The 70,125-nt window shown below is 56.1% G+C and overlaps 2 long non-coding RNA genes across 2 annotated transcripts; both read right to left on the bottom strand.

Moving 5' to 3' along the window:
- Nucleotides 1-9,733: 9,733 nt before the first annotated feature.
- LOC141184087 (uncharacterized) lies at nt 9,734-54,787 on the bottom strand. The gene is made up of 4 exons (XR_012258875.1): nt 54,164-54,787; nt 21,370-21,441; nt 10,007-10,162; nt 9,734-9,908 (listed from the first exon to the last, which is right to left on the bottom strand). It is a non-coding gene; the product is annotated as an uncharacterized lncRNA (long non-coding RNA).
- A 712-nt stretch (nt 54,788-55,499) lies between these two features.
- On the bottom strand, nt 55,500-66,141 carry LOC141184085 (uncharacterized). Its single transcript, XR_012258874.1, has 3 exons — nt 66,033-66,141; nt 55,703-55,858; nt 55,500-55,604 (listed from the first exon to the last, which is right to left on the bottom strand). It is a non-coding gene; the product is annotated as an uncharacterized lncRNA (long non-coding RNA).
- Between the last annotated feature and the right edge of the window lie 3,984 nt (nt 66,142-70,125).

Genomic DNA, 70,125 nt, shown 5'->3' with positions numbered 1-70,125 from the left:
GGAACCAGGGCGAGAGCAGGCCGGAGCCAAGGTGAGGGCTGGCTGGAGCCAGAGCAAGGGCAGGCCGGAGCCAGGGCGAGGGCAGGCCGGAGCCAGAGCAAGAGCAGGCCGGAGCCAAGGCGAGAGAGAGCAGGCGAGAGCCATAGCGAGAGCAGGCCGGAGCCAAAGCGAGGGCAGGTCGGAGCCAGGGCGAGGGCAGGCCAGAGTCAGAGCGATAGCAGGCTCGGCGGAGCCAAGGCGAGGGCACGCCACAGACAGAACGAGAGCAGACCGGAGCCAGGTCGAGGGCAGGCCAGAGCTAGAGTAGGCCAGAGCCAACGCAAGGGCAGGCCAGAGCCAGAGCGAGAGAAGGCCGGAGTCAAAGCAAGGGCAGGCCAGAACCAGGGGGAGAACAGGCCGGAGCCAGGGTGAAGCCAGAGTCAGAGCGAGAGCAGGCCAGAGCCAGAGTAGGCCGGAGCCAGGGCAAGGGTAGCCAGAGCCAAAAAGAGAGCAGGCCGGAGCCAGGGCGAGGGCAGTCTGGAGCTAGAGCGAGAGCAGGCCGGAGCTAAGACGAGAGCAGGGCCGGAGCCAAGGCGAGGGCAGGCCAGAGGCAGAGCCAGGGCAGGCCAGAGCGAGAGCAGGCCGGAGCCAAGGCGAGGGCAGGCCAGAGCCAGAGCGAGAGCAGGCCGGAGCCAGGGTGACGGCAGGTCAGAGCTAGAGCAAGAGCAGGCGGAGCCAGGGCGAGAGCAGGCCGGAGCCAAGGTGAGGGCTGGCTGGAGCCAGAGCAAGGGCAGGCCGGAGCCAGGGCGAGGGCAGGCCGGAGCCAGAGCAAGAGCAGGCCGGAGCCAAGGAGAGAGCAGGCCGGAGCCAAGGCGAGGGCAGGCCAGAGCCAGAGCGAGAGCAGGTCGGAGCCAAGGCGAGGGCAGGCCAGAGCCAGAGCGAGAGCAGGTCGGAGCCAAGGCGAGGGCAGGCCAGAGCCAGAGACAGAGCAGGCCGGAGCTAGAGCAAGAGCAGGCGGAGCCAGGGCGAGAGCAGGCCGGAGCCAAGGTGAGGGCTGGCTGGAGCCAGATCAAGGGCAGGCCGGAGCCAGGGCGAGGGCAGGCCGGAGCCAGAGCAAGAGCAGGCCGGAGCCAAGGAGAGAGCAGGCCGGAGCCAAGGAGAGAGCAGGCCGGAGCCAAGGCGAGGGCAGGCCAGAGCGAGAGGAGGCCGGAGCCAGGGCGAGAGCAGGCCGGAGCCAAGGCGAGGGCAGGCCAGAGCCAGATCCAGAGCAGGCCGGAGCCAGGGCGAGGGCAGGTCAGAGTCAGAGCGAGAGCAGGCTGGAGCCAAGGCGAGGGCACGACAGAGCCAGAGCGAGAGCAGGCCAGAGCCAGAACGAGAGCTGACCGTAGCCAGGTCGAGGGCAGGACAGAGCTAGAGCGAGAGTAGACCAGAGCCAAGGCAAGGGCAGGCCAGAGCCAGAGCGAGAGAAGGCCGGAGTCAAATCAAGGGCAGGCCGGAACCAGGGCGAGAACAGGCCGGAGCCAGGGAGAGGCCAGATTGAGAGCAGGCCAGAGCCAGAGCGAGAGTAGGCCGGAGCCAGGGAGAGGGCAGGCCAGAGCCAAAAAGAGAGCAGGCCGGAGCCAGGGCGAGGGCAGTCCGGAGCTAGAGCGAGAGAAGGCCGGAGCTAAGGCGAGAGCAGGGCCGGAGCCAAGGCGAGGGCAGGCCAGAGGCTGAGCCAGGGCAGGCCAGCGCCAGAGCGAGAGCAGGCAGGAGCCAAGGCTAGGGCAGGCCAGAGCCAGAGCAGGTCGGAGCCAAGGCGAGGGCAGGCCAGAGCAAGGGCAGGCCGGAGCCAGGGCGAGGGCAGGCAGGAGCCAGAGCAAGAGCAGGCCGGAGCCAAGGCGAGAGCAGGCCGGAGCCAAGGCGAGGGCAGGCCAGAGCCAGAGCGAGAGCAGGCCGGAGCCAGGGCGAGAGCAGGCCGGAGACAAGGCGAGGGCAGGCCAGAGCCAGATCCAGAGCAGGCCGGAGCAAGGGCGAGGGCAGGCCCAGAGCGAGAGCAGGCCGGAGCCAAGGCGAGGGCACGCCAGAGCGAGAGCAGGCCAGAGCCAGAACGAGAGCTGACCGGAGCCAGGTCGAGGGCAGGCCAGAGCTAGAGTGAGAGTAGGCCAGAGCCAAGGCAAGGGCAGGCCAGAGCCAGAGTGAGAGAAGGCCGGAGTCAAAGCAAGGGCAGGCCGGAACCAGGGCGAGAAAAGGCCGGAGCCAGGGCAAGGCCATAGCCAGAGCGAGAGCAGGCCAGAGCGAGAGTAGGCCAGAGCCAAAAAGAGAGCAGGCCAGAGCCAGGGCGAGGGCAGTCCGGAGCTAGAGCGAGAGCAGGCCGGAGCTAAGGCGAGAGGCAGGGCCGGAGCCAAGGCGAGGGCAGGCCAGAGGCAGAGCCAGGGCAGGCCAGCGCCAGAGCGAGAGCAGGCCGGAGCCAAGGCTAGGGCAGGCCAGAGCCAGAGCAGGTCGGAGCCAAGGCGAGGGCAGGCCAGAGCAAGGGCAGGCCGGAGCCAGGGCGAGGGCAGGCAGGAGCCAGAGCAAGAGCAGGCCGGAGCCAAGGCGAGAGCAGGCCGGAGCCAAGGCGAGGGCAGGCCAGAGCCAGAGCGAGAGCAGGCCGGAGCCAGGGCGAGAGCAGGCCGGAGACAAGGCGAGGGCAGGCCAGAGCCAGATCCAGAGCAGGCCGGAGCAAGGGCGAGGGCAGGCCCAGAGCGAGAGCAGGCCGGAGCCAAGGAGAGGGCACGCCAGAGCGAGAGCAGGCCAGAGCCAGAACGAGAGCTGACCGTAGCCAGGTCGAGGGCAGGACAGAGCTAGAGCGAGAGTAGGCCAGAGCCAAGGCAAGGGCAGGCCAGAGCCAGAGCGAGAGAAGGCCGGAGTCAAAGCAAGGGCAGGCCGGAACCAGGGCGAGAACAGGCCGGAGCCAGGGAGAGGCCAGATTGAGAGTAGGCCGGAGCCAGGGCGAGGGCAGGCCAGAGCCAAAAAGAGAGCAGGCCGGAGCCAGGGCGAGGGCAGTCCGGAGCTAGAGCGAGAGAAGGCCGGAGCTAAGGCGAGAGCAGGGCCGGAGCCAAGGCGAGGGCAGGCCAGAGCGAGAGCAGGCCGGAGCCAAGGCTAGGGCAGGCCAGAGCCAGAGCAGGTCGGAGCCAAGGCGAGGGCAGGCCAGAGCAAGGGCAGGCCGGAGCCAGGGCGAGGACAGGCAGGAGCCAGAGCAAGAGCAGGCCGGAGCCAAGGCGAGAGCAGGCCGGAGCCAAGGCGAGGGCAGGCCAGAGCCAGAGCGAGAGCAGGCCGGAGCCAGGGCGAGAGCAGGCCGGAGACAAGGCGAGGGCAGGCCAGAGCCAGATCCAGAGCAGGCCGGAGAAAGGGCGAGGGCAGGCCAGAGCCAGAACCAGAGCAGGCCGGAGCAAGGGCGAGGGCAGGCCCAGAGCGAGAGCAGGCCGGAGCCAAGGCGAGGGCACGCCAGAGCGAGAGCAGGCCAGAGCCAGAACGAGAGCTGACCGGAGCCAGGTCGAGGGCAGGCCAGAGCTAGAGTGAGAGTAGGCCAGAGCCAAGGCAAGGGCAGGCCAGAGCCAGAGTGAGAGAAGGCCGGAGTCAAAGCAAGGGCAGGCCGGAACCAGGGCGAGAAAAGGCCGGAGCCAGGGCAAGGCCATAGCCAGAGCGAGAGCAGGCCAGAGCGAGAGTAGGCCAGAGCCAAAAAGAGAGCAGGCCGGAGCCAGGGCGAGGGCAGTCCGGAGCTAGAGCGAGAGCAGGCCGGAGCTAAGGCGAGAGGCAGGGCCGGAGCCAAGGCGAGGGCAGGCCAGAGGCAGAGCCAGGGCAGGCCAGCGCCAGAGCGAGAGCAGGCCGGAGCCAAGGCGAGGGCAGGCCAGATCCAGAGCGAGAGCAGGTTGGAGCCAAGTCGAGGGCAGGCCAGAGCCAGAACGAAAGCAGGCCAGAGCCAGAGCGAGAGCAGTCCGGAGCCAAGGAAAGGGAAGGCCACAGCCAGAGAGGTAGAGCAGGCTTGAGCCAGAGCGAAGGCAGGCCAGAACCAGAGCGAGAGCAGACCGGAGTCAAGAAGAGGGAAGGCTAGAGCAAGAGCAGGCCGGAGCCAGGGCGAGGGCAGGCCAGAACCAGAGAAAGAGCAGGCCGGAGCCAAGGCGAGGGCTGGCCAGAGCCAGGGCGAAGGCAGGCCGGAGCCAGGGCGAGGGCAGGCCGGAGCCAGAGAAATAGCAGGCCGGAGCCAAGGTGAGGGCAGGCCAAAGCCAGAGCGAGAGCAGGCCGGAGCCAAGGCGAGGGCAGGCCAGAGACAGATCCAGAGCAGACCGGATGCATTATGTAAGGACTCTGCTGTGGTATTTAAGGACTCTGCTGCATTATTTAAGGACTTTGCTGCATTAATTAAGGACTCTGCTGCTGTATTGAAGGACTCTGCTGCATTATTTAAAGACTGCAGCTGTATTTAAGGACTCTGCTGCTGCATTTAAGGACTCTGCTGCACTATTTAAGGACTCTGCTGCGGTATTTAAGGACTCTGCTGCGGTATTTAAGGGCTCCTCTGCATTATTTAAGGACTTTGCTTCATTATTTAAGGACTCTGCTGCAGTATTTAAGGGCTCTGCTGCATTATTTAAGGACTTTGCTGCATTATTTAAGGACTCTGCTGCGGTATTTAAGGACCAGGGCGAGGGCAGGCCAGAGTCAGAGCGAGAGCAGGCCGGACGGAGCCAAAGCGAGGACACGCCAGAGCCAGAGCGAGAGCAGGCCAGAGCGAGAGCAGGCCGGAGCCAGGGCGAGGGCAGGCCAGAGCCAGAGCGAGAGTAGGCCAGAGCCAAGGCAAGGGCAGGCCAGAGCCAGAGGGAGAGAAGGCCAGAGCCAAGGCAAGGGCAGGCCGAAACCAGGGCGAGAGGAGACCGGAGACAGGGCGAGGCCAGAGCGAGAGCAGGCCAGAGCCAAAGCGAGAGTAGGCTGGAGCCAGGGCCAGGGCAGGCCAGAGCCAGAGAGAGAGCAGGCCGGAGCCAGTGCGAGGGCAGGCCAGAGCGAGAGCAGGCCGGAGCCAGGGCAAGAGCAGGCCGGAGCCAAGGCGAGGGCAGGACAGAGCCAGAGTGAGAGCAGGCCAGAGCCAAGGCAAGGGCAGGCCAGAGCCAGGGCGTAAGCAGGCCAGAGCCAATGCGAGGGCAGGCCAGAGCCAGGGCGAGGGCATGCAGGAGCCAGAGCGAGAGCAGGCCGGAGCCAAGGCGAGAGCAGGCAGGAGCCAAGACGAGGGTAGGCCAGAGTCAGAGCGAGAGCAGGCCGGAGCTAAGGCAAGGGCAGGCCAGAGCCAGAGAGAGAGCAGGCCGGAGCCAAGGCATGGGTAGGACAGAGCCAGAGAGAGAGCAGGCCGGAGCCAGGGCGAGGGCAGGCCAGAGCCAGAGCAGGTCGGAGGCAGGGCGAGAGCAGGCCGCAGCCAATGCGAGGGCTGGCCGGAGCTAGAGCCAGGGCAGGTCGTAGTCAGGGCAAGGGCAGGCCGTAGCCAGAGCGAGAGCAGGCCGGAGCCAAGGCGAGAGCAGGCCGGAGTCAAGGCGAGGGTAGGCCAGAGCCAAGGCGAGGGTAGGCCAGAGCCAAGGCAAGGGCAGGCCAGAGCCAGAGATAAAGAAGGCCTGAGCCAAGGCAAGGGCAGGCCGGAACCAGGGCGAGAGCAGACCGGAGACAGGGCGAGGCCAGAGCCAGAGCGAGAGTAGGCCGGAGCCAGGGCAAGGGCAGGCAGGCCACAGCCAGAGAGAGAGCAGTCCGGAGCCAGGGCGAGGGCAGGCCAGAGACAGAGCGAGAGCAGTTCAGAGCCAGGGAGAGAGAAGGACGTAGCCAAGGCGAGGGTAGGCCGGAGCCCGAGCTGTGGCATAGTGGAGCCAAGTCGAGAGCAGGCCAGAGCCAGAGCGAGAGCAGGCCAGAGCCAGAGCGAGAGCAGGCCAAAGCAAAGGCAGGCCAAAGCCAGAGTGAGTGCAGAACGGAGCCAAGGCAAAGGCAGGCCAGAGAGAGAGCAGGCTGGAGCCAAGGCGAGGGCAGGCTGGAGGCAGAGCGAGAGCAGGCTGGATCCAAGGCGACGGCAGGCCAAAACCAGAGCGAGAGAATGCCGGAGCCAGGGCGAGAGCAGGCCAGATCGAGAGCAGGCCAGAGACAGGGAGAGGGCAGGCCGGAGCCAGAGCGAGAACAGGCCGGAGCCAGAGCGAGAGCAGGAAGGAACCAGAGCGAGAGCAGGCCGGAGCCAGAGCGAGAGCAGGCTAGAGCCAAAACGAGAGCAGGCCAGATTCAGGGCGAGAGCAGGCCGAAGCCAAGGCAAGGGCAGGCCGGAGCCAGAGCGAGAGCAGGCCGGAGCCAGGGCGAGAGCAGGCCGGAGCCAGGGCGAGAGCAGGCCGGAGCCAGGGCGAGAGCAGGACAGAGCCAGAGCGAGAGCAGGACAGAGCCAGAGCGAGAGCAGGACAGAGCCAGAGCGAGAGCAGGACAGAGCCAGGGCAAAGGCAGGCCAGAGCCAGAGCGAGAGCAGGCCGGAGCCAGGATATTTGAAAGCAAGCAAACCTCTAATATGGGCCATAGAAGTATGTATAGATTTACATTTCTATAACCTTTATGCCCATATTAGAGGTCTGATAAGTCCTAGGGGGTGACAGATTCCCTTTAATGCTTGTGTCGTGGTTGGCCTCTAGCCCGGTGTCTCATGTGTTGGGTTTGCCCACTCCGGGTCCTCCTGAAGGAGGAAGTAGGATTTCTCTTTTTATTTTGTGCTTTTGTCTTCTTGCCCAGTGATAGGGGCGGATCTCATCCTCTCAGGCCTAGCCCAACCCTAACCCTAGCCCTAACCCTAACCCCAACCCTACCACAACCCTAAGCCTAGAGTTTATATTTTACGCCGTTTAGACAACTTTATTCTTCGAGACAGTGCGATTACAGCGATATCAGAATCATATCGGGTTTTTATGATTGACAGCTGTCACACACTAAAAGACGCATTTTTTCGTAAAATCTAGTTTTTGCATCGCCATATTTTTAGAGCTATAATTTTTCCATATTTTGTCCGACAGAATCATGTGACGTCTTGTTTTTTGCGGGATGAGTTGACGTTTTTATTGGTGCCATTTTCAGGCACGTGACATATTTTGATCGCTCTCTATTCCGATTAATGGGAGGCAGAATAAACAAAAACCAACAATTCAGGAATTGTTTTTTTTTATTTTTTTTTTATGCTGTTCCGCGTGTGGTAAAATTGATAAGGTAGCTTTATTCTTTGGGTCAGTACTTTTACAGTGGTACCACATTTATATCGATTTTCTATATTTTGGCGCTTTTAAACAATAAAAGCTATTTTATAGAAAAAATATTTTTTTTGCATCGCTTTATTCTGAGAGCTATAACTTTTTTATTTTTAGGCTGATGGAGCTGTATGGCGGCTTGTTTTTTGCGGGACAAGATGACGTTTTCAGTGGTATCATTATTATTTATATTCGTCTTTTTGATCGCGTGTTATTCCATTTTTTGTTTGGGGGTATGATGATAAAGCATTGTTTTTTGCTTTATTTTTTATTTATTTTTTTTACCATGTTCACTGAAGGGGCTAACTAGTGGGACAGTTTTATAGGTCAGGTCATTCCAGACGCGGCGATACCAAATGTGTGTACTTTTATTGTTTTTTTTTTCATAATAATATTTATTGATGGGTACATTATATTTTTATTTTTGGTGGATTTTTTTTTTTTTTTTTCTTCACTTTGACACTTTTTTTACTTTTATTCTTTGTCCCACTATGGGACTTTCACTTTTTTTATTCTGATCGCCTGTATAGCATAGGGATGGAGCACCAGCCCTGTGCTATACAGGCTGTCAGCGATGCAAATGCAGAATATACTTTGGTCATGCACTGCGCATGCCAAAATATCTTCCTGCTGTCTGGTGACCCAGATGTTGTCATGACGACATTCGGTCGTCATGGCAACATCCAGGAAGCCGCGGCAGACATCGCTGGACGCCGGCAGGAGAGGTGAGTATCCCGATCACCTCCCCTTGCCCCCGCAATGCTGCGATCGACTCAGCTGCGACAATCGGCTGAAACCCGGCGGCGATCGCGCCCGCACAGCCTGTGTGCGGGCGCGATCGCAAAGACGTACTAATACGTATCAGGCTCTTAAGTCCCATGGCGCAGATACGTATTAGTACGTCTTGAGCTTTAAAGGGGTTAAACTACAACTCCAATGTCAGCCCCTAATTCAATAGGAACCAAAGATCTGAGAACAGAGAATGATAATAAAATTATTTGTCCACATAAATGGCAAAACTACCCAAAAATGGAGCCCCATAAAGATGTCCCAACTTGACCTCCCCCACCCACCTAATATCAACTGATCGTCAGCAATTTCTCATTTACACAAGGGGTTGTCCTGAAAATGTCTTATTATAGAGTGTTCCCGGCAATCCATGATAAATCCGGTGGATACATTATAAGTATACCAAAGCTTAAAAGTAAAGAGCTACTTACCTGGACTCTTTCTCTCTCAGCTGTCAGGTTATAGTGACACAAGATGGCAGCAGTTTAGAAATTTATATATTCTATTCCAATTGTGATGTCTATGATGTCATGTGCCTTGTGATGTCATAATAGCTATCACTGTCATTTCAAATTTACAACCGCAAGAAAAAGTTGATTTCATGGTTTAAGAAAAAATATGGTGGGTAATTGCAGCCTGTGATTATTTTACATATTGTTATTAATATTTGTCATGTCCTTCACTGCTGCCTCCTGCACTGCTTTTTATATACTGTTTATTTTAATAATGGACAATTCACAAGCCCTGCATGTAGAATATATAGTTAATGGCCTCTATTGAATGACTAGATGCCTATTAGAGCAATAAGATATACTCTATGTCTACAATCTTTTGGCTGAGTCTAAGGGCTCATACTCATCTGCGTATAAATCACACGAGTGCAATCTGATAAAAAAAAATTGGATTGCACTCTGACTCTTGTCATTGAATGATTATGTGTTCATCTGTGATTTTTTTTCCCAGCTCAGATCGAACTGAGAAAAAAAAAATCACAGCATGCTGCAAGTGGCTGCATATATCAGACGAGACTCGCCAATGCAAGTCAATGTGTGCGAGAAAACAAAAGCACAGCAAACGGACCATGCTTATGCCATCCATATAGCGTCCATATAATACGCATCTATGTAACACCTTTCAGTGACTGTGGCGGCATCTCAGCACACAAATCCTGTATCTCAGATCTTTGCCTGGCCTTGTCTTCTGTGTTTTGGCCATCATGCCACCAACAAGACAAGGGTGATTGGGGCAAGAGACATGCTGGTGAGGGGGATGTTGGCTGCCGTGATGCTGGTAATGGAGGTGGCTGCCAAGATGCTGGCACTGGAGGTGGCTGCCGTGATGGTGCCACTGTAGTTGGTGGTGGTTGCTGCGATGCTGTGACTGGAGGTGGTGGTGATGGCTGCTGTGATGCTGGTACTGGAGGTGGTGGCTGCCGTGATGGTGGGTCTGCTGAGTGCCCTTCTTGGGGGGTCTAATGACCGGGTTTTGTTGTCCTCAGAAAGTTGCCACCTATCAAGGAATTAAAAGATGGCCATCGGTGAATTTGGTGGCGCAGCGGCAGACGAAACAATTTGGAGGGCAGCCCTGGTCTGCAGCCTCAATAAAAAGGGAACGTGCCTGAAATAACGGGCCAGGCTTAGACAAACACTCTCATCGTCATCACTCACAGGTATTCCCATGTCACGTACGCCAGTGATGGTGGGGCGGTAGCGATGCTGGCTTATTGGTGCATGAGGGGAGGTGTCGAGGGGCTGTGGTGTACTGGTGCTCTCCGCAGGCTCTTCTTCTTTCTGGCCCCCAGCTCCGGCCTCCATTTCAGATTCCTCTCTGGCTTCCAGCACCTCCGGGCTACAGGTATTTCCCTTTTTGGTCCAGTCAGATCTGTAAGGTCAGGGATGACAGAGAAAAAAGCATTTTTAATATGCAAAATAATAATCAAACCATTACAACAAATAAAACTGAAAAAGATAGCCACTTACGGGTGAAAATCTAGGACTAGGGTCAAAAACTGGAGCCGGTCATAATATAGGTATGGCCTTTCTTTTTAAGAGCCACATCACCACTCTTCCTACCCTGTTGTCGCTCGCGGCGGCACTGGTCCCGGCAACTGCTCCATAATCTTGTCACTACACCCACTGGAAAGAAAAGTGGAAGAGATTATATACAATTTTTATAGGTAAAGGATGCTGTATGTAATAACATGTATAGTGTGTATTCTAATATCACTGCTAGCAGGGGCTGGCTGGCAAATTTTAGCCTGGGGGCAAGCACACAGCAGTGGTCCATGAGTAGCGGCCCATCCTTAAAGGTCGTTTTCCCACAAACAATAGTATATTTTAATCAATAGATCTTGGAGTAATAATAATTTCCACAATTGGATGTGATATAATAATGCTCCTGTGCTGAGATAATCTTATAAATGTGCCCCTGCTGTGTACTGTGTAATGGCTGTGTCTTACCGTGCAGGAACATGTTCTGATCATACCACATCTCCTGGGCAGGGGGGGAGAAAAAGAGGATACAGGCAGGATAGCAGGGGATCACAGAGGATTCTTTTTGTGAGTAAAACATTTCAATGCCTGTTTTTAAACAATATTTTAGCTCAAAGAAAGACTCAGCTGTGATCCCCTGCTGTAATGTATATATACTCTCTTTATATATAGATGATTAGCGTGCACACAGTCTGTAGGTCAAGGTGCAGGTACACGGGATGTGGAATCCCCAGAATCGGCGTAGATTAAATCACCTCACATTCTAGTTTCATGACGCAAACTAAAGTCTATTTGAAGACATGCAATAAGACACATTTAAGGTGCAGGGAATAATGCAACAGTAAATGAACGTTTTGACCCATCGTTTGCATCTTGAAACTAGAGTGTGCAGTGATTTAATCGATGCTATATACTCTTTTGCTTCCTCCCCTGCCCAGTAGCTGTGGTATGATCAGACCATGTTCCTGCACAGTCAGACACAGCCATTACACAGTACACAGCAGGGGCACATTTATAACATTATCTCAGCACAGGAACATTATTATATCACATCCAATTGTGGAATTTATTATTATTCCAAGATCTATTGATTAAAATATACTTTTGTTCGCAGAAAACCCCTTCAACATGTATATTACCAGCTGCTTCATAGGCTATATTCACACAAAAGTATTGTCTAAGTGCTGCCCGTGGAGAAAAATGACAGCACTTGGTCCAGTTCAGGTGAGCATTTAAAACTGGTAATACATAAGCATAATATGTACAATGTCTGACCACTACAAAACGGATTTAGGTTGTTAGAGGTGTAATGCAAGTAATCCAAGGTACGCTGTGCTTTTCTACACTCATTGGTAGTGCGGCGGATTTTTCCACATTGATAATCCGCAGCGGAAATTTCCGCAGCATGTGCACAGCAGATGCGGATTATCATTGGGGAACATAGCAGACCTTCTACCAAGCGTTTTTTAAGCGTTTCTGCAGCGGAATTGCCGTTGCGGAAACGCTTAAAAAACGCATAGTGGGCACACAGCTTAAAGGTGGCCACACATAAGCACAGGTCTGCCAGATAGATACCTATGAATTATTATTTTGTGTATTATTTCCTACATACTTGATCGAGCAAGTCATCAATGTAAAAGTCAACTCCACATTATAGTATATGATGTACGAGTCACTAATTATCATGTGTGTCCCATCTGATGTCTGTGCACACAGTGAACATATTATACCACATACAATACAATATACATAGGAGAATATATGACTGATAAATAGAGATGAGCAACTTCATTTGCAGGACCCTGATCCAATGGTCAGATGAATATTCAGTGGCTGCTGGATAGGAGCCCTGACAGCCTCCTACCTGACACCATTCTCTTTCTCTGCCTTTGATTTGTAGCCAGGCACAATGTCATGTATGTGTCACGCCAAAAAGATGACATCATGCAAAGACTATAATCAAAAGAGGAGTCAGAGATGCCGGCAGGCGGGAGGAGGCTCGCGGGGCTCTGGTCTGGTGGCCACAGACTACTGACGGGACTGTTTGACCAGTGTCCTGCGAATCAATTCGCTCATCTGTACTGGAATAAGATATATTATGACTACATACATCAGATATTACATACAGAATAGCATGTGACAGTTATATACCACACTATGAGCACAGACATCAGATATTACACCAGTGACAGATTATCCTCTGTATAACATTGGATGCCTGTATCAAAGTCCATCACATCCAGTATACAGCATAATATGTGATGGTAAGCGATATACTGGGATACAGACATCACATATTCATACCTCTCAACTCTTGAAGAACAGAAAGGGGGACAGAAAGAGGCTATGTGCGGCAAATTTTGGCCTCGCCCCTGGTCACACCCCAATCCACGCCCATTTACCATTATCTTTCTCGCTCGGCAGGAGGAGTTGTCAGAGGGGCGCTGGTAGTGAGGGAAATTCAGCAGACGGCCGAGACTGCAAGGCCCAGACCCAAATCCAGGACTGTCCACTGTATCCAGGGCAGCTGGGACTAGAGATGAGCAGATGGATTCCGGGGCCTCCAGTCGGGGGTCCGGGTCAGTGCTACCTGGCGGCTGGACTGGAGGCCATGAGTCTCTTATCTTCCGGGCAGTGCGGCCTCATCTGTGAGTCCGGCTCATCTCTTGTTGGGACCTGAGGGTTATTTTTTGTTCCCTCATTCACAGTCGGAGCCGCCAGAACTTTCTCATCTTTATGTAGATTCATTATACGACATCTGGCTTTCTTGTGGTGGCTCTTACTGTATATTGGGGGCTATGCGAGGGCTCATACCGTAGGTAGGGGTGGCGTGTGCTAATACTGTATGTACGGGGTTGTGTGGGGGCTCATACTGTATATAGGGGGATGTCAGCATACTTAAATCTGCTCAATATTAAGTGATAATATAAATATCCAAAAATATATAATTAATATGATAATATTAATATTGAGCTGAATTAATTTGAACCTATTGGTTCGGGCTCCACAACAGTCACGGTCTCTCACGTGGCCCCTTGGGAAAATTAATCTCCCACCCCTGCCTATTTCAAAGCGCTATGTTAAAAATCACAGACATCATACACACAGCGGGCACAACCATCAGACAGACATCATACACACAGCGGGCACAACCATCCCACACACATCATACACACAGCGGGCACAACCATCACACAGACATCATACACACAGCGGGCACAACCATCACACAGACATCATACACACAGCGGGCACAACCATCACACAGACATCATACACACAGCGGGCACAACCATCACACAGACATCATACACACAGCGGGCACAACCATCACACGGACATCATACACACAGCGGGCACAACCATCACACAGACATCATACACACAGCGGGCACAACCATCACACAGACATCATACACACAGCGGGCACAACCATCACACAGACATCATACACACAGCGGGCACAACCATCACACAGACATCATACACAACCATCACACAGACATCATACACACAGCGGGCACAACCATCACACAGACATCATACACACAGCGGGCACAACCATCACACAGACATCATACACACAGCGGGCACAACCATCACACGGACATCATACACACAGCGGGCACAACCATCACACAGACATCATACACACAGCGGGCACAACCATCACACAGACATCATACACACAGCGGGCACAACCATCACACAGACATCATACACACAGCGGGCACAACCATCACACAGACATCACACACACAGCGGGCACAACCATCACACAGACATCATACACACAGCGGACACAACCATCACACAGACATCATACACACAGCGGGCACAACCATCACACAGACATCATACACACAGCGAGCACAACCATCACACAGACATCATACACACAGCGGGCACAACCATCACACAGACATCATACACACAGCGGGCACAACCATCACACAGACATCACACACACAGCGGGCACAACCATCACACAGACATCATAACACACAGCGGGCACAACCATCACACAGACATCACACACACAGCGGGCACAACCACTGGGCCCTCAAATCGGGACAGGCCCAGGGAATAGGGGAGGCTTGTTAGCTCTGGATATTATACCCGCCTCCTATTATCCTGTATATAATATGGGATGTCTGGGCCTATAGTATATATATTATACCACCTACAGGCTAATATGTAACTAGTGCACATTACACCTTGAGTACAGCCATTAGATATTACACCAGTCACTTCTTCTCCTCTGCACCATCTGATGTCTGTGCACAGTATATGACATCCAGTATACAGGATAATATGTGATGGGATATAGGACATACTGTTATACAGACATCAGATGGTATCAGGGGTGGATTAAGAGTAGCAAGGGCCCCGGGCAGTTTAGAAGGCGCCCCTCCCCCCACCTGATTTATCACGTGACATGTCACATGATTCCCTGTGATAGATCATGTGATAGTTCACGGGAAATTAATTTGGCACAATATTAATTGTGCTGCCTCATCTGAGAGCAGCACAATATAGGGGCAGATACCCTGATTCCAGCGATGTGTCACTTTTTCAGCTGCTTGTTGTCATTTTGAGAAAATCACCATTTTATCTGCTGCAGATCTAGCAGCTCTCTGAATGCTGCGCTCTGTATAGCCCCACCCACACCACTGATTGGCAGCTTTCTGCCCATGCTCAGTGTACACAGAAATCTACTGATCAGTGATGGGGGTGGGGTCCTACAGAACTTACTAGTCATCTAGTGATAATTACCTTCTGACAAATCAATGATTTTATCAAAACTAAACTAAGCAGCCCAGTAAGTGACACATTACTGGAATCAGTGCCTCTAACCCTACATTATGCTGCTCTCAGATTAGGTGGCAAAAACCTGATGACAGATTCCCTTTAAAGGAGCTGAAACCATAAAAAAGTTTGTATTAAACAAAATACAAGCCAATTGTGAAATTAACTTTTTTTCATTGTTAATTCACATTAGACTGTATCTTCAACACTTTTGTCAGCAGGTCTTATTGCAGACTCTGAATAGGGCAGCTCTCTCCCTCTCCCTCAGCAGAAAGTCACAGCATGGTGAAAAAACGGGATCTTTTATGATTTTCTCATAATAAATAAAAAAGGACATGCAAGTCCTCCAAACTATTTTCCGTTTCTCTATAGGGGAGGTCCTAAATCTTTCTTGTTCTTTAGTTGATCACTTGTCAAAAAGGCAAAGCATTTACTATGAACTCGCCTAAAAAAATATACACTTGGAGAGTAATATCATCATCTGCATGTAAATATTCCTTGACTCTAAGGGCTCGCTCACACTGTCGTATAACAAGGCCGAATGCTATGTGATGTTTTATCGGATAGGACTCGGCCCTATGTTATACTATGGGACAGTGCGATTATTGGCATGAGAAAATAATCTCATTCGATATTCGGACCATGTGCACCCATACAAGTCTATGGGTGCACGTAAAACATTGGACTGCACTCGGATGTCATCCAAGTGCAGTCTGATGAACACTCACAGAGACTATGGAAAAGATGGAGAAAGTCTCCATCTTTTGGAGATGGAGCCTGCCGTGTGCTGCAAGAGTTGTGCTGTGTGTGGAGAGAGCTCCTGGGAAGGGAGGAGAGCCAGGCGGAGGTGACCGAGCGGACCGGGAGGACCAGTAGGAGGCGACCGGAGGGACGAGCGCAAGAGAGCGCTGTGGCAGCGTGCAGTGCCGGCCAGCGGAGGGTGCCAGGTGGTGGTGACCAGGAGGTGATCAGGAGGACCGGTAAGAGGCGACCGGAGGGACAAGCACGCTGTGATAGCGTGCAGCGTTCCTAGAGGAAGTGAGTGAGGGGCAGGAGGCCGCGATAAGCGGCCCTACTGAACCCAAGTGTGTACTGTACTGTATTGTATTTGTATCTGTATTGTAATTGTATTGTATTCCCTAGTCCATATTTAATTGATTACCCCCCCGTCCATATTTAATTGATCACCCCGTCTATATTTAAATTGATTCCCCTGAACACCCCCGTCCATATTTAACTGATCCCTCTGACCACATTAAATTGACCCCCCGTCCTCATTTAATTGATCCCCGACCACCCCCCGTCCATATTAAAGTGATCCCCCTGACCACATTTAAATGATTGACCCCCCAGCCCATAATTGATTGATCCCCCTTGTCCTATTTAATAGATTCCCCTTGTACAGTTTTACTCATCCCCAGTCCCTATCTATTTGCCTTATCCCCCACCATATTTAATTAACCCCTGTCCATAATTAATTGATTGATTCCCCAGACCACAATTAATTATTTCCCCAGTCCATATTTATTGATATTATTGATACTTATTGATCCCCAGTCCTTAGTTAATTGACCCACCGTCCATACCTATTTATTTGCTTTACCCCCCATCCTATTTAATTAAACCCCCTGTCCATAATTAATTGATTGATTCCCTAGTCCACAATTAATTATTTCCCCAGTCCATACTTATTGATCCCAGTCCATAGTTAATTGACACACTGTCCATACTTAATTAATCCACCTGACCCACTCAGCTGATCCCCCGTCCATACTTAATTGATACTTAATTGATCCCCCGTCCATACTTAACTGATCCCGCGCCGATATCTAATCGATACACTTGCACATCCCTAATTGATCCCCGTCCATACACCTATATATAAATAATTGTGTTTTGTACTTGTACATATATACTGACTGTATCCCCATATTTAGAATGACGTCCATGTAGGCCGGAGCCGTGCAGTGTACATCTTGCGCAATGTATGCATTCCCTGAGCTACCGCTCAGGGATCCATACTGCTGCGAGAGATGTGAGCATATCGTGCACTTGGAAGCCCAAATCCTGGATCTAAGTGCTCAGATAGCGGTACTGAGGAGCATCGACAACATGGAACGGAGTTTGCTGCTCACCGAGCAGATACTCAATGGGTCAACACTGGGGGTGGAGCTTAGTGGGGAAGCGCAGGCTGAACAGGCAGGGAGCTGGGTAACAGTTAGAAGGGATAGAGGGAAGAAGTATAGGAAGGCTGGTTCAGAACCGGCATTATTGGAGCACGACAGATCCTCTGACCGCCGGGGGAGTGTATGCTCCAGTAATGAGGGGGAGGGGGGAAGTGTAGGGCAGGCTAGACAGGTCCTGGTAGTGGGTGACTCTATTATTAGGGGGACAGACAGGGCAATCTGTCACAAAGACCGGGATCCCCGAACGGTGTGCTGCCTCCCTGGCGCTCGAGTCCGGCACATCGCGGATCGGGTTGACAGGTTACTGGGTGGGGCTGGCGAAGACCCAGCGGTCATGGTCCACATTGGCACCAATGACAAAGTGAGTGGTAGATGGAGGGTCCTTAAAAATGATTTCAGGGATCTAGGTAGGAAGCTTAGGGCAAGGACCTCCAAGGTAGTTTTCTCAGAAATACTACCAATCCCGCGAGCCACACAGGAGCGCCAACGGGAGGTTAGGGAGGTGAATAAGTGGCTAAAGAGTTGGTGCAAGGCAGAAGGGTTTGGGTTCATGGAGAACTGGGCCGACTTCGCTGTCGGCTACAGGCTCTACCGTAGGGACGGGCTGCACCTCAATGGGGAGGGTGCAGCGGTGCTGGGGAAGTAGATGGCTAATAGGTTGGAGGAGTTTTTAAACTAGAGACGGGGGGGGGAAACCAAGGAAATAGGTGGGATGTGAGGCAAGCAAGGGGGAAGGGGAGAAGTGAATATAATGAGGGTGGAGAGGGGGGTGGGGATAGTACAGTTAGATCGTTAGAGAAGAATAGGATGCTAAATAACCCCAAAGTTTTATCTTGCATGCTGACCAACGCAAGAAGCCTGACCAATAAGGCAGATGAGCTGCGGGCGCTTATATCGGAGGAGAGGTATGACATCGTAGGTATAACAGAGACTTGGCTAGACGATAGCTACGACTGGGCGGTAAATTTAACAGATTATAGTTTATTTAGAAGGGACCGGAAACAGGGGAAGGGCGGAGGAGTCTGCTTATATGTAAGGTCACGTCTAAAGCCCAGACTAAGGGAAGATATAGGAGAGGGAGAAGAGGGGGTCGAGTCCATGTGGGTAGAGATAGAGGGGGCAAAAAATAATAATAAAATATTACTGGGGGTCTGCTATAAGCCACCTAATATAACAGAGGAGAATGAGAAACTGCTATTAGGACAAATAGACAAAGTAGCAAAACATAATGAGGTGATTGTAATGGGGGACTTCAACTACCCGGATATTGACTGGGAAACAGAAACCTGTAGATAGCAGAAAGGAAAAAAGGTTCTTGACAAATATCAAGGATAATTATCTCTCCCAACTAGTGCAGGAACCAACGAGAGGGAAGGCAGTGTTGGACTTAATATTGACTAATAGGCCTGATAGAATAACTGAGGTACAGATAGGGGGGCACCTAGGTAATAGCGATCATAATATTATCAATTTCAAAATGCCCTTCAGTAGGGTTATCAATAAGGGAACAACTAAAACATTAAACTTTAGGAGGGCGAAGTTTGATCAGCTGAAAGAAAACCTTCAACTTATTGACTGGGACAAAGTTCTTAATCAAGGAAATACGAATAGTAAATGGGAAACCTTCAAAAGAATTCTGAATACTCAGTGCGAGAGGTATATACCGTATGGGAATAAAAGGGCCAGAAATAAGAGGAAACCAATATGGTTGAATAAGAACGTAAAAGGGGCGTTAAATAGCAAAAAAGAGGCATTCAAGAGATTAAAACAGGAAAACAGCAAGGAGGCACTAATGTGTTACAAGGAAAAAACGAGAACCTGCAAAAAACAAATAAAAATAGCAAAGGAGGAAACAGAGAGACGTATTGCTAGGGAAAGTAGATCAAATCCCAAACTGTTCTTTACGTATATAAATAGTAAAAGGATTAAATCGAATAATATTGGACCGATAAAAAGTGATGAAGGCAAAATCATAGAGAAAGATAAGGATAAAGCTAATCTATTAAATAAATTTTTTTCGTCAACTTTCACAAAGGAAAAAGAACTAACAGGCGAAATGAGAAGTGACAAACTTAATCCTCCACTAAGTATGACAAATCTAACCCAAGCTGGGGTACAGAAACGCCTCAGTAACATTAAAATAAACAAATCACCAGGACCTGATGGCATACACCCACGGGTACTAAGGGAACTAAGTAATGTGATAGACAGACCGTTATATCTTATATTTAAGGACTCTGTTGAGACTGGGTCTGTACCACTTGATTGGCGACAGGCGAATGTAGTGCCAATATTCAAAAAGGGAGCAAAAAGTAACACCGGAAACTATCGGCCGGTGAGTCTGACGTCCGTTGTGGGCAAAATTTTTGAAGGCTTTATTAATGAGGCAATCATGGAGCATCTTGATGCTAATAATCTATTAACCCCGAACCAACATGGATTCATGAGGAATCGCTCCTGCCAAACTAACCTGATTGACTTCTACAAGGAGGTTAGCTCTCGAGTAGATCAGGGGGAACCAGTGGATGTCGTGTATCTCGACTTCTCAAAAGCGTTCGATAGCGTGCCACATAATAGGTTGGTATACAAAATGAGAATGATGGGGCTGGGGGAAAATGTCTGCAAGTGGGTAGCTAACTGGCTAAAGGATAGAAGGCAGAGGGTGGTTATAAATGGAATATACTCAGATTGGGTAAGCGTCACTAGTGGCGTACCACAGGGGTCTGTACTAGGCCCAATGTTATTTAATATCTTTATTAACGACATAGTCAATGGGATAAATAGTAAAATATCAATATTTGCAGATGACACAAAGTTATGTAAAACAATTAATACAAAAGAGGATAGTGAAGACCTACAGAGGGATTTGGATAAGCTGGGTAGGTGGAGCATTAAATGGCAAATGAGGTTTAACAAGGAGAAATGTAAGGTCATACATATGGGAAGGAAAAATGGAAGTCACCAGTACTCACTGAATGGGAAACCATTGGGGAATTCAGAGATGGAGAAGGACTTGGGCATCTTGATTGATAGCAAACTAAATTGGAGTGCCCAAAGTCAGGCCGCTGCTGTAAGGGCAAACAGGGTAATGGGATGTATCAGAAGAGGTATAGCTGCAAAGGATGAGAACATTGTTCTTCCACTGTACAAAGCACTGGTCAGACCACACTTGGAATACTGTGCTCAGTTATGGGCCCCAATATATAGAAAGGATATAAATGAGCTTGAAAAGGTACAAAGGAGGGCAACAAAATTAATAAGGGGAATGGAGGGACTGCAATACCCAGAGAGGTTGGCAAAACTACGACTATTCAGCCTGGAAAAGAGAAGGTTGAGGGGGGACATAATAAATGTGTACAAATATGTTAGGGGACAGTATAGAGACCTTGCCCGGGATTTGTTCAAAAGGAGGGATATTACGGTAACAAGAGGGCACTCACTAAGACTGGAAGAGAAAAGGTTTCAGCACCAGCATAGGAAGGGGTTCTTTACGGTAAGAGCAGTGAGAATATGGAATTCACTGAGTGAGGAGACGGTAATGTCGGATTCACTAAACCAGTTCAAGCGGGGACTGGATGCTTTTCTAGATACCAGGCAGATTTCTGCATATACTTAAAAATAGAATAAAATAGTAGGTTGATACAGGGATTTATTCTGACTGCTGGTTTCAGAGTCGGGAGGGAATTTTTCCTCAGGTGAAGATTGGCTAAATCATTTGGGGTTTTTGCCCTCCTCTGGATCAACTTTAGCAATTACAGAACTAAAAGGTCGAACTTGATGGACGCAAGTCTTTATTCGGCTTTACTAACTATGTAAGTTCTCCATCTTCTCCATATCTGTGCTGCGAGAGAATCGGATCACACTCAGTTGAAGCTCCGACAGAGTTTGAGCCGAGTGTCATTAGCATAATTGGCCCTATTCTCTTGCATGAGAGAATATATGGCTTAGTGAGTGGATCCTAAAACTGAATAGTAGTGACGGACAGGCACCTCACAAGCGGGATCCATGTAGCTCTCAGATGTCATGTAGGTAGGGCTTCATTCCATGGGGTAGGGCTTAATTTTAAGGTATATATAAAAAATGGACTTCAAATAAAAATTAAATGAACACAAAAAGCACTAATTGAATTATTTTTTTCGTATTTATGTTTGCAGCCCCTTTAAAAACCCTTTGAGGACCAAGGCACATATATGTCCCATAGTTTTAAACTGGAAAAAAATTTGACTGAATAAAATTTAAGGTCCTCGAAGGTTTAAGTAGATCATAAATTCATATGAATACTTGCTCATACAATTGCACATGCCAGTAGATGAAGAAGAACAGAATCAAAAATATGACATTAAGTGGAGCACTTACAGGTATTCAAGGTGAAAGAGACCAGCAAAGGCATCGTCTCGAATGACAGTAAATGAGATAGAATTCAGCAAGCTGAAAATGAAGACAGCAGGTTAGAAGCGAACCAGACTTTATGGTGCTCAGAATTAGTCAAGCAGAATTTATTGACTGCTCTTGCAAAGCACTGAGACTCCCGCGGTGTATAGATGGCGCCGTGCGGCCTCCCGCTGTTTATAGATGGCGCCGTGCGGCCTCCCGCTGTGTATAGATGGCGCCGTGCGGCCTCCCGCTGTGTATAGATGGCGCCGTGCAGCCTCCCGCTGTGTATAGATGGCGCCGTGCGGCCTCCTGCTGAGTATACGTGTATAGATGGCTACGAGCGGCCTCCTGCTGAGTATAGATGCCGCACGGCGCCCCCACCAGAGACAGCAGGAGGCCGCACAGCGGCATCTATACTCAGCGGGAGGCCGCACGTAGCCATCTATACACAGCGGTAGGCCTCATGGCGCCCCCCCCAGAGACAGCAGGAGGCCGCACAGCGCCATCTATACTCAGCGGGAGGCCGCACGTAGCCATCTATACACAGCGGGAGGCCGCACGGCGCCCCCCCCAGAGACAGCAGGAGGCCGCACAGCGCAATCTATACTCAGCGGGAGGCCGCACGTAGCCATCTATACACAGCGGGAGGCCGCACGGCGCCCCCCCCAGAGACAGCAGGAGGCCGCACAGCGCAATCTATACTCAGCGGGAGGCCGCACGTAGCCATCTATACACAGCGGGGAGCCGCACGGCGCCATCTATACTCAGCGGGAGGCCGCACATAGCCATCTATACACAGCGGGAGGCCGCACGGCACCCCCCCAGAGACAGCAGGAAGCCGCACAGCGCAATCTATACTCAGCGGGAGGCCGCACGTAGCCATCTATACACAGCGGGAGGCCGCACGGCGCCCCCCCCAGAGACAGCAGGAGGCCGCACAGCGCAATCTATACTCAGCGGGAGGCCGCACGTAGCCATCTATACACAGCGGGAGGCCGCACGGCGCCCCCCCCAGAGACAGCAGGAGGCCGCACAGCGCAATCAATACTCAGCGGGAGGCCGCACGTAGCCATCTATACACAGCGGGGAGCCGCACGGCGCCATCTATACTCAGCGGGAGGCCGCACATAGCCATCTATACACAGCGGGAGGCCGCACGACACCCCCCCAGAGACAGCAGGAAGCCGCACAGCGCCATCTATACTCAGCGGGAGGCCGCACGTAGCCATCTATACACAGCGGGAGGCCGCACGGCGCCCCCCCCAGAGACAGCAGGAGGCCGCACAGCGCCATCTATACTCAGCGGGAGGCCGCACGTAGCCATCTCTACACAGCAGGGGGCCGCACGGCGCCATCAATACACGGCGGGGGGCCGCACGGCGCCATCTATACATAGCGGGGGGCCGCACGTAGCCATCTATACACAGCGGGGGGCCACACGTAGCCATCTATAGACAGCGGGGGGCCGCACGTAGCCATCTGTACACAGCGGGGGGGCCGCACGTAGCCATCTGTACACAGCAGGGGGCCGCACGGCGCCCCGCCCCCAGATACAGCAGGAGGCCGCACGGAGCCAACTATACTCAGCAGGAGGCCGCACGCAGTTACGTACACACACAAACATATACAGACATATACATACACGCATAAACACATTTGAAACACAAAAATACATATAAACAGACATGACACAATGATATCTGCCCACACACACACACATACAAACAGACATCACACAATGACATCTGCTTCGGCCAGCCCTCGCCTTGGCTCCGGCCTGCTCTCGCTCTGGCTCTGTCTAGCCTGCCCTTGCCTTGCCTTCGGACTGCTCTTGCTCTGGTAATGGCCTGCCCTCGCCCTGGCTCCGGCCTGCTCTTGCTCTGGTCTGCCCTCGCCCTGGATCCGGCCTGCTCTTGCTCTGGCCTGCTCTTGCTCTGGCCGGCTCTTGCTCTGGCCGGCTCTTGCTCTGGCCGGCTCTTGCTCTGGCCGGCTCTTGCTCTGGCTTCGCCCTGTCTCCGGCCTGCTCTCGCCCTGGTTCCAGCCTGCCCTTGCCTTGGCTCTGGCCTACCCTCGCCTTGACTCCGGCCTGCTCTCGATCTGGCTCCGGCCTGCCCTCGCCCTGACTCCGGCCTGCCCCTCTGCAGGCAGCCCTGACTCCGGCCTGCCCCTCTGCAGGCCGCCCTGACTCCGGCCTGCCCTCGCATTGGCCGGGGCCTGCTCTCGCCCTGGCTCCGACCCGTTCTCGCTCTGGCTCTGGCCTGCCCATGCCTTGGCTCCGGCCTGCTCTTCCTCTGGCCTGCCCATGCCTTGGCTCTGGCCTGCCCTTGCCCTGGCTCCGGCCTGCTCTCGCTCTTGTTCTGGCCTGCCTTCGCCTTGGCTCCAGCCTGCTCTCGCTCTGGCTCAGGCCTGCTCTCGCTCTGGCTCAGGCCTGCTCTCGCTCTGGCTCCGGACTGCTCTCGCTCTGGCCTGCTATCGCTCTGGCTCTGGCCTGCCCTCTCTCGCCTTGGCTCTGGCCTGCTCTCGCTCTGGCCTGCCCTAGTCCTGGCTCCGGCCTGCTTTCACTCTGGCTCTGGCCTACCCTCGCCTTGGCTCCGGCCTGTTCCTGCCTTAGCTCCGGCCGGCTCTCGCTCTGGCTCCGGCATACCCTCGCCCTGACTCTAGCCTGCCCTTGCTCTGGCTCCGGCCTGCTCTCGCCTTGGCTCTGACCTGCTCTCGCTCTGGCCTTCCCTCGCCCTGGCTCCGGCATGCTCTCGCTCTGACTCTGGCCTGCCCTCGCCCTGGCTACCGCCTGCCTTCATCCTTGCTCCGGCTTGCTCTCGCTCTGGCTCTGTCCTACCCTCACCTTGGCTCCGGCCTGCTCTCGCCCTGGCTCCAGCCTACTTTCGCTCTGGCTCCGGCCTGCCCTCGCCCTGAAACAGCCTGCCCTTGCTCTGGCTCCGGCCTGCCCTTGCTCTGGCTCCGGCCTGCCCTCGCCCTGATTCCGGCCTGCCCTTGGCTTGGCTCCGGCCTTCTCTCGCTCTGGCTCTGGCCTGCCCTTGCTTTGGCTCTGGCCTACTCAAGCTCTGGCCTGCCCTCGCCCTGGCTCCGGCCTGCTCTCGCTCTGGCTCTGACCTGCTCTCGCTCTGGCGTGCCCTCACCTTGGCTCTGGCCTGCTCTCGCTCTGGCTCTGGCCTGCCCTCGCCATGGCTCCGGCCTGCCCTGGCCTGGCTCCGGCCTGCTCTCTCTCTGGCCTGCCCTTGCCTTGGCTCCAGCCTACTCTTGCCTTGGCTCCGGCCTGCTCTCGCTCTGGCCTCACTCACTGTAATGCACATGCCCGGGCTGAGCGGCGTGTGCGTGTGATTCCACTGGACCGTGCCGGAGAGTGAATGCCTGGAGGGGCGTAACTAGGTATTCACCCGATCCGACCAGGGTCGCACGACGGCATACGACGCCAGTGCACCAAGGAGGAACCGAGGAGAGGGACCAGGTGCTACTCCAGGACAGACCCCGGACACGGCTGTTGACCCACACAGGGGAATACAGGAACAGACTGGTTAGGCTGGCACACAGACTGGTGGGAATAGGGGGGCACGACTGGTATGCAGGCAGGCGGGTATGCAGGCAGGGGGGTACAGGCAAGCACGGCTAGAGTGCAGACAGGAAGGCACTAGCAGGTAGGAACACAGGCGGGATAGGTCACAGTACACACTGGGACTCTGGAACAGAACCACAGATGTGGCGGACAAACACAGCAGAGTGAGGCCGCCCAGAGAGGTGAGCGAGAGCAGGGCAGGACGAGACCGCCCGGAGCGGTGAGCAAGAGCAGAGCAGGACGAGACCGCCCGGAGCGGTGAGCAAGAGCAGAGCAGGACGAGACCGCCCGGAGCGGTGAGCAAGAGCAGAGCAGGACGAGACCGCCCGGAGCGGTGAGCAAGAGCAGAGCAGGACGAGACCGCCCGGAGCGGTGAGCAAGAGCAGAGCAGGACGAGACCGCCCAGAGCGGTGAGCAAGAGCAGAGCAGGATGAGACCGCCCGGAGCGGTGAGCAAGAGCAGAGCAGGACGAGACCGCCCGGAGCGGTGAGCAAGAGCAGAGCAGGACGAGACCGCCCGGACCGGTGAGCAAGAGCAGAGCAGGACGAGACCGCCTGGAGCGGTGAGCAAAGAGCAGAGCAGGACGAGGCCGCCTGGAGCGGTGAGCAAGAGCAGAGCAGGACAAGGCCGCCTGGAGCGGTGAGCAAGAGCAGAGCAGGATGAGGCCGCCTGGAGCGGTGAGCAAGAGCAGAGCAGGACGAGGCCGCCTGGAGCGGTGAGCAAGAGCAGAGCAGGACGAGACAGCCTGGAGCGGTGAGCAAGAGCAAAGCAGGACGAGACCGCCTGGAGCGGTGAGCAAGAGCAGAGTAGGACGAGACCGCCTGGAGCGGTGAGCAAGAGCAGAGCAGGACGAGACCGCCTGGAGCGGTGAGCAAGAGCAGAGCAGGACGAGACCGCCTGGAGCGTTGAGCAATAGTAGAGCAGGACGAGGCCGCCTGGAGCGGTGAGCAAGAGTAGAGCAAGACTGCCGGAGCAGTGAGCAAAAGGGTCAGAGCGGAGCAAAGCTGCCGGAGCAGCAAGCAAAAGGGTCAGAGCGGAGCAAGGCTGCCGGAGCAGTGAGCAAAAGGGTCGGAGCGGAGCAAGGCTGCCGGAGCAGCGAGCAAAAGGGTCAGAGCGGAGCAAGGCTGCCGGAGCAGTGAGCAAGGCAGAGCAGGCTAGAACCGCCGGAGCGGTGTGCAAGGCAGAGCAGGGGGGACAGGGCTCTGTTCACACGGAACAGACAGGAAGGAAAAGGCAGAGCCAGATACCCACAGGGTACTTGCAGTGAAGTAGCGAGTGGACCACAAACTCACAAGCGGGAGTACAGAGACAACAAGCAGGAGTTAGGTACGAGTTCAGACTCTGCAGAAAAAGGAAAGGAACGGACATAGAGAAAAAACAGGTAAAAGATAGAAGAGACTTCAGACTGGAACTGAGTGTACGGAGGAGACCGACACTGCAGCGGAATACAGGAGCGGGTCTGGGAATACGGCCCCCAGAGAGGCGGGACGAACAGGCAAGGAGCGTGCTCAGACAGGACAGACAAGATACAGGAGCGGGTCTAGGTAATCGGCCCCTAGAAGGCGGGAGGAACAGGCTAGGAGCGTGTTCAGACAGGCCTGGAAATACAGCCTCCAGGATAGGCAGACAAGAGAACACAGACTGGGACCTGGCACCTTCAGAGTGAAAGCACACACTGAATGAAACACAATGCTCAGGCATGGGTTAATTGGAGCAGCTGGTTTAAATACCAGGTGACAGACAGCAATAGGATGAGGACGCACAAGGGGTGTGCCCACAGCAAGTACAAGAAGCAGGAAGTGATCGGGCGCCGCCCTTAAGCAGCAGCACACAGAAGCAAACAGACAGCATGGAGGGAAGCCAGAGAGACATTCTGGATTGGAGATCAAGTGCGCGCCCTTGCACAGTGGGAGATGGACCACTATGCAAGGACGCCGCCAGGTATGTTACACTCACCCTGTCTCCGGCCTGCTCTCGTCCTGGTTTCGGCCTGCCCTTGCCTTGGCTCTGGCCTTCTCTCGCTCTGACCTGCCCTTGCCTTGGCTCTGGCCTACTCTCTCTCTGGCCTGCCCTCGCTCTGGCCTGCTCTCGCATTGGCTCCAGCCTGCTCTCACCCTGGCTCCGACCTGCTCTCGCTCTGGCCTGCTCTCGCCCTAGCTCCGGCCTGCTCGCTCTCTGGCTCTGGCCTGCCCTCGCCCTGGCTCTGGCCTACTCTCGCTCTGGCCTGCTCTCGCTCTGGACTCGCCCTGTCTCCGGCCTGCTCTCGCCCTGGTTCTGGCCTCACCTTGCCTTGGCTCTGGCCTTCTATCGCTCTGGCCTGCCCTTGCCTTGGCTCTGGCCTACCCTCGCCTTGGCTCCGGCCTGCTCTCGCTCTGGTTCCGGCCTGCCCTCGCGCAGACTCCGGAATGCCCTCGCCCTGGCTCCGACCTGCCCTCGCCCTGGCTCCGACCTGCCCTCGCCCTGGCTCCGACCTGCCCTCGCCCTGGCTCCGACCTGCCCTCGCCCTGGCTCCGACCTGCTCTCGCCCTGGCTCCGACCTGCTCTCGCCCTGGCTCCGACCTGCTCTCGCCCTGGCTCCGACCTGCTCTCGCCCTGGCTCCGACCTGCCCATGCCTTGGCTCCGGCCTGCTCTTCCTCTGGCTCTGGCCTGCCCTCCTCTTGACTCCTCTAGCCTGATCTCCCTCTTGTTCTGCCCTGCCTTCCCCATGGCTCCAGCCGGCTCTCGCTCTGGCTCAGGCCTGCTCTCGCTCTGGCCTGCCCTAGCTCTGGATCCGGACTGCTCTCGCTCTGGCTCTGGCCTGCCCTCGCCCTGGCTCCGGCATACTCTCGCTCTGGTTCTGACCTGCTCTCGCTCTGGCCTCGCCCTGTCTCTGGCCTGCCCTTGCCTTGGCTCCGGCCTTCTCTCGCTCTGGCCTGCCCTTGCCTTGGCTCTGGCCTGCCCTCGCCCTGGCTCCGACCTTCTCTCGCTCTGGCCTGCCGTCGCCCTGACTCCAGCCTGCTCTGGATCTGGCTCTGGCCTGCCCTCGCCTTGGCTCCGGCGCGCTCTCGCTCTGGCCTGCCCTCGCCTTGGCTCCGGCCAAATCTCGCCTTGGCTCCGGCCTGCTCTCGCTTCGGCCAGTCCTCGCCTTGGCTCCGGCCTGCTTTCGCCCTGGCGTAGGCCAGCTGTCGCTCTGGCTCTGTCTGGCCTGCCCTCGCCCTGGCTCCGGCCTGCTCTTGCTCTGGCCTGCTCTTGCTCTGGTCTGCCCTCGCCCTGGATCCGGCCTGCTCTTGCTCTGGCTCTGGCCTGCTCTTGCTCTGGCCGGCTCTTGCTCTGGCCTCGCCCTGTCTCCGGCCTGCTCTCGCCCTGGTTCCGGCCTGCCCTTGCCTTGGCTCTGGCCTACCCTCGCCTTGGCTCCGGCCTGCCCTCGCCCTGACTCCAGCCTGGCCCTCTGCAGGCCGCCCTGACTCCGGCCTGCCCCTCTGCAGGCCGCCCTGACTCCGGCCTGCCCCTCTGGCTCCGGCCTGCCCTCGCATTGGCTCCGGCCTGCCCTCGCATTGGCCGGGGCCTGCCCTCGCCCTGGCTCCGACCCGTTCTCGCTCTGGCCTGCCCATGCCTTGGCTCCGGCCTGCTCTTCCTCTGGCTCTGGCCTGCCCATGCCTTGGCTCTGGCCTGCCCTTGCCCTGGCTCCGGCCTGCTCTCGCTCTTGTTCTGGCCTGCCTTCGCCTTGGCTCCAGCCTGCTCTCGCTCTGGCTCAGGCCTGCTCTCGCTCTAGCCTGCCCTAGCTCTGGCTCCGGACTGCTCTCGCTCTGGCTCTGGCCTGCCCTCTCTCGCCTTGGCTCTGGCCTGCGCTCGCTCTGGCCTGCCTCCGGCCTGCTCTCTCTCTGGCCTGCCGTCGCCCTGGCTCCGGCCTACTCTTGCTCTGGCTCTGGCCTGCTCACGCTCTGGCCTCACTCACCCTGTCTCCGGCCTGCTCTCGTCCTGGTTTCAGCCTGCCCTTGCCTTGACTCTGGCCTTCTCTCGCTCTGGCCTGCCCTTGCCTTGGCTCTGGCCTACTCTCGCTCTGGCTCTGGCCTGCCCTCGCCCTGGCTCCGGCCTGCTCTCGCTCTGGCCTGCTCTCGCTCTGGCGAGCCCTCGCCTTGGCTACGGCCTGCTCTCGCTCTGTCTGGCCTGCCCTCGCCCTGGCTCCGGCCTGCTCTGGATCTGGCTCTGGACTGCCCTCGCCTTGGCTCCGGCCTGCTCTCGCCCTGGCTCCGACCTGCTCTCGCCCTGGCTCCGGCCTGCTCTCACTCTGGCTCCGGCCTGCTCTCACTCTGGCTCCGGCCTGTCCTCGCCCTGGCTCCGGCCTGCCCTCGCTCTGACTCCGGCTAGCCCTCGCCTTGGCTCCGGCCTGCTCTCGCCCTGGCTCTGCCTGCTCTTGCTCTGGCTCTGGTCTGCCCTCGACCTGGCTCCTGCCTGCTCTTGCTCTGGCTCTGGCCTGTTCTTGCTCTGGCTCCGGCCTGACCTCGTCTTGACTCGGCCTGATCTCGCTCTTCTTCTGGCCTGCCTTCGCCTTGGCTCCGGCCCTGCTCTCGCCTTGGCGCTAGCCTACTTTCGCTCTAGCTTTGGACTGCCCTCGCCCTGGCTCTGGCCTGCCATCACTCTGGCTCCAGCCTACTCTCGCTCTGACCTCGCCCTGTCTCCGGCCTGCTCCCCCCACTGGTTCCGGCCTGCCCTTGCCTTGGCTCCCTCCGGCCTTCTCTCGCTCTAGCTCTTGCCCGCCTTTTCCTTGGCTCTCGCCTACTCTCGCACTGGCTCCGGCTTGCCCTCGCCCTGACTCCGGCCTGCCCCTCTGCAGGCCGCCCTGACTCCGGCCTGCCCCTCTGGCTCCGGCCTGCCCTCGCATTGGCTCCGGCCTGCTCTCGCCCGTGGCTCTGACCCGCTCTGGCTCTGGCCTGCCCTGGCCTGCTCTCTCTCTGGCTCTGGCCTGCCCATGCCTTGGCTCCGGCCTGCTCTTCCTCTGGCTCTGGCCTGCCCTCGTCTTGACTCTAACCTGATCTCGCTCTTGTTCTGGCCTGCCTTCGCCTTGGCTCCAGCCTGCTCTCGCTCTGGTTCAGGCTTGCTCTCGCCAGATCTGGCTCTGGCCTGCCCTAGCTCTGGCTCCGGACTGCTCTCGCTCTGGCTCTGGCCTGCTAGCTCTGGCTCTGGCCTGCCCTCGCCTTGGCTCTGGCCTGCTCTCGCTCTGGCCTGCCCTCGCCTGGCTCCGGCCTGCTCTCTCTCTGGCCTGCCCTCGCCCTGGCTCTGGCCTACTCTCGCTCTGGCCTGCTCTCGCTCTGGCCTCACTCACCCTGTCTCCGGCCTGCTCTCGTCCTGGTTTCGGCCTGCCCTTGCCTTGACTCTGGCCTTCTCTCGCTCTGGCCTGCCCTTGCCTTGGCTCTGGCCTACTCTCGCTCTGGCTCTGGCCTGCCCTCGCCCTGGCTCCGGCCTGCTCTCGCTTTGGCCTGCTCTCGCTCTGGCGTGCCCTCACCTTGGCTACGGCCTGCTCTCGCTCTCTCTGGCCTGCCCTCGCCCTGGCTCCGGCCTGCTCTGGATCTGGCTCTGGCCTGCCCTCGCCTTGGCTCCGGCCTGCTCTCGCCCTGGCTCCGACCTGCTCTCGCCCTGGCTCCGACCTGCTCTCGCCCTGGCTCCGGCCTGCCCTTGCTCTGGCCTGCCCTCGTCTTGACTCCGGCTTGATCTCGCTCTTCTTCTGGCCTGCCTTCGCCTTGGCTCCGGCCCTGCTCTCGCCTTGGCGCTGGCCTACTTTCGCTTTAGCTTCGGACTGCCCTCGCCTTGGCTCTGGCCTGCTCTTTGCCCTGGCCTGCCCTTGCCCTGTCCAGCCTACTCTCGCTCTGGCTCTGGCCTGCTCTCGCTCTGACCTCGCCCTGTCTCCGGCCTGCCCCCCCCCCCCTGGTTCCGGCCTGCCATTGCCTTGGCTCCCTCCAGCCTTTTCTCGCTCTAGCTCTTGCCTGCCTTTGCCTTGGCTCTCGCCTACTCTCGCTCTGGCTCTGGCCTGTCCTCGCCCTGGCTCCGGCCTGCTCTTGCTCTGGCGTGCCTTCACCATGGCTCCGGCCTGCTCTTGCTCTGCCTCTGGCCTGCCTCCGGCCTGCTCTGGCTCTGGCCTGCCCTCGCCCTGGCTCTGGCCTGCCCTCGCCTTGGCTCCAGCCTGCTCTACCCTTGTCTCCGACCTGCTCTCACTCTGTCTCCGGCCTGTCCTCGCCCTGGCTCCGACCTGCCCTTGCTCTGGCTCCGGCCAGCCCTCGCCTTGGCTCCAGCCTGCTCTTGCTCTGGCTCTGGTCTGCCCTCGTCTTGACTCCGGCCTGCTCTCGCTCTGGTTCTGGCCAGCCTTCGCCTTGGCTCCGGCCTGCTCTCGCTCTGGCTCAGGCCTACTCTCTCTCTGGCTCTGGCCTGCAAGTTACCTTGGCTCCGGACTTCTCTCGCTCTGGCCTGCTCTCGTTCTGGCACTGGCCTGCTATCGTTCTGGCTTCGGCCTGCCCTCACATTGGCTCCGGCCAGCTCCTGCTCTAGCTCCGGCCTGCTCGCCTTGGCTCCGGCCTACTCTCGCTCAGGCTCTGGCCTGCTCTTGCTCTGGCCAGGCCTTGGCCGGATCCGGCCTGCTCTCGCTCTCACTCTGGTCTGCCCTCGCCCTGGCATGCTCTCGCGCTGGCTCTGGCCTGCTCTCGCCCTGGCTCTGGCCTGCTCTCGCCCTGGCTCTGGCCTGCTCTCGCCCTGGCTCCGGCCTGCTCTCGCCCTGGCTCCGGCCTGCACTCGTCCTGGCTCCGGCCTGCTCTCGCTCTGGCCTGCCCTCGTCTTGGCTCCGGCCTGCTCTCGCCCTGGCTCCAGCCTGCTCTGGCTTCGGCCTTCCCTCACCCTGGCTCCGGCCTGCCCTTTTTCTGGCTCCGGCCAGCCCTCGCCCTGGCCAGCACCTGCTCTTACTCCGTCCGGCCTGCCTTCGCCTTGGCTCCTGCCTGATCTCGCTCTGGCCTGCTCTCGCTCTGGCTCTGGCCTGCTCTCGCTCTGGCCTGCCTTCGCCTTGGCTCCGGACTGCTCTCGCTCTGGCTCTGGCCTGCTCTCGCTCTGGCTTGGGCCTGTCCTTGCCTTGCCTTGGCTCCGGCCTGCTCTCGCTCTGGCCTGCTCTTGCTCTGGCCTACCCTGGCTTTGCATCTGGCCTGCCCTTGCCTTGGCTCCGGCCTGCTCTCGCTCTAGCTCCGTACTGCCCTCACCCTGGCTCCGCTATGCCATAGCTCGGGCTACGGCCTGCCCTCTCCTTGGCTCCGTCCTGCTCTCGCCCTGGCATCAGCCTACTCTCTCTCTGGCTTTGGCCGCCTGCCGTCGCCCTAATTCCGGCCTACTCTCGCTCTGGCCTGCTCTTGCTCTGGTTCTGGCCTCGCCTTGGCTCCGGCCTGCTCTCGCTCCCTCTCTGGTCTGCCCTCACCCTGGCTGCCTGCTCTAGTTCTAGCTCTGGCCAGCTCTCGCGCTGGCTCTGGCCTGCCCTCACCCTGGCTCCGGCCTGCCCTCGCCTTGGCTCCGGCCGGCCTGCTCTCACCCTGGCTCCAGCCTGCTCTCCCTCTGGCTTAGGCCTTCCCTCGCCCTAGCTCCGGCCAGCCCTTGCTCTGGCTCCGGCCAGCCCTCGCCTTGGATACGGCCAGCACCTGCTCTGGCACCGGCCTGCCTTCGCCTTGGCTTCGGACTGCTCTCGCTCTGGCCTGCTCTGGCTCTGGCCTGTCCTTGCCTTGGCTCCGGCCTGCTCTTGCTCTGGCCTACCCTGGCTCTGCCTCCGGCCAGCCCTCGCCTTGGCTCCGGCCTGCTCTCGCCTGCCCTCGCCCTGGCACCGGCCTACTTTCTCTCTGGCTCTGGCCTGCCGTCGCCCTAGTTCCGGCCTACTCTAGCTCTGGCTCTGGCCTGCTCTTGCTCTGGTTCTGGCCTCACCTTGGCTCTGGCCTGCTCTCGCTCTCACTCTGGTCTGCCCTCACCCTGGCTGCCTGCTCTGGCTCTAGCTCTGGCCTGCTCTCGCGCTGGCTCTGGCCTCACTCACCCTGTCTCCGGCCTGCTCTCGTCCTGGTTTCGGCCTGCCCTTGCCTTGACTCTGGCATTCTCTCGCCAGTAACGGAAAGCATACGGATAGATATTGTAGAGCATACAGATAGATAACGGAAAGCATACGAATAGATAACGGATAGATAATGGAGAGCATCCGATGGATAGATAACGGACAGCATACAGATATCTCCATATAAATCCCATTAGTTTCCATAGAACATGAATCAGCTGTTGTCATCCACATACAGGCCAGGAGTTCCACAGCTTTCCAGAATGTACTACGTCCCTCATCCTCCTCCCAGCTCCGGGGAACCCCCTTTGTTTTGCTAGCTCATCGTGACATCACAAAATCCTTCCAAAACCTAATGGGCGTGGTCAGCCAGGGCTGTCAACGTGGAGTCTATGGACTGACAGGTTATGGACAATGAATAACCGGAACTACACCTTGCAAATAGTTGCACCTGTTAGGTGCCCCCCAGACCACAGAACAAAAACCCGTGGAGGTCTCTGAAGTAGATAACGGATAGATAATGGAGAGCATACGGATAGATAACGGATAGATAATGGAGAGCATACGGATAGCATACGGATATCTGGCCTGCCCTTGCCTTGGCTCTGGCCTACTCTCGCTCTGGCCTGCCCTCGCCCTGGCTCCGGCCTGCTCTCGCTCTGGCATGCCCTCGCCTTGGCTGCGGCCTGCTCTCGCTCTGTCTGGCCTGCCCTCGCCCTGGCTCCGGCCTGCTCTGGATCTGGCTCTGGACTGCCCTCGCCTTGGCTCCGGCCTGCTCTCGCCCTGGCTCCGACCTGCTCTTGCCCTGGCTCCGGCCTGCTCTCGCCCTGGCTCCGGCCTGTCCTCGCCTTGGCTCCGGCCTGCCCTTGCTCTGACTCCGGCTAGCCCGTGCCTTGGCTCCGGCCTGCTCTTGCTCTGGCTTTGGCCTGCCCTCGACCTGGCTCCTGCCTGCTCTTGCTCTGGCTTGCTCTTGCTCTGGCCTGCCCTCGTCTTGACTCCGGCCTGATCTCGCTCTTCTTCTGGCCTGCCTTCGCCTGGGCTCCGGCCCTGCTCTCGCCTTGGCGCTGGCCTACTTTCGCTCTAGCTTCGGACTGCCCTCGCCCTGGCTCTGGCCTACCATCGCTCTGACTCCGGCCTGCTCTTCGCCCTGGCTCTGGCCTGCTCTCTCTGCCCTCGCCCTGGCTCCAGCCTACTCTCGCTCTGGCCTGCTCTCGCTCTGACCTCGCCCTGTCTCCGGCCTGCTCCCCCCCCTGGTTCCGGCCTGCCCTTGCCTTGGCTCCCTCCGGCCTTCTCTCGCTCTAGCTCTTGCCTGCCTTTGCCTTGGCTCTCGCCTACTCTCGCTCTGGCTCCGGCCTGCCCTCGCCCTGACTCTGGCCTGCCCCTCTGACTCCGGCCTGCCCTTGCATTGGCTCCGGCCTGCCCTTGCATTGGCTCCGGCCTGCCCTCGCATTGGCTCCGGCCTGCTCTCGCCCTGGCTCCGACCCGCTCTCGCCCTGGCTCCGACCCGCTCTCGCTCTGGCCTGCCCTTGCCCTGGCTCCGACCCGCTCTCGCTCTGGCCTGCCCTTGCCCTGGCTCCAGCCTGCTCTCTCTCTGGCTCTGGCCTACCCTCGTCTTGACTCTAACCTGATCTCGCTCTTGTTCTGGCCTGCCTTCGCCTTGGCTCCAGCCTGCTCTCGCTCTGGCTCAGGCTTGCTCTCGCTCTGGCCAGCCCTAGCTCTGGCTCCGGACTGCTCTCGCTCTGCCTGCTATCGCTCTGGCTCTGGCCTGCCCTCGCCTTGGCTCTAGCCTGCTCTCGCTGTGGCCTGCCCTCGCCTGGCTTCGGCCTGCTCTCTCTCTGGCCTGCCCTCGCCCTGGCTCTGGCCTACTCTCGCTCTGGCCTCACTCACCCTGTCTCCGGCCTGCTCTCGTCCTGGTTTCGGCGTGCCCTTGCCTTGACTCTGGCCTTCTCTCGCTCTGGCCTGACCTTGCCTTGGCTCTGGCCTACTCTCGCTCTGGCTCTGGCCTGCCCTCGCCCTGGCTCCGGTCTACTCTCGCTCTGGCCTGCTCTCGCTCTGGCGTGCCCTCGCCTTGGCTACGGCCTGCTCTCGCTCTGTCTGGCCAACCCTCGCCCTGGCTCCGACCTGCTCTTGCCCTGGCTCCGACCTGCTCTCGCCCTGGCTCCGACCTGCTCTCGCCCTGGCTCCGACCTGCTCTCGCCCTGGCTCCGGCCTGCTCTCGCCCTGGCTCCGGCCTGCTCTCGCCCTGGCTCCGGCCTGCCCTTGTTCTCTCGCCTGTCCTCGTCTTGACTCCGGCCTGATCTCGCTCTTCTTCTGGCCTGCCTTCGCCTTGGCTCCGGCCCTGCTCTCGCCTTGGCGCTGGCCTACTTTCGCTCTAGCTTCGGACTGCCCTCGCCTTGGCTCTGGCCTGCCATCGCTCTGACTCCGGCCTGCTCTTCACCCTGGCCTGCCCTCGCCCAGTCCAGCCTACTCTCGCTCTGGCCTGCTCTCGCTCTGACCTCGCCCTGTCTCCGGCCTGCTCCCCCCCCTGGTTCCGGCCTGCCCTTGCCTTGGCTCCCTCCGGCCTTCTCTCGCTCTAGCTCTAGCCTGCCTTTGCCTTGGCTCTCGCCTACTCTCGCTCTGGCTCTGGCCTGTCCTCGCCCTGGCTCCGGCCTGCTCTTGCTCTGGCGTGCCTTCGCCATGGCTCTGGCGTGCCTTCGCCATGGCTCTGGCCTGCTCTTGCTCTGACTATGGCCTGCCTCCGGCCTACTCTCGCTCTCGCCTGCTCTCGCTCTGGCTCTGGCCTCACTCACCCTGTCTCCGGCCTGCTCTCGTCCTGGTTTCGGCCTGCCCTTGCCTTGACTCTGGCCTTCTCTCGCTCTGGCCTGCCCTTGCCTTGGCTCTGGCCTGCCCTCGCCCTGGCTCCGGCCTGCTCTCGCCCTGGCTCCGGCCTGCTCTCGCTCTGGCGTGCCCTCGCCTTGGCTACGGCCTGCTCTCGCTATGTCTGGCCTGCCCTCGCCCTGGCTCCGGCCTGCTCTGGATCTGGCTCTGGCCTGCCCTCGCCTTGGCTCCGGCCTGCTCTCGCCCTGGCTACGACCTGCTCTCGCCCTGGCTCCGGCCTGCTCTCGCCCTGGCTCCGGCCTGCTCTCGCCCTGGCTCCGGCCTGCTCTCGCCCTGGCTTAGGCCTGCTCTCACCCTGGCTCCGGCCTGCCCTTGCTCTCGCCTGCCCTCGTCTTGACTCCGGCCTGATCTCGCTCTTCTTCTGGCCTGCCTTCGCCTTGGCTCCGGCCCTGCTCTCGCCTTGGCGCTGGTCTACTTTCGCTCTAGCTTCGGACTGCCCTCACCTTGGCTCTGGCCTGCCATCGCTCTGACTCCGGCCTGCTCTTCGCCCTGGCCTGCCCTCGCCCTGTCCAGCCTACTCTCGCTCTGGCTCTGGCCTGCTCTCGCTCTGACCTCGCCCTGTCTCCGGCCTGCTCCCCCCCCTGGTTCCGGACTGCCTTTGCCTTGGCTCCCTCCGGCCTTCTCTCGCTCTAGCATGATTTTGCCTTGGCTCTCGCCTACTCTCGCTCTGGCCTGTCCTCGCCCTGGCTCCGGCCTGCTCTTGCTCTGGCGTGCCTTTGCCATGGCTGCGGCCTGCTCTTGCTCTGAATATGGCCTGCCTCCGGCCTGCTCTGGCTCTGGCCTGCCCTCGCCTTGGCTCCGTCCTGCTCTCGCCCTGGCTCTGGCCTGCCCTCGCCTTGGCTCCAGCCTCCTCTACCCTTGTCTCCGACCTGATCTCGCTCTGTGTCCGGCCTGCCCTCGCCCTGGCTCCGGCCTGCCCTTGCTCTGGCCAGCCCTCGCCTTGGCTCCAGCCTGCTCTTGCTCTGGCTCTGGTCTGCCCTCGTCTTGACTCCGGCCTTCTCTCGCTCTGGCTCAGGCCTACTCTCTCTCTGGCTCAGGCCTACTCTCTCTCTGGCTCAGGCCTACTCTCTCTCTGGCTCAGGCCTGCAAGTTACCTTGGCTCCGGACTTCTCTTGCTATGGCCTACTCTCGTTCTGGCACTGGCCTGCTATCGTTCTGGCTCCGGCCTTCCCTCACCTTGGCTCTGGCCTGCTCTCGCTCTGGCCTGCCCTGGCTCTGGCCTTGCCTCCGGCGTGCTCTCACCTTGGTAAGGGCCTGCTCTTGCTCTGGCCTTCCCTCGCCCTGGCTCCAGCCTGCTCTCGCTCTGGCTCTGGCCAGCCCTCGCCTTGGCTCTGGCCTGCTCTCTCCCTGGCTACGGCCTGCTCTCGCTATGGCTTCAGCCTGCCCTCGCGCTGGCTCCGGCCTGCCCTTGATCTGGTTCCGGCCAGCCCTCGCCTTGGCTCTGGCCAGCTCCTGCTCTAGCTCCGGCCTGCTCTCGCCTTGGCTCAGGCCTGCTCTCGCCTTGGCTCCGGCCTACTCTCGCTCAGGCTCTGGCCTGCTCTTGCTCTGGCCTGGCCTTGGCCGGATCCGGCCTGCTCTCGCTCTCACTCTGGTCTGCCCTCGCCCTGGAATGCTCTCGCGCTGGCTCTGGCCTGCTCTCGCCCTGGCTCCGGCCTGCACTCGTCCTGGCTCTGGCCTGCTCTCGCTCTGGCCTGCCCTCGTCTTGGCTCCAGCCTGCTCTTGCTCTGGCTTCGGCCTTCCCTCGCCCTGGCTCCGGCCTGCCCTAGTTCTGGCTCCTGCCAGCCCTCGCCCTGGCCAGCACCTGCTCTTGCTCCGGCCTGCCTTCGCCTTGGCTCCTGCCTGATCTCGCTCTGGCCTGCTCTCGCTCTGGCTCTGGTCTGCTCTCGCTCTGGCCTGCCTTCGCCTTGGCTCCGGACTGCTCTCGCTCTGGCTCCGCCTGCTCTCGCTCTGGCCTGCTCTTGCTCTGGCCTACCCTGGCTCTGCCTCTGGCCTGCCCTTGCCTTGGCTCCGGCCTGCTCTCGCTCTAGCTCCATACTGCCCTCACCCTGGCTCCACTATGCCATAGCTCGGGCTACGGCCTGCCTTGGCTCCGTCCTCGCCTTGGCTCCGACTTGCTACACACAGTAAAATTTGGTGGAGGTTCCATCATGCTTTGGGGCTGTGTGGCCAATGCCGGCACCGGGAATCTTGTTAAAGTTGAGGGACGCATGGATTACAGCTCTCGCTGTGGCTCTGGCCTGCCTTCACCAAGGCAAGCCCAGAGCCAGAGAGAAAGAAGGCCGGAGCCATGGCAAGGGAAGCCGGAACCAGGGCGAGAGCAGGCCAGAGCCAGGGCGAGAGCAGGCCGGAGCCAAGGCGAAAGCAGGGCGAGGGCAGGCCAGAGCCAGAGTCAGATCAGGCCGGGGACAAGGCGACGGTAGGCCAGAGCCAGAGCGAGGGCAGGCCAGAGCCAAAGCGAGAGCTGTCCGGAGCCAAGGCAAGGGCAGGCCAGAGCCAGAGCGGGAGGAAGCCGCAGCAAAGGCAGGGGCAGGCCAGAGCCAGAGCGAGAGCAGGCCAGAGGCAGAGCGAGTGTAGGCCGGAGCCAGGGCAAGGGCAGGCCGGAGCCAGGGCAAGGGTAGGCCGGAGCCAGAGCGAGAGAAGGCCGGAGCCAAGGCAAGGGCAGGCCGGAACCAGGGCAAGAGCAGGCCAGAGCCAGGGCGAGAGCAAAACTATACCTGGCCATCACTAAGATTTCATAATGACATCATCACTGATGACATCACAATACACCCTCACTACTTACACAAGTGTTTACAGCCCCGGTGTCATTGTTGTCAGTGATTAGCTAGAGATAGTGATAAACTGATCGCGCTTGGATTTGATTGAAATGTCTGGAGTTCCTCCAGACAATCTTCAGGTGTTGGCACTACTTCAGGGGATTCTTACCAACTATGCCCCTGACATTGTGCTACCACTACCGATGGCGTCCTTAGCTTTACTTACCGGCTGGTTATGGAGCTTCCAGAGCCAGGGCGAGAGCAGGCCGGAGCCAGGGCGAGAGAAGGCCAGAGCCAGGGCAAGGGCAGGCCCGAGCCAGAGTCAGAGCAGGCCGGAGTCAAGGCGAGGGCAGGCAAGAGCCAGAGCGAGGGTAAGCCAGAGCCAGAACAAGCTTGGGCAGGCTAGAGTCAGAGCGATAACAGGCCGAAGCCAAGGCGAGAACATGCCGGAGCCAGGGAGAAGGCAGGCCAGAGCCAGAGAGAGGGCAGGCCGGAGACAAGGCGAGAGCAGGCCTGAGCCAAGGCGAGGGCAAGCCAGAGCGAGAGCAGGCCGGAGCCAGAGCGAGAGCAGGCCGGAGCCAAGGCGAGGGCAGACCAGAGCCAGATCCAGAGCAGGCCGGAGCCAGAGCGAGAGCAGGCCAGAGCCAGAACGAGAGCAGACCGGAGAGCCAAGTCGAGGACAGGCCAGAGCGAGAGTAGGCCAGAGCCAAGGCAAGGGCAGGCCAGAGCCAGAATGAGAGAAGGCCGGAGTCAAGGTAAGGGCACGCCGGAACCAGGGCGAGAACAGGCCAGAGCCAGGGCGAGGCCAGAGCGAGAGCAGGCCAGAGCCAGAGCGAGAGTAGGCCGGAGCCAGGGCGAGGGCAGGCCAAAGCCAAAAAGAGAGCAGGCCGGAGCCAGGGCGAGGGCAGGCCAGAGCCAGAGCGAGAGCAGGCCGGAGCCATGGCGAGGGCAGGCCAGAGCAAGAGCGAGAGCAGGCCGGAGCCAGGGCAAGAGCAGGCCAGAGCCAAGGCGAGGGAAGGCCAGAGCCAGAGCGAGAACAGGCCAGAGCGAGAGCAGTCCGGAGCCAATGCAAGGGCAGGCCAGAGCCAGAGCGAGAGAACTGGCCTCAGCCCTCTAGAGCTAGAGCAGGCTGGAGCCAGGGCGAGGGCAGACTCTCAGAGCCAGAGCGAGAGCAGGCCAGAGCCAGAGCGAGATCAGGCCAGAGCCAGGGTGAGGGCAGGCCGGAGCCAGGGCGAGAGCAGGCCGGAGCCAAGGCGAGGGCAGGCCGGAGCCAGAGCAGGAGCTGGCCAAAGCCAAGGCGAGGGCTGCCCAGAGCGGAGCCAGGGCGAGGGCAGGCCGAAGCCAGAGCGAGAGCAGGCCGGAGCAAGGGCTCTCGAGAGCAGGCCGGAGCCAAGGCGAAGGCAGACCAGAGTCAGAGCGAGAGCAGGCCGGAGCCAAGGAGAGGGCAGGCCGGAGCCAGAGCGAGGGCAGGTAGGAGCCAGAGCGAGAGCAGGCCGGAGTCAAGTTGAGGGCAGGCCAGATAGAGAGCAGGCATGAGCCAAGGTAAGGACAGTTCGAGGCCAGAGCGAGAGCAGGCCAGAGCCAGAGCGAAAGTAGGCCGGAGCCAGGGCTAGGGCAGGCCAGAGCCAGATAGAGAGCAGGCCGGAGCCAGGGTGAGGGCAGTCCGGAGCCAGGGCGAGGGCAGTCCGGAGCCAGGGCGAGGGCAGTCCGGAGCCAGGGCGAGGGCAGTCCGGATTTAGAGCGAGAGCAGGCCGGAGCCAAGGCGAGATTAGCCCGGAGCCAAGGTGAGGGCAGGCCAGAGGCAGAGCCAGGGCAGGCCAGAGCGAGAGTAGGCAGGCTGGAACCAGAGCGAGAGCAGGCCGGAGCCAAGGCGAGAGCAGGTCGTATCCAGGGCGAGAAAAGGCAGGAGCCAAGGAGAGGGCAGGCAGGAGCCAGAGAGATAGCAGGCCTCCGGAGCCAGGACGAGGGCAGGCCGGAGCCAGTGCGAGAGCAGGCCGGAGACAAGGAGAGGACAGGCCAGAGCCAGAGCGAGAGCAAGCAAGGGCGAGAGTAGGCCGGAGCCAAGGCAAGGGCAGGCCAGAGCGAGAGCAGGCCGGAGCAAGGGTGACGGCAGGCTAGAGCTAGATCAAGAGCAGGCGGAACCAGGGCGAGAGCAGGCCGGAGCCAAGGTGAGGGCTGGCTGGAGCCAGAGCAAGGGCACGCCGGAGCCAGGGCGAGGGCAGGCCGGAGCCAGAGCAAGAGCAGGCCGGAGCCAAGGCGAGAGAGAGCAGGCGAGAGCCATAGCGAGAGCAGGCCGGAGCCAAAGCGAGGGCAGGTCGGAGCCAGGGCGAGGGCAGGCCAGAGTCAGAGCGATAGCAGGCTCGGCGGAGCCAAGGCGAGGGCACGCCACAGACAGAACGAGAGCAGACCGGAGCCAGGTCGAGGGGAGGCCAGAGCTAGAGCGAGAGTAGGCCAGAGCCAACGCAAGGGCAGGCCAGAGCCAGAGCGAGAGAAGGCCGGAGTCAAAGCAAGGGCAGGCCAGAACCAGGGGGAGAACAGGCCGGAGCCAGGGTGAGGCCAGAGTCAGAGCGAGTGCAGGCCAGAGCCAGAGTAGGCCGGAGCCAGGGCAAGGGTAGCCAGAGCCAAAAAGAGAGCAGGCCGGAGCCAGGGTGAGGGCAGTCTGGAACTAGAGCGAGAGCAGGCCGGAGCTAAGACGAGAGCAGGGTCGGAGCCAAGGCGAGGGCAGGCCAGAGGCAGAGCCAGGGCAGGCCAGAGCGAGAGCAGGCCGGAGCCAAGGCGAGGGCAGGCCAGAGCCAGAGCGAGAGCAGGCCGGAGCCAGGGTGACGGCAGGTCAGAGCTAGAGCAAGAGCAGGCGGAGCCAGGGCGAGAGCAGGCCGGAGCCAAGGTGAGGGCTGGCTGGAGCCAGAGCAAGGGCAGGCCGGAGCCAGGGCGAGGGCACGCCGGAGCCAGAGCAAGAGCAGGCCGGCGCCAAGGAGAGAGCAGGCCGGAGCCAAGGCGAGGGCAGGCCAGAGCCAGAGCGAGAGCAGGCCGGAGCCAAGGCGAGGGCAGGCCAGAGCCAGAGCAGGTCGGAGCCAAGGCGAGGGCAGGCCAGAGACAGAGCAGGCCGGAGCTAGAGCAAGAGCAGGCGGAGCCAGGGCGAGAGCAGGCCGGAGCCAAGGTGAGGGCTGGCTGGAGCCAGATCAAGGGCAGGCCGGAGCCAGGGCGAGGGCAGGCCGGAGCCAGAGCAAGAGCAGGCCGGAGCCAAGGAGAGAGCAGGCCGGAGCCAAGGCGAGGGCAGGCCAGAGCGAGAGGAGGCCGGAGCCAGGGCGAGAGCAGGCCGGAGCCAAGGCGAGGGCAGGCCAGAGCCAGATCCAGAGCAGGCCGGAGCCAGGGCGAGGGCAGGTCAGAGTCAGAGCGAGAGCAGGCTGGAGCCAAGGCGAGGGCACGACAGAGCCAGAGCGAGAGCAGGCCAGAGCCAGAACGAGAGCTGACCGTAGCCAGGTCGAGGGCAGGACAGAGCTAGAGCGAGAGTAGGCCAGAGCCAAGGCAAGGGCAGGCCAGAGCCAGAGCGAGAGAAGGCCGGAGTCAAAGCAAGGGCAGGCCGGAACCAGGGCGAGAACAGGTCGGAGCCAGGGAGAGGCCAGATTGAGAGCAGGCCAGAGCGAGAGTAGGCCGGAGCCAGGGCGAGGGCAGGCCAGAGCCAAAAAGAGAGCAGGCCGGAGCCAGGGCGAGGGCAGTCCGGAGCTAGAGCGAGAGAAGGCCGGAGCTAAGGCGAGAGCAGGGCCGGAGCCAAGGCGAGGGCAGGCCAGAGGCTGAGCCAGGGCAGGCCAGCGCCAGAGCGAGAGCAGGCCGGAGCCAAGGCTAGGGCAGGCCAGAGCCAGAGCAGGTCGGAGCCAAGGCGAGGGCAGGCCAGAGCAAGGGCAGGCCGGAGCCAGGGCGAGGGCAGGCAGGAGCCAGAGCAAGAGCAGGCCGGAGCCAAGGCGAGAGCAGGCCGGAGCCAAGGCGAGGGCAGGCCAGAGCGAGAGCAGGCCGGAGCCAGGGCGAGAGCAGGCCGGAGACAAGGCGAGGGCAGGCCAGAGCCAGATCCAGAGCAGGCCGGAGCAAGGGCGAGGGCAGGCCCAGAGCGAGAGCAGGCCGAAGCCAAGGCGAGGGCACGCCAGAGCGAGAGCAGGCCAGAGCCAGAACGAGAGCTGACCGGAGCCAGGTCGAGGGCAGGCCAGAGCTAGAGTGAGAGTAGGCCAGAGCCAAGGCAAGGGCAGGCCAGAGCCAGAGTGAGAGAAGGCCGGAGTCAAAGCAAGGGCAGGCCGGAACCAGGGCGAGAAAAGGCCGGAGCCAGGGCAAGGCCATAGCCAGAGCGAGAGCAGGCCAGAGCGAGAGTAGGCCAGAGCCAAAAAGAGAGCAGGCCAGAGCCAGGGCGAGGGCAGTCCGGAGCTAGAGCGAGAGCAGGCCGGAGCTAAGGCGAGAGGCAGGGCCGGAGCCAAGGCGAGGGCAGGCCAGAGGCAGAGCCAGGGCAGGCCAGCGCCAGAGCGAGAGCAGGCCGGAGCCAAGGCTAGGGCAGGCCAGAGCCAGAGCAGGTCGGAGCCAAGGCGAGGGCAGGCCAGAGCAAGAGCGAGAGCAGGCCGGAGCCAGGGCAAGAGCAGGCCAGAGCCAGAGCGAGAGCAGGCCGGAGCCATGGCGAGGGCAGGCCAGAGCAAGAGCGAGAGCAGGCCGGAGCCAGGGCAAGAGCAGGCCAGAGCCAAGGCGAGGGAAGGCCAGAGCCAGAGCGAGAACAGGCCAGAGCGAGAGCAGTCCGGAGCCAATGCAAGGGCAGGCCAGAGCCAGAGCGAGAGAACTGGCCTCAGCCCTCTAGAGCTAGAGCAGGCTGGAGCCAGGGCGAGGGCAGACTCTCAGAGCCAGAGCGAGAGCAGGCCAGAGCCAGAGCGAGATCAGGCCAGAGCCAGGGTGAGGGCAGGCCGGAGCCAGGGCGAGAGCAGGCCGGAGCCAAGGCGAGGGCAGGCCGGAGCCAGAGCAGGAGCTGGCCAAAGCCAAGGCGAGGGCTGCCCAGAGCGGAGCCAGGGCGAGGGCAGGCCGAAGCCAGAGCGAGAGCAGGCCGGAGCAAGGGCTCTCGAGAGCAGGCCGGAGCCAAGGCGAAGGCAGACCAGAGTCAGAGCGAGAGCAGGCCGGAGCCAAGGAGAGGGCAGGCCGGAGCCAGAGCGAGGGCAGGTAGGAGCCAGAGCGAGAGCAGGCCGGAGTCAAGTTGAGGGCAGGCCAGATAGAGAGCAGGCATGAGCCAAGGTAAGGACAGTTCGAGGCCAGAGCGAGAGCAGGCCAGAGCCAGAGCGAAAGTAGGCCGGAGCCAGGGCTAGGGCAGGCCAGAGCCAGATAGAGAGCAGGCCGGAGCCAGGGTGAGGGCAGTCCGGAGCCAGGGCGAGGGCAGTCCGGAGCCAGGGCGAGGGCAGTCCGGAGCCAGGGCGAGGGCAGTCCGGATTTAGAGCGAGAGCAGGCCGGAGCCAAGGCGAGATTAGCCCGGAGCCAAGGTGAGGGCAGGCCAGAGGCAGAGCCAGGGCAGGCCAGAGCGAGAGTAGGCAGGCTGGAACCAGAGCGAGAGCAGGCCGGAGCCAAGGCGAGAGCAGGTCGTATCCAGGGCGAGAAAAGGCAGGAGCCAAGGAGAGGGCAGGCAGGAGCCAGAGAGATAGCAGGCCTCCGGAGCCAGGACGAGGGCAGGCCGGAGCCAGTGCGAGAGCAGGCCGGAGACAAGGAGAGGACAGGCCAGAGCCAGAGCGAGAGCAAGCAAGGGCGAGAGTAGGCCGGAGCCAAGGCAAGGGCAGGCCAGAGCGAGAGCAGGCCGGAGCAAGGGTGACGGCAGGCTAGAGCTAGATCAAGAGCAGGCGGAACCAGGGCGAGAGCAGGCCGGAGCCAAGGTGAGGGCTGGCTGGAGCCAGAGCAAGGGCACGCCGGAGCCAGGGCGAGGGCAGGCCGGAGCCAGAGCAAGAGCAGGCCGGAGCCAAGGCGAGAGAGAGCAGGCGAGAGCCATAGCGAGAGCAGGCCGGAGCCAAAGCGAGGGCAGGTCGGAGCCAGGGCGAGGGCAGGCCAGAGTCAGAGCGATAGCAGGCTCGGCGGAGCCAAGGCGAGGGCACGCCACAGACAGAACGAGAGCAGACCGGAGCCAGGTCGAGGGGAGGCCAGAGCTAGAGCGAGAGTAGGCCAGAGCCAACGCAAGGGCAGGCCAGAGCCAGAGCGAGAGAAGGCCGGAGTCAAAGCAAGGGCAGGCCAGAACCAGGGGGAGAACAGGCCGGAGCCAGGGTGAGGCCAGAGTCAGAGCGAGTGCAGGCCAGAGCCAGAGTAGGCCGGAGACAAGGCGAGGGCAGGCCAGAGCCAGATCCAGAGCAGGCCGGAGCAAGGGCGAGGGCAGGCCCAGAGCGAGAGCAGGCCGGAGCCAAGGAGAGGGCACGCCAGAGCGAGAGCAGGCCAGAGCCAGAACGAGAGCTGACCGTAGCCAGGTCGAGGGCAGGACAGAGCTAGAGCGAGAGTAGGCCAGAGCCAAGGCAAGGGCAGGCCAGAGCCAGAGCGAGAGAAGGCCGGAGTCAAAGCAAGGGCAGGCCGGAACCAGGGCGAGAACAGGCCGGAGCCAGGGAGAGGCCAGATTGAGAGTAGGCCGGAGCCAGGGCGAGGGCAGGCCAGAGCCAAAAAGAGAGCAGGCCGGCACCAGGGCGAGGGCAGTCCGGAGCTAGAGCGAGAGAAGGCCGGAGCTAAGGCGAGAGCAGGGCCGGAGCCAAGGCGAGGGCAGGCCAGAGCGAGAGCAGGCCGGAGCCAAGGCTAGGGCAGGCCAGAGCCAGAGCAGGTCGGAGCCAAGGCGAGGGCAGGCCAGAGCAAGGGCAGGCCGGAGCCAGGGCGAGGACAGGCAGGAGCCAGAGCAAGAGCAGGCCGGAGCCAAGGCGAGAGCAGGCCGGAGCCAAGGCGAGGGCAGGCCAGAGCCAGAGCGAGAGCAGGCCGGAGCCAGGGCGAGAGCAGGCCGGAGACAAGGCGAGGGCAGGCCAGAGCCAGATCCAGAGCAGGCCGGAGCAAGGGCGAGGGCAGGCCAGAGCCAGAACCAGAGCAGGCCGGAGCAAGGGCGAGGGCAGGCCCAGAGCGAGAGCAGGCCGGAGCCAAGGCGAGGGCACGCCAGAGCGAGAGCAGGCCAGAGCCAGAACGAGAGCTGACCGGAGCCAGGTCAAGGGCAGGCCAGAGCTAGAGTGAGAGTAGGCCAGAGCCAAGGCAAGGGCAGGCCAGAGCCAGAGAAGGCCGGAGTCAAAGCAAGGGCAGGCCGGAACCAGGGCGAGAAAAGGCCGGAGCCAGGGCAAGGCCATAGCCAGAGCGAGAGCAGGCCAGAGCGAGAGTAGGCCAGAGCCAAAAAGAGAGCAGGCCGGAGCCAGGGCGAGGGCAGTCCGGAGCTAGAGCGAGAGCAGGCCGGAGCTAAGGCGAGAGGCAGGGCCGGAGCCAAGGCGAGGGCAGGCCAGAGGCAGAGCCAGGGCAGGCCAGCGCCAGAGCGAGAGCAGGCCGGAGCCAAGGCGAGGGCAGGCCAGATCCAGAGCGAGAGCAGGTTGGAGCCAAGTCGAGGGCAGGCCAGAGCCAGAATGAAAGCAGGCCAGAGCCAGAGCGAGAGCAGTCCGGAGCCAAGGAAAGGGAAGGCCACAGCCAGAGAGGTAGAGCAGGCTTGAGCCAGAGCGAAGGCAGGCCAGAACCAGAGCGAGAGCAGACCGGAGTCAAGAAGAGGGAAGGCTAGAGCAAGAGCAGGCCGGAGCCAGGGCGAGGGCAGGCCAGAACCAGAGAAAGAGCAGGCCGGAGCCAAGGCGAGGGCTGGCCAGAGCCAGGGCGAAGGCAGGCCGGAGCCAGGGCGAGGGCAGGCCGGAGCCAGAGAAATAGCAGGCCGGAGCCAAGGTGAGGGCAGGCCAAAGCCAGAGCGAGAGCAGGCCGGAGCCAAGGAGAGGGCAGGCCAGAGACAGATCCAGAGCAGACCGGATGCATTATGTAAGGACTCTGCTGTGGTATTTAAGGACTCTGCTGCATTATTTAAGGACTTTGCTGCATTAATTAAGGACTCTGCTGCTGTATTGAAGGACTCTGCTGCATTATTTAAAGACTGCAGCTGTATTTAAGGACTCTGCTGCGGTATTTAAGGACTCTGCTGCAGTATTTCAGGACTCTGCTGCAGTATTTCAGGACTCTGCTGCAGTATTTCAGGACTTTGCTGCATTATTTCAGGACTCTGCTGCGGTATTTAAGGGCTCCTCTGCATTATTTAAGGACTTTGCTTCATTATTTAAGGACTCTGCTGCAGTATTTAAGGGCTCTGCTGCATTATTTAAGGACTTTGCTGCATTATTTAAGGACTCTGCTGCGGTATTTAAGGACCAGGGCGAGGGCAGGCCAGAGTCAGAGCGAGAGCAGGCCGGACGGAGCCAAAGCGAGGACACGCCAGAGCCAGAGCGAGAGCAGGCCAGAGCCAGAGCGAGAGCAGGCCGGAGCCAGAGCGAGAGCAGGCCGGAGCCAGGGCGAGGGCAGGCCAGAGACAGAGCGAGAGTAGGCCAGAGCCAAGGCAAGGGCAGGCCGAAACCAGGGCGAGAGGAGACCGGAGACAGGGCGAGGCCAGAGCGAGAGCAGGCCAGAGCCAAAGCGAGAGTAGGCCGGAGCCAGGGCCAGTGCGAGGGCAGGCCAGAGCGAGAGCAGGCCGGAGCCAGGGCAAGAGCAGGCCGGAGCCAAGACGAGGGGAGGACAGAGCCAGAGTGAGAGCAGGCCAGAGCCAAGGCAAGGGCAGGCCAGAGCCAGGGCGTGAGCAGGCCGGAGCCAATGCGAGGGCAGGCCGGAGCCAGGGCGAGGGCATGCAGGAGCCAGAGCGAGAGCAGGCCGGAGCCAAGGCGAGAGCAGGCCGGAGCCAAGACGAGGGTAGGCCAGAGTCAGAGCGAGAGCAGGCCGGAGCTAAGGCGAGAGGCAGGGCCGGAGCCAAGGCGAGGGCAGGCCAGAGGCAGAGCCAGGGCAGGCCAGCGCCAGAGCGAGAGCAGGCCGGAGCCAAGGCTAGGGCAGGCCAGAGCCAGAGCAGGTCGGAGCCAAGGCGAGGGCAGGCCAGAGCAAGGGCAGGCCGGAGCCAGGGCGAGGGCAGGCAGGAGCCAGAGCAAGAGCAGGCCGGAGCCAAGGCGAGAGCAGGCCGGAGCCAAGGCGAGGGCAGGCCAGAGCCAGAGCGAGAGCAGGCCGGAGCCAGGGCGAGAGCAGGCCGGAGACAAGGCGAGGGCAGGCCAGAGCCAGATCCAGAGCAGGCCGGAGCAAGGGCGAGGGCAGGCCCAGAGCGAGAGCAGGCCGGAGCCAAGGAGAGGGCACGCCAGAGCGAGAGCAGGCCAGAGCCAGAACGAGAGCTGACCGTAGCCAGGTCGAGGGCAGGACAGAGCTAGAGCGAGAGTAGGCCAGAGCCAAGGCAAGGGCAGGCCAGAGCCAGAGCGAGAGAAGGCCGGATTCAAAGCAAGGGCAGGCCGGAACCAGGGCGAGAACAGGCCGGAGCCAGGGAGAGGCCAGATTGAGAGTAGGCCGGAGCCAGGGCGAGGGCAGGCCAGAGCCAAAAAGAGAGCAGGCCGGAACCAGGGCGAGGGCAGTCCGGAGCTAGAGCGAGAGCAGGCCGGAGCTAAGGCGAGAGCAGGGCCGGAGCCAAGGCGAGGGCAGGCCAGAGCGAGAGCAGGCCGGAGCCAAGGCTAGGGCAGGCCAGAGCCAGAGCAGGTCGGAGCCAAGGCGAGGGCAGGCCAGAGCAAGGGCAGGCCGGAGCCAGGGCGAGGACAGGCAGGAGCCAGAGCAAGAGCAGGCCGGAGCCAAGGCGAGAGCAGGCCGGAGCCAAGGCGAGGGCAGGCCAGAGCCAGAGCGAGAGCAGGCCGGAGCCAGGGCGAGAGCAGGCCAGAGACAAGGCGAGGGCAGGCCAGAGCCAGATCCAGAGCAGGCCGGAGCAAGGGCGAGGGCAGGCCAGAGCCAGAACCAGAGCAGGCCGGAGCAAGGGCGAGGGCAGGCCCAGAGCGAGAGCAGGCCGGAGCCAAGGCGAGGGCACGCCAGAGCGAGAGCAGGCCAGAGCCAGAACGAGAGCTGACCGGAGCCAGGTCGAGGGCAGGCCAGAGCTAGAGTGAGAGTAGGCCAGAGCCAAGGCAAGGGCAGGCCAGAGCCAGAGAAGGCCGGAGTCAAAGCAAGGGCAGGCCGGAACCAGGGCGAGAAAAGGCCGGAGCCAGGGCAAGGCCATAGCCAGAGCGAGAGCAGGCCAGAGCGAGAGTAGGCCAGAGCCAAAAAGAGAGCAGGCCGGAGCCAGGGCGAGGGCAGTCCGGAGCTAGAGCGAGAGCAGGCCGGAGCTAAGGCGAGAGGCAGGGCCGGAGCCAAGGCGAGGGCAGGCCAGAGGCAGAGCCAGGGCAGGCCAGCGCCAGAGCGAGAGCAGGCCGGAGCCAAGGCGAGGGCAGGCCAGATCCAGAGCGAGAGCAGGTTGGAGCCAAGTCGAGGGCAGGCCAGAGCCAGAACGAAAGCAGGCCAGAGCCAGAGCGAGAGCAGTCCGGAGCCAAGGAAAGGGAAGGCCACAGCCAGAGAGGTAGAGCAGGTTTGAGCCAGAGCGAAGGCAGGCCAGAACCAGAGCGAGAGCAGACCGGAGTCAAGAAGAGGGAAGGCTAGAGCAAGAGCAGGCCGGAGCCAGGGCGAGGGCAGGCCAGAACCAGAGAAAGAGCAGGCCGGAGCCAAGGCGAGGGCTGGCCAGAGCCAGGGCGAAGGCAGGCCGGAGCCAGGGCGAGGGCAGGCCGGAGCCAGAGAAATAGCAGGCCGGAGCCAAGGTGAGGGCAGGCCAAAGCCAGAGCGAGAGCAGGCCGGAGCCAAGGCGAGGGCAGGCCAGAGACAGATCCAGAGCAGACCGGATGCATTATGTAAGGACTCTGCTGTGGTATTTAAGGACTCTGCTGCATTATTTAAGGACTTTGCTGCATTAATTAAGGACTCTGCTGCTGTATTGAAGGACTCTGCTGCATTATTTAAAGACTGCAGCTGTATTTAAGGACTCTGCTGCACTATTTAAGGACTCTGCTGCGGTATTTAAGGACTCTGCTGCGGTATTTAAGGACTCTGCTGCAGTATTTCAGGACTCTGCTGCAGTATTTCAGGACTCTGCTGCAGTATTTCAGGACTCTGCTGCAGTATTTCAGGACTCTGCTGCAGTATTTCAGGACTCTGCTGCAGTATTTCAGGACTCTGCTGCAGTATTTCAGGACTCTGCTGCAGTATTTCAGGACTCTGCTGCAGTATTTCAGGACTCTGCTGCAGTATTTCAGGACTCTGCTGCAGTATTTCAGGACTCTGCTGCAGTATTTCAGGACTCTGCTGCAGTATTTCAGGACTCTGCTGCAGTATTTCAGGACTCTGCTGCAGTATTTCAGGACTCTGCTGCAGTATTTCAGGACTCTGCTGCAGTATTTCAGGACTCTGCTGCAGTATTTCAGGACTCTGCTGCAGTATTTCAGGACTCTGCTGCGGTATTTAAGGGCTCCTCTGCATTATTTAAGGACTTTGCTTCATTATTTAAGGACTCTGCTGCAGTATTTAAGGGCTCTGCTGCATTATTTAAGGACTTTGCTGCATTATTTAAGGACTCTGCTGCGGTATTTAAGGACCAGGGCGAGGGCAGGCCAGAGTCAGAGCGAGAGCAGGCCGGACGGAGCCAAAGCGAGGACACGCCAGAGCGAGAGCAGGCCAGAGCCAGAGCGAGAGCAGGCCGGAGCCAGGGCGAGGGCAGGCCAGAGCCAGAGCGAGAGTAGGCCAGAGCCAAGGCAAGGGCAGGACAGAGCCAGAGGGAGAGAAGGCCAGAGCCAAGGCAAGGGCAGGCCGAAACCAGGGCGAGAGGAGACCGGAGACAGGGCGAGGCCAGAGCGAGAGCAGGCCAGAGCCAAAGCGAGAGTAGGCCGGAGCCAGGGCCAGTGCGAGGGCAGGCCAGAGCGAGAGCAGGCCGGAGCCAGGGCAAGAGCAGGCCGGAGCCAAGACGAGGGCAGGACAGAGCCAGAGTGAGAGCAGGCCAGAGCCAAGGCAAGGGCAGGCCAGAGCCAGGGCGTGAGCAGGCCGGAGCCAATGCGAGGGCAGGCCGGAGCCAGGGCGAGGGCATGCAGGAGCCAGAGCGAGAGCAGGCCGGAGCCAAGGCGAGAGCAGGCCGGAGCCAAGGCGAGGGTAGGCCAGAGTCAGAGCGAGAGCAGGCCGGAGCTAAGGCAAGGGCAGGCCAGAGCCAGAGAGAGAGCAGGCCGGAGCCAAGGCATGGGAAGGACAGAGCCAGAGAGAGAGCAGGCCGGAGCCAGGGCGAGGGCAGGCCAGAGCCAGAGCAGGTCGGAGGCAGGGCGAGAGCAGGCCGGAGCCAATGCGAGAGCTGGCCGGAGCTAGAGCCAGGGCAGGCCGTAGTCAGGGCAAGGGCAGGCCGTAGCCAGAGCGAGAGCAGGCCGGAGCCAAGGCGAGAGCAGGCCGGAGTCAAGGCGAGGGTAGGCCAGAGCCAAGGCGAGGGTAGGCCAGAGCCAAGGCAAGGGCAGGCCAGAGCCAGAGATAAAGAAGGCCTGAGCCAAGGCAAGGGCAGGCCGGAACCAGGGCGAGAGCAGGCCGGAGACAGGGCGAGGCCAGAGCCAGAGCCAGAGTAGGCCGGAGCCAGGGCAAGGGCAGGCAGGCCACAGCCAGAGAGAGAGCAGTCCGGAGCCAGGGCGAGGGCAGGCCAGAGACAGAGCGAGAGCAGTTCAGAGCCAGGGAGAGAGAAGGACGTAGCCAAGGCGAGGGTAGGCCGGAGCCCGAGCTGTGGCATAGTGGAGCCAAGTCGAGAGCAGGCCAGAGCCAGAGCGAGAGCAGGCCAGAGCCAGAGCGAGAGCAGGCCAAAGCCAGAGTGAGTGCAGAACGGAGCCAAGGCAAAGGCAGGCCAGAGAGAGAGCAGGCTGGAGCCAAGGCGAGGGCAGGCTGGAGGCAGAGCGAGAGCAGGCCGGATCCAAGGCGACGGCAGGCCAAAACCAGAGCGAGAGAATGCCGGAGCCAGGGCGAGAGCAGGCCAGATCGAGAGCAGGCCAGAGACAGGGAGAGGGCAGGTCGGAGCCAGAGCGAGAACAGGCCGGAGCCAGAGCGAGAGCAGGAAGGAGCCAGAGCAAGAGCAGGCCGGAGCCAGAGCGAGAGCAGGCTAGAGCCAAAACGAGAGCAGGCCAGATTCAGGGCGAGAGCAGGCCGAAGCCAAGGCAAGGGCAGGCCGGAGCCAGAGCGAGAGCAGGCCGGAGCCAGGGCGAGAGCAGGCCGGAGCCAGGGCGAGAGCAGGCCGGAGCCAGGGCGAGAGCAGGCCGGAGCCAGGGCGAGAGCAGGCCGGAGCCAGGGCGAGAGCAGGCCGGAGCCAGGGCGAGAGCAGGACAGAGCCAGAGCGAGAGCAGGACAGAGCCAGAGCGAGAGCAGGACAGAGCCAGAGCGAGAGCAGGACAGAGCCAGAGCGAGAGCAGGACAGAGCCAGAGCGAGAGCAGGACAGAGCCAGAGCGAGAGCAGGACAGAGCCAGAGCGAGAGCAGGACAGAGCCAGGGCAAAGGCAGGCCAGAGCCAGAGCGAGAGCAGGCCGGAGCCAGGATATTTGAAAGCAAGCAAACCTCTAATATGGGCCATAGAAGTATGTATAGATTTACATTTCTATAACCTTTATGCCCATATTAGAGGTCTGATAAGTCCTAGGGGGTGACAGATTCCCTTTAATGCTTGTGTCGTGGTTGGCCTCTAGCCCGGTGTCTCATGTGTTGGGTTTGCCCACTCCGGGTCCTCCTGAAGGAGGAAGTAGGATTTCTCTTTTTATTTTGTGCTTTTGTCTTCTTGCCCAGTGATATGGGCGGATCTCATCCTCCCAGGCCTAGCCCAACCCTAACCCTAGCCCTAACCCTAACCCCAACCCTACCACAACCCTAACCCTAGAGTTTATATTTTACGCCGTTTAGACAACTTTATTCTTCGAGTCAGTGCGATTACAGTGATACCAGAATCAAATCGGGCTTTTATGACTGACAGCTGGCACACACTAAAAGACGCATTTTTTCGTAAAATCTAGTTTTTGCATCGCCATATTTTTAGAGCTATAATTTTTCCATATTTTGTCCGACAGAGTCATGTGACATCTTGTTTTTTGCGGGATGAGTTGACGTTTTTATTGGTGCCATTTTCAGGCACGTGACATATTTTGATCGCTCTCTATTCCGATTAATGGGAGGCAGAATAAACAAAAACCAACAATTCAGGAATTGTTTTTTTTTATTTTTTTTTTATGCTGTTCCGCGTGTGGTAAAATTGATAAGGTAGCTTTATTCTTTGGGTCAGTACGTTTACAGTGGTACCACATTTATATCGATTTTCTATATTTTGGCGCTTTTAAACAATAAAAGCTATTTTATAGAAAAAATATTTTTTTTGCATCGCTTTATTCTGAGAGCTATAACTTTTTTATTTTTAGGCTGATGGAGCTGTATGGCAGCTTGTTTTTTGCGGGACAAGATGACGTTTTCAGTGGTATCATTATTATTTATATTCGTCTTTTTGATCGCGTGTTATTCCATTTTTTGTTTGGCGGTATGATGATAAAGCATTGTTTTTTGCTTTATTTTTTATTTTTTTTTTTTACCATGTTCACTGAAGGGGCTAACTAGTGGGACAGTTTTATAGGTCAGGTCATTCCAGACGCGGCGATACCAAATGTGTGTACTTTTATTGTTTTTTTTTTCATAATAATATTTATTGATGGGTACATTATATTTTTATTTTTGGTGGATTTTTTTTTTTTTTTTCTTCACTTTGACACTTTTTTTTACTTTTATTCTTTGTCCCACTATGGGACTTTCACTTTTTTTTATTCTGATCGCCTGTATAGCATAGGGATGGAGCACTAGCCCTGTGCTATACAGGCCGTCAGCGATGCAAATGCAAAATATACTTTGGTCATGCACTGCGCATGCCAAAATATCTTCCTGCTGTCTGGTGACCCAGATGTTGTCATGACGACATTGGGTCGTCATGGCAACATCCAGGAAGCCGCGGCAGACATCGCTGGACGCCGGCAGGAGAGGTGAGTATCCCGATCACCTCCCCTTGCCCCCGCAATGCTGCGATCGACTCAGCTGCGACAATCGGCTGAAACCCGGCGGCGATCGCGCCCGCACAGCCTGTGTGCGGGCGCGATCGCAAAGACGTACTAATACGTATCAGGCTCTTAAGTCCCATGGCGCAGATACGTATTAGTACGTCTTGAGCTTTAAAGGGGTTAAACTACAACTCCAATGTCAGCCCCTAATTCAATAGGAACCAAAGATCTGAGAACAGAGAATGATAATAAAATAATTTGTCCACATAAATGGCAAAACTACCCAAAAATGGAGCCCCATAAAGATGTCCCAACTTGACCTCCCCCACCCACCTAATATCAACTGATCGTCAGCAATTTCTCATTTACACAAGGGGTTGTCCTGAAAATGTCTTATTATAGAGTGTTCCCGGCAATCCATGATAAATCCGGTGGATACATTATAAGTATACCAAAGCTTAAAAGTAAAGAGCTACTTACCTGGACTCTTTCTCTCTCAGCTGTCAGGTTATAGTGACACAAGATGGCAGCAGTGTAGAAATTTATATATTCTATTCCAATTGTGATGTCTATGATGTCATGTGCCTCGTGATGTCATAATAGCTATCACTGTCATTTCAAATTTACAACCGCAAGAAAAAGTTGATTTCATGGTTTAAGAAAAAATATGGTGGGTAATTGCAGCCTGTGATTATTTTACATATTGTTATTAATATTTGTCATGTCCTTCACTGCTGCCTCCTGCACTGCTTTTTATATACTGTTTATTTTAATAATTCACAAGCCCTGCATGTAGAATATATAGTTAATGGCCTCTGTTGAATGACTAGATGCCTATTAGAGCAATAAGATATACTCTATGTCTACAATCTTTTGGCTGAGTCTAAGGGCTCATACTCATCTGCGTTTAAATCACACGAGTGCAATCTGATAAAAAAAAATTGGATTGCACTCTGACTCTTGTCATTGAATGATTATGTGTTCATCTGTGATTTTTTTTTCCCAGCTCAGATCGAACTGAGAAAAAAAAAATCACAGCATGCTGCAAGTGGCTGCATATATCAGACGAGACTCGCCAATGCAAGTCAATGTGTGCGAGAAAAAAAAAGCACAGCAAACGGACCATGCTTATGCCATCCATATAGCGTCCATATAATACGCATCTATGTAACACCTTTCAGTGACTGTGGCGGCATCTCAGCACACAAATCCTGTATCTCAGATCTTTGCCTGGCCTTGTCTTCTGTGTTTTGGCCATCATGCCAACAAGACAAGGGTGATTGGGGCAAGAGACATGCTGGTGAGGGGGTTGTTGGCTGCCGTGATGCTGGTAATGGAGGTGGCTGCCAAGATGCTGGCACTGGAGGTGGCTGCCGTGATGGTGCCACTGTAGTTGGTGGTGGTTGCTGCGATGCTGTGACTGGAGGTGGTGGTGATGGCTGCTGTGATGCTGGTACTGGAGGTGGTGGCTGCCGTGATGGTGGGTCTGCTGAGTGCCCTTCTTGGGGGGTCTAATGACCAGGTTTTGTTGTCCTCAGAAAGTTGCCACCTATCAAGGAATTAAAAGATGGCCATCGGTGAATTTGGTGGCGCAGCGGCAGACGAAACAATTTGGAGGGCAGCCCTGGTCTGCAGCCTCAATAAAAAGGGAACGTGCCTGAAATAACGGGCCAGGCTTAGACAAACACTCTCATCGTCATCACTCACAGGTATTCCCATGTCACGTACGCCAGTGATGGTGGGGCGGTAGCGATGCTGGCTTATTGGTGCATGAGGGGAGGTGTCGAGGGGCTGTGGTGTACTGGTGGTCTCCGCAGGCTCTTCTTCTTTCTGACCCCCAGCTCCGGCCTCCATTTCAGATTCCTCTCTGGCTTCCAGCACCTCCGAGCTACAGGTATTTCCCTTTTTGGTCCAGTCAGATCTGTAAGGTCAGGGATGACAGAGAAAAAAGCATTTTTAATATGCAAAATAATAATCAAACCATTACAACAAATAAAACTGAAAAAGATAGCCACTTACGGGTGAAAATCTAGGACTAGGGTCAAAAACTGGAGCCGGGCATAATATAGGTATGGCCTTTCTTTTTAAGAGCCACATCACCACTCTTCCTACCCTGTTGTCGCTCGCGGCGGCACTGGTCCCGGCAACTGCTCCATAATCTTGTCACTACACCCACTGGAAAGAAAAGTGGAAGAGATTATATACAATTTTTATAGGTAAAGGATGCTGTATGTAATAACATGTATAGCGTGTATTCTAATATCACTGCTAGCAGGGGCGGGCTGGCAAATTTTAGCCTGGGGGCAAGCACACAGCAGTGGTCCATGAGTAGCGGCCCATCCTTAAAGGTCGTTTTCCCACAAACAATAGTATATTTTAATCAATAGGTCTTGGAGTAATAATAATTTCCACAATTGGATGTGATATAATAATGTTCCTGTGCTGAGATAATCTTATAAATGTGCCCCTGCTGTGTACGGTGTAATGGCTGTGTCTGACCGTGCAGGAACATGGTCTGATCATACCACATCTCCTGGGCAGGGGGGGAGAAAAAGAGGATACAGGCAGGATAGCAGGGGATCACAGAGGATTCTTTTTGTGAGTAAAACATTTCAATGCCTGTTTTTAAACAATATTTTAGCTCAAAGAAAGACTCAGCTGTGATCCCCTGCTGTAATGTATATATACTCTCTTTATATATAGATGATTAGCGTGCACACAGTCTGTAGGTCAAGGTGCAGGTACACGGGATGTGGAATCCCCAGAATCGGCGTAGATTAAATCACCGCACATTCTAGTTTCATGACGCAAACTAAAGTCTATTTGAAGACATGCAATAAGACACATTTAAGGTGCAGGGAATAATGCAACAGTAAATGAACGTTTTGACCCATCGTTTGCATCTTGAAACTAGAGTGTGCAGTGATTTAATCGATGCTATATACTCTTTTGCTTCCTCCCCTGCCCAGTAGCTGTGGTATGATCAGACCATGTTCCTGCACAGTCAGACACAGCCATTACACAGTACACAGCAGGGGCACATTTATAACATTATCTCAGCACAGGAACATTATTATATCACATCCAATTGTGGAATTTATTATTATTCCAAGATCTATTGATTAAAATATACTTTTGTTCGCAGAAAACCCCTTCAACATGTATATTACCAGCTGCTTCATAGGCTATATTCACACAAAAGTATTGTCTAAGTGCTGCCCGTGGAGAAAAATGACAGCACTTGGTCCAGTTCAGGTGAGCATTTAAAACTGGTAATACATAAGCATAATATGTACAATGTCTGACCACTACAAAACGGATTTAGGTTGTTAGAGGTGTAATGCAAGTAATCCAAGGTACGCTGTGCTTTTCTACACTCATTGGTAGTGCGGCGGATTTTTCCACATTGATAATCCGCAGCGGAAATTTCCGCAGTATGTGCACAGCAGATGCGGATTATCATTGGGGAACATAGCAGACCTTCTACCAAGCGTTTTTTAAGCGTTTCTGCAGCGGAATTGCCGTTGCGGAAACGCTTAAAAAACGCATAGTGGGCACACAGCCTAAAGGTGGCCACACATAAGCACAGGTCTGCCAGATAGATACCTATGAATTATTATTTTGTGTATTATTTCCTACATACTTGATCGAGCAAGTCATCAATGTAAAAGTCAACTCCACATTATACCGTATATTCCGGCGTATAAGACGACCTGGTGTATAAGACGACCCCCCTACTTTCCTGTTAAAATATAGAGTTTAGGATATATTCACCGTATAAGACTACCCCTTTTCCAACGCATACCAAACACCGGTAAAAATTTTAAAAAAACAGATTTGAATTTAACATGGTCCTTTTTTAATTTAAATTCTTATGACATGCAGGTATATAGCAGGAAAACTGTCACTCATAAACATATTAAAATAGGGGGGACCCCACGTCATTTTTTGGGGGGGTCCCCCATTCTAATAGCTAGTAAAGGCTAGGTATTCAGCTGGGGGCTGATATTAGTAGCCTGGGAAGCTCCGTGGGTATTACCCTCTTCCCAGACTTCAAACATCTGCCCCAGCCGTCTGCTTAACCTCCGCTAGAGACTATAATGATGGTGGATCCCACGCCAATTTTCTTTTTAAAAAATCCTTTATTTTAACACTAAATGACAATTGAGGGGTTAATAAAGATGCAGTCCCTAAATTATTAATTTTGTAATTAATTTTTCCCAAAAATGTTGACGTGGGGCTTCGCCATATTTTTGTGTCCAGCCAGGTACAGCAGGCAGGAACGGGCTGCCCCCAACCACCAGCTGCCTATTTGTACCTGGCCGGACACAACAATATAGGGAAGCCCTTTTTTTTTAAATTATTTCATGAAATAATTAAAAAAAAAAATGCGTGGGGCTTCGCCCTGTTTTTGTGTCCAGCCAGGTACAACTAGGCAGCTGGGGGCTGGAATCTGCAGCGCAGGGAGGCCCAAGCTTTCTGGGCCCCCCCCCGCTACAAATTGCAGTCCGCAGCCACCCCGGAAAATGGCGCGTTCATAGAAGCGCCATCTTCTGGCGCTGTACCCAACTCATCCAGGGCCCTGGTGCGGTGGCTCACTGGGTAATAAAGGGGTTAAGGCCAGCTTGGCATTATCAGCTGGCCCTAAGCCCAAAATTCATGGGGTCACGCCAATATTAGACATGACCACCATGAATTTCTAGTAAAGTATTTAAAAAAACACAACACCCAGAAAAAAGTCCTTTAATTGAAATAAACACACAATTCTTTATTGTTCTAAATTAAACCATACTTACCACCACGCCCATTCCAGCTGAAGCCAACGATCTCCTGCAATAAAAGAAAAATAATAAAGCAACCTCATCCTTACCTTTCCATGGTTCCCAGGACCGGTCCAGCTCTGCTACATTCACATGACAGGCTGCACCGCAGCAGAACGCTGCCGTTCAGCTTGCCATGCGGCAGACACTGAGAAGCGCAGGCATGCTTGTGCTCCTCAGTGTCTGACTGTGACGGCATCCAGATGAGCCGAGATCATGTCCAATGAACTCGGCTCACCTCATGCACGTCACTGACAGCGTGGGAAAATTCTCCTGCTCCCCGCATGCGCAGTAGAAGTTTCCCACGCTGTCAGTGACGGACGTCCAGGAGGTGAGCTAAGTTTATTGTCGGCTCATCTGGATGCCGTCACAGTCAGACACTGAGGAGCGCAAGCATGCCTGCGCTTCTCAGTGTCTGCGGGATGACAGGCTGGATGGCAGCGTTCTGCTGCGGTCCATCCTGTCATCTCGATGTAGCAGAGCTGGAGCCATCGTGGGAACCATGGAAAGGTAAGGATGAGGTTGCTTTATTATTTTTCTTTTATTGCAGGAGATCGTTGGCTTCAGCTGGAATGGGCGTGACGGTAAGTATGGTTTAATTTAGAACAATAAAGAATTGTGTCTTTATTTCAATTAAAGGACTTTATTCTGGGTGTTTGTGTTTTTTTTAACTTTGACTATGGGGTTAGTAATGGGGGTGTCTTATAGACGCCTCTCCATTACTAACCTGGGCTTGATGTCAGCTGGCATTATAAGCTGACATCAACCCCAGCCCTATTACCCCCTGCCACCGCACCAGGGCAGCGTGGAAGAGCGAGGCTAAGTGCCAGAATTGGCGCATCCTATGGATGCGCCATTTCTGGGGCGGCTGACGGCTGGTGTTTCTAGCCTGGGAGGGGGCCAATATTCATGGCACCCTTCCTGGGCTATTAAAATCAGCCCCCAGCTGTCTGCCTAGCCTTTGCTAGCTATTAAATTAGGGGTGACCCCACGTTATTTTTTGGGGGGGGTTCCCCCATTTTAATAGCTAGTAAAGGCTAGGTATTCAGCTGGGGGCTGATATTAGTAGCCTGGGAAGCTCCGTGGGTATTACCCCCTTCCCAGGCTTCAAACATCTGCCCCAGCTGTCTGCTTAACCTCCGCTAGAGCCTAAAATTAAGGGGAACCCCACGCCAATTTTTTTTTTAATAAATCCGTTATTTTAACACTAGATGACAAGTACAGTAACCAGCACTATCACAGTACTTCATATATATGTGACTGACATGTTTCTATCTATCTAATCTATGTGTGAAGCTCTATTCTTTCTGTTATAAATTGTCGGGTACAGATGCTGAATTGCCGGCCGGCTTTTTTAAAGAGACAGTGCATGAAAACACTATTATTTTTTTTAATAAATCCTTTACACTAAATGACAAGTACAGTAAGCAACACTGTCACAGTACTTCATATATATTTGACTGACATGTTTCTATCTATCTAATCTATGTGTGATTCTCTATTCCTTCTATTCTAAATTGTCGGGTACAGATGCTGAATTGCCAGCCGGCTTTTTTAAAGAGACGGTGCATGAAAACACTATTATTTTTTTTGATAAATCCTTTACACTAAATGACAAGTACAGTAAGCAACACTGTCACTGTACTTCATATATATGTGACTGACATGTTTCTATCTATCTAATCTATGTGTGATTCTCTATTCTTTCTATTCTAAATTGTCGGGTGCCGGCTTATGCCGCTGCTGAATTGCCGGCTTTTCATATATTGTCACAGAAGCGATGCGAACTTCCCTGCTCCGGACACAGTGCAGCGCTTCTGTGACAAGTGAAAGCTGTCGGCACAGAAGCCCTGCGCTGTGTCCGGAGCTGGGAATACGCAGCGATGTGTCAGTTTCAGCACAGAAGCGCTGACCGTCTGGACCTACCGCCGCCGTATTTTAACTCCCTCCACCTTATATTAACTCCGACATGGCAGGGATACGGCCACGGCAGCTTATTAACACCCCCAGAGTATCCCCGCATGTCAATTTCTGAAAGTTCAAAAGCATTACCGGCGTATAAGACGACCCCAGACTAGACAGAAGATTTTTCAGTCTTCAAAAGTCGTCTTATACGCCGGAATATACGGTAGTATATGATGTACGAGTCACTAATTATCACGTGTGTCCCATCTGATGTCTGCGCACACAGTGAACATATTATACCACATACAATACAATATACATAGGAGAATATATGACTGATATATAGAGATGAGCAACTTCATTTGCAGGACCCTGATCCAATGGTCAGATGAATATTCAGTGGCTGCTGGATAGGAGCCCTGACAGCCGCCTACCTGACACCATTCTCTTTCTCTTCCTTTGATTTGTAGCCAGGCACAATGTCATGTATGTGTCACGCCAAAAAGATGACATCATGCAAAGACTATAATCAAAAGAGGAGTCAGAGATGCCGGCAGGCGGGAGGAGGCTCGAGGGGCTCTGGTCTGGTGGCCACAGACTACTGACGGGACTGTTTGACCAGTGTCCTGCGAATCAATTCGCTCATCTGTACTGGAATAAGATATATTATGACTACATACATCAGATATTACATACAGAATAGCATGTGACAGTTATATACCACACTATGAGCACAGACATCAGATATTACACCAGTGACATATTATCCTCTGTATAACATTGGATGCCTGTATCAAAGTCCATCACATCCAGTATACAGCATAATATGTGATGGTATGCGATATACTGGGATACAGACATCACATATTCATACCTCTCAACTCTTGAAGAACAGAAAGGGGGACAGAAAGAGGCTATGTGCGGCAAATTTTGGCCTCGCCCCTGGTCACACCCCAATCCACGCCCATTTACCATTATCTTTCTCGCCCGGCAGGAGGAGTTGTCAGAGGGGCGCTGGTAGTGAGGGAAATTCAGCAGACGGCCGAGACTGCAAGGCCCAGACCCAAATCCAGGACTGTCCACTGTATCCAGGGCAGCTGGGACTAGAGATGAGCAGATGGATTCCGGGGCCTCCAGTCGGGCGTCCAGGTCAGTGCTACCTGGCGGCTGGACTGGAGGCCATGAGTCTCTTATCTTCCGGGGCAGTGCGGCCTCATCTGTGAGTCCTGCTCATCTCTTGTTGGGACCTGAGGGTTATTTTTTGTTCCCTCATTCACAGTCGGAGCCGCCAGAACTTTCTCATCTTTATGTAGATTCATTATACGACATCTGGCTTTCTTGTGGTGGCTCTTACTGTATATTGGGGGCTATGCGAGGGCTCATACCGTAGGTAGGGGTGGCGTGTGCTAATACTGTATGTACGGGGTTGTGTGGGGGCTCATACTGTATATAGGGGGATGTCAGCATACTTAAATCTGCTCAATATTAAGTGATAATATAAATATACAAAAATATATAATTAATATGTTAATATTAATATTGAGCTGAATTAATTTGAACCTATTGGTTCGGGCTCCACAACAGTCACGGTCTCTCACGTGGCCCCTTGGGAAAATTAATCTCCCACCCCTGCCTATTTCAAAGTGCTATGTTAAAAATCACAGACATCATACACACAGCGGGCACAACCATCAGACAGACATCATACACACAGCGGGCACAACCATCACACAGACATCATACACACAGCGGGCACAACCATCACACAGACATCATACACACAGCGGGCACAACCATCACACAGACATCATACACACAGCGGGCACAACCATCACACAGACATCATACACACAGCGGGCACAACCATCACACAGACATCATACACACAGCGGGCACAACCATCACACAGACATCATACACACAGCGGGCACAACCATCCCACACACATCATACACACAGCGGGCACAACCATCACACAGACATCATACACACAGCGGGCACAACCATCACACAGACATCATACACACAGCGGGCACAACCATCACACAGACATCATACACACAGCGGGCACAACCATCCCACACACATCATACACACAGCGGGCACAACCATCCCACACACATCATACACACAGCGGGCACAACCATCACACAGACATCATACACACAGCGGGCACAACCATCACACGGACATCATACACACAGCGGGCACAACCATCACACAGACATCATACACACAGCGGGCACAACCATCACACAGACATCACACACACAGCGGGCACAACCATCACACAGACATCACACACACAGCGGGCACAACCATCACACAGACATCATACACACAGCGGGCACAACAATCACACAGACATCATACACACAGCGGGCACAACCATCACACGGACATCATACACACAGCGGGCACAACCATCACACGGACATCATACACACAGCGGGCACAACCATCACACGGACATCATACACACAGCGGGCACAACCATCACACGGACATCATACACACAGCGGGCACAACCATCACACGGACATCACACACACAGCGGGCACAACCATCACACAGACATCATACACACAGCGGGCACAACCATCACACAGACATCACACACACAGCGGGTACAACCATCACACAGACATCATACACACAGCGGGTACAACCATCACACGGACATCATACACACAGCGGGCACAACCATCACACAGACATCATACACACAGCGGGCACAACCATCACACGGACATCATACACACAGCGGGCACAACCATCACACGGACATCATACACACAGCAGGTACAACCATCACACAGACATCATACACACAGCGGGTACAACCATCACACAGACATCATACACACAGCGAGCACAACCATCACACAGACATCATACACACAGCAGGTACAACCATCACACAGACATCATACACACAGCGGGCACAACCATCACACAGACATCATACACACAGCGGGCACAACCATCACACAGACATCATACAGACAGCGGGCACAACCATCACACAGACATCATACACACAGCGGGCACAACCATCACACAGACATCATACACACAGCGGGCACAACATGACATGTATATATTCCCTTCTTCTCCATCATGTCTCCAGTGGCAGTGGTGGGGCCTGGTGTTTGCAATCAGCAGCAGAGTATGGGCTGTACGCAGGAGAGCTGTCAGCCCTGCAGTGTCCCTAAATCCCCCTCCCATCCCCCCTAGTCCCGACTGCAGAGCTGCTGGTGACATTGCATGAGCCCCCTCCCATCCTGTAATAACAGCAGCCACAGATGGGAGAGGCTGCGGGTCTCCCCCTCACCTCAGGACCGCACCTTGTTGTCATGTCCTCCGCAGACTTGGCCCCGCCCCCTGACCCCTCACCTCCTCATGCTGTGCGGTCTCTGCACAGTAGAATTCCTCTGCCCTGATGCCGGGGAGGAGCAGAGAGCGGGAGGCGGAGCTACAAGGGGTCACACACAGCATGGAAAGCCTGCGTGTCTGGAGGAAAAGCCCAGTGCCCAGCAGCGCCCCTACCGGGAGAAGAGCTGAGCCGGGCCGGGACTGAGCCCTCAAATCGGGACAGGCCCAGGGAATAGGGGAGGCTTGTTAGCTCTGGATATTATACCCGCCTCCTATTATCCTGTATATAATATGGGATATCTGGGCCTATAGTATATATATTATACCACCTACAGGCTAATATGTAACTAGTGCACATTACACCTTGAGTACAGCCATTAGATATTACACCAGTCACTTCTCCTCTGCACCATCTGATGTCTGTGCACAGTATATGACATCCAGTATACAGGATAATATGTGATGGGATATAGGACATACTGTTATACAGACATCAGATGGTATCAGGGGTGGATTAAGAGTAGCAAGGGCCCCGGGCAGTTTAGAAGGCACCCCTCCCCCCACCTGATTTATCACGTGACATGTCACATGATTCCCTGTGATAGATCATGTGATAGTTCACGGGAAATTAATTTGGCACAATATTAATTGTGTTGCCTCATCTGAGAGCAGCACAATATAGGGGCAGATACCCTGATTCCAGCGATGTGTCACTTTTTCAGCTGCTTGTTGTCATTTTGAGAAAATCACCATTTTATCTGCTGCAGATCTAGCAGCTCTCTGAATGCTGCGCTCTGTATAGCCCCGCCCACACCACTGATTGGCAGCTTTCTGCCCATGCTCAGTGTACACAGAAATCTACTGATCAGTGATGGGGGTGGGGTCCTACAGAACTTACTAGTCATCTAGTGATAATTACCTTCTGACAAATCAATGATTTTATCAAAACAACACTAAGCAGCCCAGTAAGTGACACATTACTGGAATCAGTGCCTCTAACCCTACATTATGCTGCTCACAGATTAGGTGGCAAAAACCTGATGACAGATTCCCTTTAAAGGAGCTGTAAAGACAAAAAAGTTTGTATTAAAAAAAATACAAGCCAATTGTGAAATTAACTTTTTTTCATTGTTAATTCACATTAGACTGTATCTTCAACACTTTTGTCAGCAGGTCTTATTACAGACTCTGAATAGGGCAGCTCTCTCCCTCTCCCTCAGCAGAAAGTCACAGCATGGTGAAAAAACGGGATCTTTTATGATTTTCTCATAATAAATAAAAAAGGACATGCAAGTCCTCCAAACTATTTTCCGTTTCTCTATAGGGGAGGTCCTAAATCTTTCTTGTTCTTTAGTTGATCACATGTCAAAAAGGCAAAGCATTTACTATGAACTCGCCTAAAAAAATATACACTTGGAGAGTAATATCATCATCTGCATGTAAATATTCCTTGACTCTAAGGGCTCGCTCACACTGTCGTATAACAAGGCCGAATGCTATGTGATGTTTTATCGGATAGGACTCGGCCCTATGTTATACTATGGGACAGTGCGATTATTGGCATGAGAAAATAATCTCATTCGATATTCGGACCATGTGCACCCATACAAGTCTATGGGTGCACGTAAAACATTGGACTGCACTCGGATGTCATCCAAGTGCAGTCTGATGAACACTCACAGAGACTATGGAAAAGATGGAGAAAGTAAGTTCTCCATCTTCTCCATATCTGTGCTGCGAGAGAATCGGATCACACTCAGTTGAAGCTCCGACAGAGTTTGAGCCGAGTGTCATTAGCATAATTGGCCCTCTTCTCTTGCATGAGAGAATATATGGCTTAGTGAGTGGACCCTAAAACTGAATAGTAGTGACGGACAGGCACCTCACAAGCGGGATCCATGTAGCTCTCAGATGTCATGTAGGTAGGGCTTCATTCCATGGGGTAGGGCTTAATTTTAAGGTATATATAAAAAATGGACTTCAAATAAAAATTAAATGAACACAAAAAGCACTAATTGAATTATTTTTTTCGTATTTATGTTTGCAGCCCCTTTAAAAACCCTTTGAGGACCAAGGCACATATATGTCCCATAGTTTTAAACTGGAAAAAAATTTGATTGAATAAAATTTAAGGTCCTCGAAGGTTTAAGTAGATCATAAATTCATATGAATACTTGCTCATACAATTGCACATGCCAAAAGATGAAGAAGAGCAGAATCAAAAATATGACATTAAGTGGATCACTTACAGGTATTCAAGGTGAAAGAGACCAGCAAAGGCATCGTCTCGAATGACAGTAAATGAGATAGAATTCAGCAAGCTGAAAATGAAGACAGCAGGTTAGAAGCGAACCAGACTTTATGGTGCTCAGAATTAGTCAAGCAGAATTTATTGACTGCTCTTGCAAAGCACTGAGACTCCCGCGGTGTATAGATGGCGCCGTGCGGCCTCCCGCTGTTTATAGATGGCGCCGTGCAGCCTCCCGCTGTGTATAGATGGCGCCGTGCGGCCTCCCGCTGTGTATAGATGGCGCCGTGCAGCCTCCCGCTGTGTATAGATGGCGCCGTGCGGCCTCCTGCTGAGTATACGTGTATAGATGGCTACGAGCGGCCTCCTGCTGAGTATAGATGCCGCACGGCGCCCCCCCCAGAGACAGCAGGAGGCCGCACAGCGGCATCTATACTCAGCGGGAGGCCGCACGTAGCCATCTATACACAGCGGTAGGCCGCATGGCGCCCCCCCAGAGACAGCAGGAGGCCGCACAGCGCCATCTATACTCAGCGGGAGGCCGCACGTAGCCATCTATACACAGCGGGAGGCCGCACGGCGCCCCCCCCAGAGACAGCAGGAGGCCGCACAGCGCAATCTATACTCAGCGGGAGGCCGCACGTAGCCATCTATACACAGCGGGAGGCCGCACGGCGCCCCCCCCAGAGACAGCAGGAGGCCGCACAGCGCAATCTATACTCAGCGGGAGGCCGCACGTAGCAATCTATACACAGCGGGGAGCCGCACGGCGCCATCTATACTCAGCGGGAGGCCGCACATAGCCATCTATACACAGCGGGAGGCCGCACGGCACCCCCCCAGAGACAGCAGGAAGCCGCACAGCGCAATCTATACTCAGCGGGAGGCCGCACGTAGCCATTTATACACAGCGGGAGGCCGCACGGCGCCCCCCCCAGAGACAGCAGGAGGCCGCACAGCGCAATCTATACTCAGCGGGAGGCCGCACGTAGCCATCTATACACAGCGGGAGGCCGCACGGCGCCCCCCCCAGAGACAGCAGGAGTCCGCACAGCGCAATCTATACTCAGCGGGAGGCCGCACGTAGCCATCTATACACAGCGGGGAGCCGCACGGCACCATCTATACTCAGCGGGAGGCCGCACATAGCCATCTATACACAGCGGGAGGCCGCACGACACCCCCCCAGAGACAGCAGGAAGCCGCACAGAGCTATATAAAAATAAAGATTATTATTACTGAACACACCTGGACCTGCCTACAGGACCTCACATATTATATATGGGGCCATATAGTAGAATATGAGGTGCTGTAGGTTCAGCTGTAATCAGTCGGTGCAGGGTCTTGTATTGTGATGTCTGTGGTCTCTGCTGGGACTAAGTGTGATTTATTGCACCAGACTGAACTTTTTGCACTGACAGGAGGACCCTAATCTGCATGAAAGTTCAGCCTCCTGCAATAACTCACACGGAGCCCCAGCAGCTGGCCCTCTGATTGGACAATATAGAATCCTGGGTGGATTTATGAGAAGGTGAGCACAGTCCCGCTTCCCCCTCACTGCAGACCTCCTGACCTCATACTGACTGAGACCACTGAAGTCTCCGATCCACAGGCTCCTGTCCGGCTGACTGAATCAGTTCCAGGTTCGCTGTGTGACGTCACTTCAGCAGACTCAGCCACACAGCGTGCAGGGGGTGTATCTGCATCTCTGCCATGTGGTCGGGTCGGCAGCTGAACATATTTAAAGGTACAGTGCAGTCCCCTGGCAGCCCTGAGCAGCTGCTTGGGAACTGGTCTGGGGGGGCATTTGCCCCTCTGCCCCCCAGCCCAGCCCGCCCTTGACTGCTAGTATGATAGTGACTTTTCTTTGTCTTTTTTTTTGTGTTTATTCTGGCTTGCCAAATTTTCGCTTTTGGTGGCGATATGTTTTGGAAAAAAATTAGACACATAATGTTCTGGCTTCAATAGTTATTTGTGTTAAACCTCACCTACAACATAACCCATATTCAGACAATCCTAATATACCGTTTGTATTTGCCATACTTATATCATCTTGAACCTGCTGTGAGCCGCCTTCCAAATTAGGATATAGTTGGCAGCAAATCTAGTTCCACGGACCGGCCATACCTACCAAACCCTCCGCACCATGGTGTATTTCTACCCTTTACTCCACTTCCCTCACTTACTCATGTTGCTGATCCCCCCACATTTTTCAGCACCCAGTCCTGGCCCTGATTACTGTTCTGCACCTTATTATAATTTGTAATGTTTATTTGCTTTATTTTGCATGTTTTGGCGCATGACAGAAATATTTCTTTTTGATCATTTTTTAAATAAATTAAGTTTGTTTTTTCCTATCTGCTTGTTTTATTCTTTGCCACCTTATACAAAAAGGTAGTTAAATGTAATGTTCAAGAATACACTGGGTACTGAAAGTATTCAGACCCCTTTACATTTTCACTCTTTGTTTCATTGCAGTCATTTGGTAAATTCTGAAAAGTTCATTTTTTTTCTCACTAAAGTGCACTCTGCACCCCATCTTGACTGAAATAAACAAATGTAGAAATTTTTGCAAACTTATTAAAAAAGAAAAACTGAAATATCACATGGTCATAAGTATTCTGACCCTTTGCTCAGACACTCATATTTAAGTCACATGCTGTCCATTTCCTTGTGATCCTCCTTGAGATGGTTCTACTCTTTAATTGGAGTTCAGCTGTGTTTAATTAAACTGATAGGACTTGATTTGGAAAGGCACACACCTGTCTATATAAGACCTCACAGCTCACAGTGCATGTCAGTCCAAATGAGAATCATGAGCTTGAAGGAACTGCCCAAGGAGCTCAGAGACAGAATTGTGGCAAGGCATAGATCTGGCCAAGGTTACAAAAGAAGTTCTGCATTACTCATGGTTCCTAAGAGCACAGTGGGCTCCAGAATCCTTAAATGGAAGAAGTTTGGGACCACCAGAAGTCTTCCTAGACCTGGCCGTCCAGCCAAACTGAGCAATCGTGGGAGAAAAGCCTTGGTGAGAGAGGTAAAAAAGAACCCCAAGATCACTGTGGCTGAGCTCCAGAGATGCAGCAGGGAGATGGGAGAAAGTTCCACAAAGTCAACTATCACTGCAGTCCTCCACCAATCGGGCCTTTATGGCAGAGTGGCCCGACAGAAGCCTCTCCTCAGTGCAAGACATATGAAAGCCCGCATAGAGTTTGCTCAAAAACACATGAAGGACTCCCAGACTATGAGAAAATAAGATTCTCTGGTCTGATGAGACGAAGATAGAACTTTTTGGTGATAATTCTAAGCGGTATGTGTGGAGAAAACCAGGCACTGCTCATCACCTGCCCAATACAATCCCAACAGTGAAACATGGTGGTGGCAGCATCATACTATGGGGGTGTTTTTCAGCTGCAGGGAAAGGACGATGGTTGCAATTGAAGGAAACATGAATGCGGCCAAGTACAGAGATATCCTGGATGAAAATCTCTTCCAGAGTGCTCTGGACCTCAAACTTGGCCAAATGTTCACCTTCCAAGAAGACAATGACCCTAAGCACTAAGCTAAAATAACAAAGGAGTGGCTTCAGAACAACTCTGTGACCATTCTTGACTGGCCCAGCCAGAGCCCTGACCTAAACCCAATTGAGCTTCTCTGGAGAGACCTGCAAATGGCTGTCCACCAACGTTCTGCATCCAACCTGATGGAACTGGAGAGGATCAGCAAGGAAGAATGGCAGAGGATCCCCAAATCCACGTGTGAAAAACTTGTTGCATCATTCCCAAGAAGACTCATGGCTGTACTAGCTCAAAAGGGTGCTTCTACTCAATACTGAGCAAAGGGTCTAAATACTTATGACTATGTGATATTTAAATTTTTCTTTATAAATAAATTTGCAAATATTTCTACATTTCTGTTTTTTTTTCAGTCAAGATGGGGTGCAGAGTGCACTTTAATGAGAAAAATGAACTTTTTAGAATTTACCAAATGGCTGCACTGAAACAAAGAGTGAAAAATGTAAAGAGGTTGGAATACTTTCCTTACCCACTGTATATGATTTTCACAATAATCTTGGGGAAATTAAATTTATTAGA

The sequence above is a fragment of the Phyllobates terribilis genome, unplaced genomic scaffold (assembly GCF_046119375.1).
Source record: "Phyllobates terribilis strain yellow unplaced genomic scaffold, ASM4611937v1 Scaffold_40__1_contigs__length_11209783, whole genome shotgun sequence".
NCBI classification, from domain to species: Eukaryota; Metazoa; Chordata; class Amphibia; order Anura; family Dendrobatidae; genus Phyllobates; species Phyllobates terribilis.
The sequence above is the reverse complement of the archived record's forward strand: the minus strand, read 5'-3'. Positions and strand labels throughout refer to the sequence as shown.